We start from the raw sequence: 72,089 nt of genomic DNA, 5'->3' as shown, positions 1-72,089 counted from the left end.
AAGCCACAGGATATGACCATACTGTAGGTCAGAAACAGATCCTTCCTCTCGTTTTCATACACATTCTTGGCCCTGCAGGGATAGTGCGATATTGTGGTGGTGGTAGGTCCTGCTTTGCCTAGTATTTAGCTCTGACCTGAATAACCTCTGAATGGACACAGACAGACAGACAGCAACCCTTCCTATCAGGTTGACAGAATGCTCAATACACTATGAAATATCACTGACATTCACGATCCTAAATAAATACACCACATTAGCTTTAATGACTGCCTTCAATGGAGTGTTAATGCTCCCAAACATCTGTGTGTGTGTGTGTGTGTGTGTGGTAGTAGTAGTCCAGCATGAAGCCAGGATAGAGTATCAGGGAGCAGTCGGGTAAAGTGACTTTCTCTAAGAACCTTTTACTGACTTCATGAGCCTTTAAAACTACGCCAGAGAGAGAGAGAGAGAGAGAGAGAGAGAGAGAGAGAGAGAGAGAGAGAGAGAGAGAGAGAGAGAGAGAGAGAGAGAGAGAGAGAGAGAGAGAGAGAGAGAGAGAGAGAGAGAGAGAGAGAGAGAGAGAGAGAGAGAGAGAGCGAGAGCGAAAGAAGCATAAGTGACTCAGCAACTATAGAGGAGAGATGGAAAGAGAGAATCGGGGGAAAGGAAGGGAGGAGGAGGGTTAAGAGGGAAAGGAGAGAATGTGACTGGGCAAGGAGAGGAAAAGAGGTGGAAGGAGGAGAGGAGAAGAGAGGTATAAGGAGAGGGGGTGAAGTAGAGAACAGCAAAGAAGAGAGGATGGAGAGGAGAAGAGAGAGAAAGGGGGAAGAGAGGAGAGAGAAGGGGAGAGCGGGAGGAGAGGAGAGGGCCGACAAACACAGAATGTAGAGGGAGATGTAATTAACATTGAGGCACACTATTGAAATAGGCAATGAGAAGGACTCCTCACTGTGCCTCATCAGAGTGGTTGTAAATCACACACACACAGACATGCATGCACACCAGCTCCAGAGGGACCTGTCATAAACCATTACAGATATTAGCACTGACCGCTCATATCCCAATCAGAACCAGTCTGTGTCACTGTCTCTCTCTGTTCTACCCTTAGCTCTACCTTTCCTCTCTCTCACCTCTCCCCCTCTTCAGTTGAATAGAAAAAAAAGTTGATCATTCAGTGGAGTATGAAGGATTATACATACTGGAGAGAGAGAGAGTGTGTGTGTGTGTGTGTGTGTGTGTGAGTGTGTGTGTGTGTGTGATAGCGTGACCCTGGCTACAAGCACTAATGTGGGTCAGTGAGTCTAAAAGAGCGAATCCTGACCAACGTCATTACTTGCATTCTCTGGCCCCATTCCAGGGTCACACACACACACAGAGCTAAACAATTTCTGGAACACATACATTGATAATGTTGTCAGTTTGATTCCCATAGTGACGTTTTGTCACTTCATATTATGTATGAAAAACTCTTTCCAAATAATATTGTTACTATCACTCATCGGTTTGCCAGCTCTCTCTCACTCTCCACACACACACACACACACACACACACACACACACACACACACACACACACACACACACACACACACACAGTCTGGGCAGGTATTGATGAAACGGTTCCAGTCTGTTCTAACACACATTTCAATATCTCATCTTCTGCAGTTAATCACACTTACAACAGAGAGAGAGGAGAGAGGGGGAAGATAGAGATATAAAAAATCATAACATAATAAAAAGCTAAATTTAATTAACATTTCTGAGAGAGAGAAAGGCAGATCAAACGGATGAGGATGAGGAAGAGAGAGAGAGAGAGAGAGAGGCGGAAGGAGGGAGGAGGGGAGAGAGAGAGAGGAGGTCTGGCCCGAGGCCCAGAGTAGAAAATCCATACCCTCGCTGTTATCAGGCTCGTAATTGGTTTTCCTCCTCTCTCCCCTCCTCTCCTCCCTTTTTCCTCCAGCCAGGCCCCTGCCTCTACTGTTTCCCCCATCCCTCTCTCCCTCTTTTTCTCTCTCACTCAACCTGAGCAAAGCATTAGCTCCACTGTAAGTAGTACTACACTATACACAAGGGAGGAATACTGTTGTGACAGACAGACCAGAGAAGACAAGAAGAAGGATGGGACTGGACGGGCGGGCGGACAGATGGACAGGCGGACAGACTGACAGAGATACAGTGGGGAAAAAAAGTATTTAGTCAGCCACCAATTGTGCAAGTTCTCCCACTTAAAAAGATGAGAGAGGCCTTTAATTTTCATCATAGGTACACGTCAACTATGACAGACAAAATAAGAAAAAAAAATCCAGAAAATCACATTGTAGGATTTTTTATGAATTTATTTGCAAATTATGGTGGAAAATAAGTATTTGGTCAATAACAAAAGTTTCTCAATACTTTGTTATATACCCTTTGTTGGCAATGACACAGGTCAAACGTTTTCTGTAAGTCTTCACAAGGTTTTCACACACTATTTTGGCCCATTCCTCCATGCAGATCTCCTCTAGAGCAGTGATGTTTTGGGGCTGTCGCTGGGCAACACGGACTTTCAACTCCCTCAAAGATTTTCTATGGGGTTGAGATCTGGAGACTGGCTAGGCCACTCCAGGACCTTGAAATGCTTCTTACGAAGCCACTCCTTCGTTGCCCGGGCAGTGTGTTTGGGATCATTGTCATGCTGAAAGACCCAGCCACGTTTCATCTTCAATGCCCTTGCTGATGGAAGGAGGTTTTCACTCAAAATCTCACGATACATGGCCCCATTCATTCTTTCCTTTACACGGATCAGTCGTCCTGGTCCCTTTGCAGAAAAACAGCCCCAAAGCATGATGTTTACACCCCCATGCTTCACAGTAGGTATGGTGTTCTTTGGATGCAACTCAGCATTCTTTGTCCTCCAAACACGACGAGTTGAGTTTTTACCAAAAAGTTCTATTTTGGTTTCATCTGACCATATGACATTCTCCCAATCCTCTTCTGGATCATCCAAATGCACTCTAGCAAACTTCAGACGGGCCTGGACATGTACTGGCTTAAGCAGGGGGACACGTCTGAAACTGCAGGATTTGAGTCCCTGGCGGCGTAGTGTGTTACTGATGGTAGGCTTTGTTACTTTGGTCCCAGCTCTCTGCAGGTCATTCACTAGGTCCCCCTGTGTGGTTCTGGGATTTTTGCTCACCGTTCTTGTGATAATTTTGACCCCACGGGGTGAGATCTTGCGTGGAGCCCCAGATCGAGGGGAGATTATCAGTGGACTTGTATGTCTTCCATTTCCTAATAATTGCTCCCACAGTTGATTTCTTCAAACCAAGCTGATCACCTATTGCAGATTCAGTCTTCCCAGCCTGGTGCAGGTCTACAATTTTGTTTCTGGTGTCCTTTGACAGCTCTTTGGTCTTGGCCATAGTGGAGTTTGGAGTGTGACTGTTTGAGGTTGTGGACAGGTGTCTTTTATACTGATAACAAGTTCAAACAGGTGCTATTAATACAGGTAACGAGTGGAGGACAGAGGAGCCTCTTAAAGAAGAAGTTACAGGTCTGTGAGAGCCAGAAATCTTGCTTGTTTGTAGGTGACCAAATACTTACTTTCCACCATACTTTGCAAATAAATTCATAAAAAATCCTACAGTGTGATTTTCTGGATTTTTTTTTCTTAATTTGTCTGTCATAGTTGACGTGTACCTATGATGAAAATTACAGGCCTCTCTCATCTTTTTAAGTGGGAGAACTTGCACAATTGGTGGCTGACTAAATACTTTTTTTCCCCACTGTACTTCCAGCTGTGCTCTATTCTGGGTTAGAGACTCAGCATACTGTATGCCTTAATGTCTCCTGGACAGACAACACAGAGAGACAAAGAGAGAGAGAGAAAGAAAATAAAAGTGGGGACAGGGATAGGGGAGAGAGTGAGATAAAAATCAAATCACATTGTATTTGTCACATGCTTACTTACAAGACCTTAACCAACAATGCAGTTTTAGGAAAAATAAGTGTTAAGTAAAAAATATAAAAAATTGAAAAATAACAAATAATTAAAGAGCAGCTGTAAAATAACAGAAGCGAGGCTATATACAGAGGGTACCGGTACAGAATCAATGTGCGGGGGCACATTAGTCGAAGTAATTGAGGTAATATGTACATGTACAGTGGGGAGAACAAGTATTTGATACACTGCCGATTTTGCAGGTTTTCCTACTTACAAAGCATGTAGAGGTCTGTAATTTTTATCATAGGTAAACTTCAACTGTGAGAGACGGAATCTAAAACAAAAATCCAGAAAATCACATTGTATGATTTTAAAGTAATTAATTAGCATTTTATTGCATGACATAAGTATTTGATCACCTACCAACCAGTAAGAATTCGGCTCTCACAGACCTGTTAGTTTTTTCTTTAAGAAGCCCTCCTGTTCTCCACTCATTACCTGTATTAACTGCACCTGTTTGAACTCGTTACCTGTATAAAAGACACCTGTCCACACACTCAATCAAACAGACTCCAACCTCTCCACAATGGCCAAGACCAGAGAGCTGTGTAAGGACATCAGGGATAAAATTGTAGACCAGCACAAGGCTGGGATGGGCTACAGGACAATAGGCAAGCAGCTTGGTGAGAAGGCAACAACTGTTGGCGCAATTATTAGAAAATGGAAGAAGTTCAAGATGACGGTCAATCACCCTCGGTCAGGGGCTCTATGCAAGATCTCACCTCGTGGGGCATCAATGATCATGAGGAAGGTGAGGGATCAGCCCAGAACTACACGGCAGGACCTGGTCAATGACCTGAAGAGAGCTGGGACCACAGTCTCAAAGAAAACCATTAGTAACACACTACGCCGTCATGGATTAAAATCCTGCAGCGCACGCAAGGTCCCCCTGCTCAAGCCAGCGCATGTCCAGGCCCGTCTGAAGTTTGCCAATGACCATCTGGATGATCCAGAGGAGGAATGGGAGAAGGTAATGTGGTCTGATGAGACTAAAATATAGCTTTTGGTCTAAACTCCACTCGCCGTGTTTGGAGGAAGAAGAAGGATGAGTACAACCCCAAGAACACCATCCCAACCGTGAAGCATGGAGGTGGAAACATCATTCTTTGGGGATGCTTTTCTGCAAAGGGGACAGGACGACTGCACCGTATTGAGGGGAGGATGGATGGGGCCATGTATCGCGAGATCTTGGCCAACAACCTCCTTCCCTCAGTAAGAGCATTGAAGATGGGTCGTGGCTGGGTCTTCCAGCATGACAATGACCCGAAACACACAGCCAGGGCAACTAAGGAGTGGCTCTGTAAGAAGCATCTCAAGGTCCTGGAGTGGCCTAGCCAGTCTCCAGACCTGAACCCAATAGAAAATCTTTGGAGGGAGCTGAAAGTCTGTATTGCCCAGCGACAGCCCCGAAACCTGAAGGATCTGGAGAAGGTCTGTATGGAGGAGTGGGCCAAAATCCCTGCTACAGTGTGTGCAAACCTGGTCAAGACCTACAGGAAACGTATGATCTCTGTAATTGCAAACAAAGGTTTCTGTACCAAATATTAAGTTCTGCTTTTCTGATGTATCAAATACTTATGTCATGCAATAAAATGCAAATTAATTACTTAAAAATCATACAATGTGATTTTCTGGATTTTTGAAGTGTACCTATGATAAAAATTACAGACCTCTACATGCTTTGTAAGTAGGAAAACCTGCAAAATCGGCAGTGTATCAAATACTTGTTCTCCCCACTGTAGGTAGAGGTAAAGTGACTATGCATAGATAAAAATAAACAGAGTAGTGTAATGCAAATAGTCCATGTAGCCATTTAATTAGCTGTTCAGGAGTCTTTTGGGTAGAAGCTGTTAAGAAGCCTTTTGGACCTAATCTTGGCGCTCCGGTACCACTTGCCTTGCGGTAGCAGAGAGAACAGTCTATGACTAGGTTGACTAGAGTCTTTGACAATTTTTAAGGCATTCCTCTGACACCACCTGGTATAGAGGGCCTGGATGGCCCCAGTGATGTACTGGGCCGTACGCACTACCCTCTGTAGTGCCTTGCGGTCAGAGGCTGAGCAGTTGCCATACCAGGCAGTGATGCAACCAGTCAGGATGCTCTCGATGGTGCAGCTGTATAACTTTTTGAGGATCTGAGGACCCATGCCAAATCTTTTCAGTCTCCTGAGGGGGAATAGGCTTTGTCGGGCCCTCTTCACAACTGTTTTGGTGTGTTTGGACCATGATAGTTTGTTGGTGATGCGGACACCAAGGAACTTGAAGCTCTCAACCTGCTCCACTACAGCCCCGTTGATGAGAATGGGGGCATACTTGGTCCTCCTTTTCCTGTAGTCCACAATCATCTCCTTTGTCTTGATCACGTTGAGGGAGAGGTTGTTATCCTGGCACCACACGGCCAGGTATCTGACCTCCTCCCTATAGGCGGTCTCATCGTTGTCGGTGATCAGGCCTACCACTGTTGTGTCGTCTACAAACTTAATGTTACCTACCCTTACCACCTGGGGGTCGGCCCGTCAAGAAGTCCAGGATCCAGTTGCAGCTACAAGAAGAATATCAAATGTTTAGAGAAAGAGAAATGAGGGAAAATGTATGAGAGAAAAGAGACAAGGTGAGAGAGAGGAAACCAAAATGAAAGAGGGAAAGAGAGGAGAGAAGCTGAGAGAACGATCCTCAGAGAGAAAGAGAGAGAGGAGAGACCGATCCTCAGAGAGAGAGAGAGAGAAGGAGAGAGCGATCCTCAGAGAGAGAGAGAAGGAGAGAGCGATCCTCAGAGAGAAAGAGAGAGAGGAGAGACCGATCCTCAGAGAGAGAGAGAAGGAGAGAGCGATCCTCAGAGAGAAAGGGGAAGAGGTTGAGTAGACGGTAGTGTTGTTGTATTCTCTCCTTCCTTCAGGGTTCCCAGGTATGAGATCTTCCCCCTGCCACCACCTTGGGCAGAGACACAGTACACCTTCACCTCTGCTACACCTCCATCATCCCTCCTTCTCTCTCCCTCCCTCTTGCATTTCTCCCTCTCTCCCTCGGCCTGCTTAGATCCGCTACCTCCTAATCTCCCTCCCTCCCTCCTTCCTTCCCTCCCTCACACCTACCTTGCGTTTCCACTCTTTCTCCGCCTCTCCTTTTCGAAGTCAGTCAAGTCAAGCCAGATATATTTAAAGTGCGTTTCACCTGGGTCTCTCTTTCCTTCTTTCTGGAGTGTCATTGAGCAGAAATGTCACATGGAATATCCAAGCAGGAAACAGGCCTTAAGGTTACAAAAGCCGATCAGTGGTTTTGGAGGATTTCCGTAAAGCTATTTGTTTCTTTAGAGACAGGCTAATTGGCTGTTACATCAATCAGACATAAAACATTTTGCACAAACTCATAAAGTAATAATAAAATAATCCACACAATAACTCATACCCAATTGCTTTTCCTCCCGAATTCAATTGCTTTTGATGATATGAAAAAAAGGAGTACCTGACTCACAGAGAATGATATATTCTCTATTTTTCATTGCAGTCAGGGAGTGGTGAATATTTTATATCCTTTTTAAAAAGAACTCATTTGTCATGTATTCCACCTAGGGTCGTATAAGGAAAGGAAAGTTCTGGTTATATTGAGACATACGAGCTCTATCCCAACATACTGGTTTAAACTCCAATGCAGAGTTATGGTGATAGGTAGTGAAGGATTATTTTTGCACATCAGTGTGTGTGTGTGTGTATGTGTGTGTTTCTCATTCTTTCTGAATTTCAAAGTGTGTGTGTCGGAGTTTGCGTTTGGGAATTGGAGGACAATCTGTTGGCGTCAGCTCGGCCTGATGGGAAATATGGCCCATTAGGGGCCGTCACTCAGAGTAATTCACTTCCTGGTTCCTCTGCTCACGCTCCAGCTCCGACGGCAACGAGAAATGGGCGAATGGGAAATCAATTACCGAGGGAATTAAGAGTGCATCATAGCCCCGGCTGGTTAAGCCCTATCCATCACCTCGTGACAGACACACAAATGAATGAATCTACCACCTCTCCATCACACACACATTGCAATGTTGTTTGATAGAATGAAGCTGAATGTCAGTTGAACTCAGTCATAGGTGTAATAGTACTTCAGGACAGGGTTGAGATCAGCTGAGTCACACACACCCTAAGAACTGCTGACCCTTTCTCCAATTCCATTGTGTGCATGGGAGGCCTGTCTTGAGACTGCAAATGTCATTGGAGTGCCAATCTGCCTGGTCACCACTAAAGCTGTCCCGACTGTTCACACACACACACATACGTTTCACATGCCAATTCACACACCCAAAACATTCAGGCATACTGCAGCTATAAATACAGTGGGGGAAACAAGTATTTAGTCAGCCACCAATTGTGCAAGTTCTCCCACTGAAAAAGATGAGAGAGGCCTGTAATTTTCATCATAGGTACACGTCAACTATGACAGACAAATTGAGGAAAAAAAATCCAGAGAATCACATTGTAGGATTTTTAATGAATTTATTTGCAAATTATGGTGGAAAATAAGTATTTGGTCACCTACAAACAAGCAAGATTTCTGGCTCTCACAGACCTGTAACTTCTTCTTTAAGAGGCTCCTCTGTCCTCCACTCGTTACCTGTATTAATGGCACCTGTTTGAACTTGTTATCAGTATAAAAGACACCTGTCCACAACCTCAAACAGTCACACTCCAAACTCCACTATGGCCAAGACCAAAGAGCTGTCAAAGGACAATAGAAACAAAATTGTAGACCTGCACCAGGCTGGGAAGACTGAATCTGCAATAGGTAAGCAGCTTGGTTTGAAGAAATCAACTGTGGGAGCAATTATTAGGAAATGGAAGACATACAAGACCACTGATAATCTCCCTCGATCTGGGGCTCCACGCAAGATCTCACCCCGTGGGGTCAAAATGATCACAAGAACGGTGAGCAAAAATCCCAGAACCACACGGGGGGACCTAGTGAATGACCTGCAGAGAGCTGGGACCAAAGTAACAAAGCCTACCATCAGTAACACACTACGCCGCCAGGGACTCAAATCCTGCAGTGCCAGACGTGTCCCCCTGCTTAAGCCAGTACATGTCCAGGCCCGTCTGAAGTTTGCTAGAGTGCATTTGGATGATCCAGAAGAGGATTGGGAGAATGTCATATGGTCAGATGAAACCAAAATATAACTTTTTGGTAAAAACTCAACTCGTCGTGTTTGGAGGACAAAGAATGCTGAGTTGCATCCAAAGAACACCATACCTACTGTGAAGCATGGGGGTGGAAACATCATGCTTTGGGGCTGTTTTTCTGCAAAGGGACCAGGACGACTGATCCGTGTAAAGGAAAGAATGAATGGGGCCATGTTTCGTGAGATTTTGAGTGAAAACCTCCTTCCATCAGCAAGGGCATTGAAGATGAAACGTGGCTGGGTCTTTCAGCATGACAATAATCCCAAACACACCGCCCGGGCAACGAAGGAGTGGCTTCGTAAGAAGCATTTCAAGGTCCTGGAGTGGCCTAGCCAGTCTCCAGATCTCAACCCCATAGAAAATCTTTGGAGGGAGTTGAAAGTCCGTGTTGCCCAGCGACAGCCCCAAAACATCACTGCTCTAGAGGAGATCTGCATGGAGGAATGGGCCAAAATACCAGCAACAGTGTGTGAATACCTTGTGAAGACTTACAGAAAACGTTTGACCTGTGTCATTGCCAACAAAGGGTATATAACAAAGTATTGAGAAACGTTTGTTATTGACCAAATACTTATTTTCCACCATCATTTGCAAATAAATTCATAAAAAATCCCACAATGTGATTTTCTGGATTTTTTTTCCTCAATTTGTCTGTCATAGTTGACGTGTACCTATGATGAAAATTACAGGCCTCTCATCTTTTTAAGTGGGAGAACTTGCACAATTGGTGGCTGACTAAATACTTTTTTCCCCCACTGTACATACAGCAGGGACCATCAACTAGATTCAGCCATGGGCCAAGTTTTTCTTGAGCGGATGGCCGGGGGTCAGAACATAATTATAAATAATTGGTAGACTGCAAATTGACCGCAAGAAGCCCAAACACTGTACCGTTTACACCTTCTGTATCCTGTGCATGTGACAAATAAACTTTGATTTTATTTGATATAGTGTGTGTTTACCAGAGACAGTAATGTGAAGAACAACATGATCTGCACCAAAGTCAGATTAGGATATAGGCCAAGGACTAGATAAAGTGTATTTTTACTACAACTTTTTGCTACTACTTTCACCACTTTTAGTCTTGAAATCTTTTGTTGTTTACTACACTACCGTATTCACTCTGTTTATCACATGGCCTCACATGTGAATCCTTAAAGAGATGGGTGGGGCTAAGGATGGGTGAACGATGCTGAATGGGTGTAGACAAAGAAGAGCTCTCCAGTAGGTGTACCAAAACATTCACGGGCCATTTTCTAAAAAGTGGGGTTACAAGTTTATCAACTTTCAAAGCAGAATTACTTCAAAGTCTTTACTTTTATCCAATATAAAAAACACAATTTCAAATCTTGCTACATAGGACCGAATCCAGGTGGTGGGTCACATGTGTATACAGTCACATATCTCTCTATTATGCGTGGGAATAATTTGGAACACATTTCCAAAATTAAAATCACTTTTGATTTGCTGGTGTGTTTTTACAGTCTTTTATGTCCCCAGACTTGGGGGGCCGTACATTTGGTGGCCAAATAAAATCAACCGCGGGCCGCCAGTTGGGGTCCCCTGACATACAGTATAGTCATACATATATTCATATATATACACAGCTGTCCAGCTCAACTAGGATGGGAGGAGAGTGAGATCAAGAACAAGTGATGGACATACTTTTTAATGCATATCGTTTCACGACACCATAAGACCATCCTTATTCAAAAGACAAAAAAGGGCCTCCTTCCCAAATATATTCTACCCACTGTCTTGGCATGGTGTGATTTATCCATTGTCTTGGCATGGTGTGATTTATCCACTGTCTTGGCATGGTGTGATTTATCCACTGTCTTGGCATGGTGTGATTTATTCACTGTCTTGGCATGGTGTGATTTATCCATTGTCTTGGCATGGTGTGATTTATCCATTGTCTTGGCATGGTGTGATTTATCCACTGTCTTGGCATGGTGTGAGTTAGCCACTGTCTTGGCACGGTGTGAGTTAGCCACTGTCTTGGCATGGTGTGATTTATCCACTGTCTTGGCACGGTGTGATTTATCCATTGTCTTGGCACGGTGTGATTTATCCATTGTCTTGGCATGGTGTGAGTTAGCCACTGTCTTGGCACGGTGTGATTTATCCACTGTCTTGGCATGGTGTGATTTATCCACGGTCTTGGCACGGTGTGATTTAGCCACTGTCTTGGCACGGTGTGATTTATCCACTGTCTTGGCACGGTGTGATTTATCCACTGTCTTGGCACGGTGTGATTTATCCACTGTCTTGGCATGGTGTGATTTATCCACTGTCTTGGCACGGTGTGATTTATCCACTGTCTTGGCATGGTGTGAGTTAGCCACTGTCTTAGCATGGTGTGATTTATCCACTGTCTTGGCATGGTGTGATTTATCCCAGAACAAGTACTAGTATACAAGTCAAAGGAGACAGGAAGGAATGTGTATGTGTGTCTCTGACACTTCCTCTGCTATGTACAGGTCAGAACCTCATTAAGTACAATGACAGTCTGGCCTCCCATTCATCATCTCCACTTCCATGGGCTGGGTCCCAATACTCTGGAAATGTCCTCCTTCCCTTGGCCTCTTTCCAAAATTGTGTCCTGTGCTGGTCTCCTAACAGGCAGTACTTGTCCTTGCTAATTCAGTTTTCCAAATGTGTTTATATGTATATGTAGTCTAATAACCTACGATATGTGCTATGAAATGGTTTTTATGGATTTGCAGGAAAGGTGGCGAGGGAAGGATGCAATTTTTTTCCTCCGTATTGAGATGCAGCCCCAAGTCTACCTTGTGGCTCCTGACACAATACTGATTGAAGAGGGATTTCCAGCGGCACTAATTAATCCAATCTGAAGGTTTTTCCGGCCACTGTCATGGATTCCGAGAATTCCCAAAACGCTGCTGTCAACAGAGATGAGTCCGTCAACGTCACCACTAGAAATGCTGGGTAAAAAGACACTGCCTCCATAGATAAGGAATGAGGTGGTGATGAGATGTGTGTGTTAGTGTGTGTGCGTGCTTGCGTGTGTACGTGTACAAAAGGAGGGAAAGAAGAGATAGAGGAAAGAAGAGGTAGAACAGGGGGAAGAGACTGAAAGAGAGAAGAGAGACAGACAGAGAGAAAGAAAGAGAAAGAGAGAGACAGAAGTAGAGAAAAAGCTGTATCCAAACAGAGATGGATTGAGAGAGAAATAATATATCTAGACTTTTGTGTTTGTGTCCCACCACACACATACTGACACCTTAATCAACTACTGATTATTCCCCCTCCCCCTCACAGAGCCAGAAGCACACTGACGCCAACACACACTACTTGTTGCCCAACACACACACACACGAGATTAAAAACAGGGCTACATATGCTGTAGATATGCTACAGTGATAATGCTAGCTTCCTTCCTTTAGTCCTTGAACCACTGATCACACACACAGATACGCAAACACGCTCACAATCATCTAACATAATAACTTATATTTAAATGAGTGGACTGTGGAATGCTTGTTATCTGTAATGAATATAAAATGTTTTACAAAGCGTTTTCTTAGCCCCACACACACACACGTGATGAAGTGAGCTCTAGAGTGTCCTAACAGTATGTACTGTTCCTACTGTTATACAGGGTTGATACATTACTGTTATACATTCAACATCTCTCTAATGTTGACACAACTAAATGGAACTTCATCAATCTCAAGAGTTACGTTGAGTGAGGAGTGAGTGTGTGTGTGTGAGAGAGAGAGAGACAGAGAGTGTGTGTTCCCGCTTACATTCTCCACAGTTAACCTCTGACCCATGTCTACCCCTCCTCCAGACTACTTATTCTCTCTTTATGGATGGTCCGTTACACCCCTCCTACGTACATATCTGAGGTGGTCTTCCCATTTGGTTGGTTTAGTCACACACAGAGTACACACACACACAGTCACACACACAGTACACACACACACAGTACACACACACACAGTACACACACACACGCATCAGAGGTGGTGGTCCCAGACTAGGCGGTTGAATAAAAACAAACATCTGTGTTGGCCTGCCAAGGCCAGCGGTTCAGTTTAGTGGTCCACTAAATCATGAGTGCTGCTGTGGTGAAAAAAGTGAAGTTTATTACCGATTCAAAGTGTTATAATAAGACCAATTCTGAGTGTTGTGGTTAGAAACTATTACAGAAAATAAACAACATGTGTTATTTTCTCTCTGGTCTTCATAGACTGATACATACTGGGAAACTATCTCTCTGTGTGAAATTGCAGTGTTGAGGTATAGATATTATACACAAAACACACAGATACACACACACTCCATTCTGGGTTAGCGATCTGCTTAAGATTCCAACACAAGTAACAGAACACATCAGAAAATACACACACACAGTATCTCTCTCTCCATCCATCTCTCTGTTTAAATTGGCACAAGTGACAGAGACAAGCCTCCCCTGTGTTTATTTTTCATATGATCTGCTGCTTGTGTTGGAGCCTTGAGCGGATCACTGCTGTGTGTGTGTGTGTGTGTGTGTGTGTGTCCTCTGAGAATCACCACCTCTTCTCACATCACTTCAGCACTGTTTGTTTGTGGAGGAGGATGACATACTGTACTCTCAGCCACACGCTGATCAAAGGGAGTTTCTCTATGTGTGTCTGTGCAATTGTAGAACCCCTTCAGTGACAGTAGCCACTAGAATAAGGAGTGACGACAGAAAGCACCTACAAGAACCAGGACTTGACTCTCCTGTGTAGCTAGTGTGTTCAACGTATCTGGCATGTGTTGGCTTTTAAATATTTTCCTCCTTTCATCACACCATCATCATTTCCCACATATTGCAATGGACTAGCATTATTCTCATCATGTGGTAACGTTAGTCATCACTGTAATAACTGTATGATTACGTAATAGGCCTACGGTAAATCCAGCTTCATCATCATCATCATCATTACTGTGCCTCTACATAAAACCAGGCGCTGATACATGCAGAAGTTAGCATAACATAATCAACAACGACCATGTAGAGCTAGTATATTTGAAATATGACCATGGCCATGAGATCATCCACTATGTGGTGCTGAGAGGTTCTTGAAAAGTGTGTCACAGCTACAGTGGGGAAAAAAAGTATTTAGTCAGCCACCAATTGTGCAAGTTCTCCCACTTAAAAAGATGAGAGAGGCCTGTAATTTTCATCATAGGTACACGTCAACTATGACAGACAAATTGAGAATTTTCTTTCCAGAAAACCACATTGTAGGATTTTTAATGAATTGATTTGCAAATTATGGTGGAAAATAAGTATTTGGTCACCTACAAACAAGCAAGATTTCTGGCTCTCACAGACCTGTAACTTCTTCTTTAAGAGGCTCCTCTGTCCTCCACTCGTTACCTGTATTAATGGCACCTGTTTGAACTTGTTATCAGTAGAAAAGACACCTGTCCACAACCTCAAACAGTCACATTCCAAACTACACTATGGCCAAGACCAAAGAGCTGTCAAAGGACACCAGAAACAAAATTGTAGACCTGCACCAGGCTGGGAAGACTGAATCTGCTATAGGTAAGCAGCTTGGTTTGAAGAAATCAACTGTGGGAGCAATTATTAGGAAATGGAAGACATACAAGACCACTGATAATCTCCCTCGATCTGGGGCTCCACGCAAGATCTCACCCCGTGGGGTCAAAATGATCACAAGAACGGTGAGCAAAAATCCCAGAACCACACGGGGGACCTAGTGAATGACCTGCAGAGAGCTGGGACCAAAGTAACAAAGCCTACCATCAGTAACACACTACGCCGCCAGGGACTCAAATCCTGCAGTGCCAGACGTGTCCCCCTGCTTAAGCCAGTACATGTCCAGGCCCGTCTGAAGTTTGCTAGAGTGCATTTGGATGATCCAGAAGAGGATTGGGAGAATGTCATCTGGTCAGATGAAACCAAAACATAACTTTTTGGTAAAAACTCAACTTGTCGTGTTTGGAGGACAAAGAATGCTGAGTTGCATCCAAAGAACACCATACCTACTGTGAAGCATGGGGGTGGAAACATCATGCTTTGGGGCTGTTTTTCTGCAAAGGGACCAGGACGACTGATCCGTGTAAAGGAAAGAATGAATGGGGCCATGTATCGTGAGATTTTGAGTGAAAACCTCCTTCCATCAGCAAGGGCATTGAAGATGAAACGTGGCTGGGTCTTTCAGCATGACAATGATCCCAAACACACCGCCCGGGCAACGAAGGAGTGGCTTCGTAAGAAGCATTTCAAGGTCCTGGAGTGGCCTAGCCAGTCTCCAGATCTCAACCCCATAGAAAATCTTTGGAGGGAGTTGAAAGTCTGTGTTGCCCAGCGACAGCCCCAAAACATCACTGCTCTAGAGGAGATCTGCATGGAGGAATGGGCCAAAATACCAGCAACAGTGTGTGAAAACCTTGTGAAGACTTACAGAAAACGTTTGACCTGTGTCATTGCCAACAAAGGTTATATAACAAAGTATTGAGAAACTTTTGTTATTGACCAAATACTTATTTTCCACCATAATTTGCAAATAAATTCATTCAAAATCCTACAATGTGATTTTCTGGAAATGTTTTCCTCATTTTGCCTTTCATAATTGACGTGTACCTATGATGAAAATTACAGGCCTCTCTCATCTTTTTAAGTGGGAGAACTTGCACAATCGGTGGCTGACTAAATACTTTCTTTCCCCCACTGTATGGGGTAAACCAAAGAAAGTCAAAAATACAACAGAAAATATATATACAGTGTGTGCGAATGTAGTAAGTTATGGAGGTAAGGCAATAAATAGGCCATAGTGCAAAATAGTTACAATTTCGTATAACACTGGAATGATAGATGTGCAACAGATGATGTGCAAATAGAGATACTGGGGTGCAAATTAGTAAAATCAATAACAATATGGGGATGAGGTAGTTGGGTGGGCTAATTTTAGAAAGGCTATGTACAGGTGCAGTGATCGGTAAACTGCTCTGACAACTGAGGCTTAAAGTTAGTGAGGGAGATAAGAGTCTCCAGCTTCAGAGATTTTTGCAGTTCGTTCCAGTCATTGGCAGCAGAGAACTGGAAGGAATGGCGGCCAAAGGAGGTGTTGGCTTTGGGGATGACCAGTGAGATATACCTGCTGGAGTGCAGACTACGGGTGGGTGTTGCTATGGTGACCAGTGAGCTAAGATAAGACAGGGATTTGCCTAGCAGTGATTTATAGATGACCTGGAGCCAGTGGGTTTGGCGACGAATATGTAGTGAGGGCCAGCCAGCAAGAGCATACAGGTCACAATTGTGGGTAGTATATGGGGCTTTGGTGACAAAACGGATGGCACTGTGATAGACTACATCCAATTTGCTGAGTAAAGTGTTGGAGGCTATTTTGTAAATTACATCGCCGAAGTCAAGGATCGGTAGGATAGTCCGTTTTACGAGGGCATGTTTGGCAGCATGAGTGAAGGAGGCTTTGTTGCGAAATAGGAAGCCGATTCTAGATCTAACTTTTGATTGGAGATGCTTAATGTAGCAATCAACCCATTCAATAACCACACACACAATGTATTTTATGATGCAGGGAATAAGCCTGAGGTGGTTTACAAAACCTTGTCCAGATGGACAGTCTATAGACCACTCACTGTTTCACAGATTTGACTGCATGGACCATTGCCTTGCCTTGACCCAATAAAAGGCCTAACTTTCAGTGTAATACAGTACAAATAAGACACACTCACACACACACACACAACAGGCCTTCAGGGACACAACTTTCTGTCAAAGCAAGCTTGTGCTTGGAATACATAGCACAGGCCTATTCAAGCATCGCATGTGACGCCAGCAATGTTGTGGATCTGGGACAGATACTGTACCACATGGCAGTTGATACGTACATAGTTGTTTTATTACTTTTCCTAATTTATCTGTAAGATGTAAATATTGTGGTTTTTATTGTTCCTGGAGGCTGTTGCCGTAGTGATAACCAAAAGATACCTTTAGCGCCATCTCTTTACGTGCAGTTTAAGTACACGCACGCATGCACAGTTCCCATGCTCCCCCTCCCTCTTGCTTCCAATTCTCTCTTCCTTCATAGGCGTACGCCCTTCCCATCTTCAGCTGTCTTGTTCCTCACTCTCGCCCGTCAGTGCACCTCAACACGGCTGTAAAAGCCAAGCACTGCTGCACGGCCTGAGGTGATGCTCCTCCCTCCTGTACGCCCTGTCCTTTGATCTAACTGATCACCTATCTCAGGCCTCTCTTCTTTACTGACAGAGATAGAAGGAGAGGCCTGGTGGAAAGGGACTATTCTCACAGTCTAAAGTTGTCTTCATACGAGGCTAAAGGTTCCATTTTGGCCTGAAAGACTATCCTTTTATGAGGTTACAGCATAACATACCGCCGGCCAATAAACAACATATCACAAACACTCGGTCTAAGTTATGGTCATTTAATTGTAGCCTAATTAAATTTATCGATTAAGCTAGTTCATCAATGAAGGCACACTGGGGGGGTGTATGTAAGAATGGTCTGGTTACTTAAGACATAAATGAATGTTATTCGATTTGTAACATATCATACGGATTGTAACATATCATACTAAAAAACGTCCCAATCCATACGAATTGCTCTGAGACCAGGTTGAAATTGACAAATATATCTACAATGTAACATCAACATTTGCACTGGCAAGTGGCAATTGATATGCTGTATTAGGCTACAGGTCTGTGCTGGCAACTCCACCTTGGGACAAAACCATGCATCATTATAATTTATAGCCAGGGTCAGTGTAAAAGTGCACAACAATTTGACAGCTGTCAAGATTCAGATACAGGCAATCTTATGCACAGTTTGTGCGCCAAATTCATATCTAACGCAAAGCCCCTTCTCGGACACAAAGACTACAACCAGGCTTGAGCAGAGGCTGCCTCGGGCTATCCTGAATTATAAATTCACATAAAGTAATTGGTCTCACGACATGTAGTTTTGGGGTTTGCGTAAAAGTGCTATGCTACAATTTTGGCGCAACAGCCCATCTTTTTCAACGTAGACCATCAATAGAAGTATGGTAATAGGAGTATCAATTTGGCAATCTTCATATGACATGAAAAAATGTATGTTGATGACTTCGCCTACCTCAGTAGGTTGGGCAGAGGTATGGAGCCCGAGGCTGTCCCCAGGATTCCCTTTTTCCCACTCAGTAATTTCTCCACCAGGAACACATTCCCGGTCCGGGCCGCTTCTAGTAGTTCTTGTTCCTTCCCCATCCCGACCGAAATTCTTCTAATCCCGGATTTATAATCCCAAACCGGTATGTAGAAAGAAATTGACGGCGGCGGGGATCCCCTTTCACTGTCTCGTGTGAAAAACCATCTCAGGGTGTTCTTTTTACTGCATGTTGCAGTAAGCGTTCCCTCAAATAGGTAGGTTATCGTCCGCGGTGTGCTGCAAGGTTGGCTGAGCAAGGCTCAGTTGCAGAACGAGTCCATTGTCGAACCGAACGCAGGAATGAGGAACCGTAAATAGCGCATTTTGCACGGTGCTGCCTGCTGCAGCTGGCTCGAGGGAACGACGAACAAGCCGGTTGCCAAACGGAGACCGCCACTCGCTCTCTTCGACTATTTCGTCCTCTCTTCCAACAAACACACTGTGTCGTGTCCTCTCGTTGTATGTCTGTCTGTTATTGTAGCATCCCAATCTCTCCCTTTCTCTCAGTTCTCCACTTTCTTCGAACAGCACTCGCCACAGTGCGTAATGGTCTCCTGCCGAATACAGCGTTGTACAGTATGGGCGTGGATGGCGGGGTTACAGCACCAACAGGAGGCGAAAAGGCTTTGTTATTTATTTCCCAACTAAAAAAGTCACAGATTATATGAAAAGGCTCCTATATTCGGATAGCAGTCAGCTTTTGGATCAATATCGATTTGTATATTCAACTATTGAGCGAATAACGGGTGCACATTTCATTATTATTGGTTTATCAAGATAACCGTCTAAAATACATCAACTATCCGTGGATGCTGTAAAACAAAAAATATGGCCTATATACTGAAAATAATAGCAGCCTATGCCACCTGTTTGTGTGGCAAAACAAGCAAGAGACCAATGTTTTTTAATGGTCTGCTCTGTCCATTGACAGCCTTGGATTGAGACACACCCCCTTTGTCAATCTCTTCCTTCCTTGCCAGAAGATTTGCCAGCGGTGACCTGCAGAGAATACACAGTTATTGACTGGTTTATGGTCGGTTAATCAGGAATTATGTCACTATTTTCGTAACAATGCTGTAAGATAAGGAACACACACACGGCTGTGTGATTGTGCCCTGGCCCCTGTCTGCACCTCTGATGTGAGCTCAGTGCATTGCTTCCTGTCTTGCTTGGAAGAGAATAACCCCCTATTGAGAGACGGAAGGTGATGTAGAAAAAAAGAGAGTAGGACTTCATATAGCTTACTAAAAGACAGGGAGGAGAGGAATGTCTTGCCAGAGAGAGAGAAGCAGCTGCAGCCCCATCGGGTGTTGGATAGAGATACTACAATCTGACTGTCAGGGGAGAGCGGTGAAGCTGATCTCATGAGCCAAATCTATTCCAGAGCAGAGCCACACACACTACAGTCATTGTTTCACTCCATTGTTTAGCTGTCATTCGGTCATTTCATTGGTAGATGGATGAGAGGAGAAATATGTGTGCTTCAAAACAAATCAAACCTACTAAATGATACATCTATTTTTTCCTTTTCTACTCTTCTCCATTCTGATTTTTAACTGGATTATATGACAAAACCACAACAAGGGGCGCATTCAGCAAGACGCAACGTTTTGGAACATTCAGATCAAAATATGCTATAAAAAACAAAAGTTCCTCTGACACGTACAATAAGGAATCACCTTGGGTTTTTTCATGGCATAGTCCCCTGTAGTTCAATTGGTAGAGCATGGCGCTTGCAACGCCAGGGTTGTGTATTCGTTTCCCACGGGGGGCCAGTATGAAAATGTATGCACTCACTAACTGTAAGTCGCTCTGGATAAGAGCGTCTGCTAAATGACTAAAAATGTTGAAAACATTTAAAAAACATATCTTCAACATTTGACTACTGAACGTGGCTCTGGGTGACTACAGGGGAACCTACAGTCAGTACACATACAGTGGGGGAAAGAAAGTATTTAGTCAGCCACCAATTGTGCAAGTTCTCCCACTTAAAAAGATGAGAGGCCTGTAATTTTCATCATAGGTACACGTCAACTATGACAGACAAATTGAGGGAAAAAAATCCAGAAAATCACAATGTAGGATTTTTTATGATTTTATTTGCAAAATATGGTGGAAAATAAGTATTTGGTCAATAACAAAAGTTTCTCAATACTTTGTTATATACCCTTTGTTGGCAATGACACAGGTCAAACGTTTTATGTAAGTCTTCACAAGGTTTTCACACACTGTTGCTGGTATTTTGGCCCATTCCTCCGTGCAGATCTCCTCTAGAGCAGTGATGTTTTGGGGCTGTCGCTGGGCAACATGGACTTTCAACTCCCTCCAAAGATTTTCTATGGGGTTGAGATCTGGAGACTGGCTAGGCCACTCCAGGACCTTGAAATGCTTCTTACGAAGCCACTCCTTCGTTGCCCGGGCGGTGTGTTTGGGATCATTGTCATGCTGAAAGACCCAGCCACGTTTCATCTTCAATGCCCTTGCTGATGGAAGGAGGTTTTCACTCAAAATCTCACGATACATGGCCCCATTCATTCTTTCCTTTACACGGATCAGTCGTCCTGGTCCCTTTGCAGAAAAACAGCCCCAAAGCATGATGTTTCCACCCCCATGCTTCACAGTAGGTATGGTGTTCTTTGGATGCAACTCAGCATTCTTTGTCCTCCAAACACGACGAGTTGAGTTTTTTACCAAAAAGTTCTATTTTGGTTTCATCTGACCATATGACATTCTCCCAATCCTCTTCTGGATCATCCAAATGCACTCTAGCAAACTTCAGAGCGGGCCTGGACATGTACTGGCTTAAGCAGGGGACACGTCTGGCACTGCAGGGTTTGAGTCCCTGGCGGCGTAGTGTGTTACTGATGGTAGGCTTTGTTACTTTGGTCCCAGCTCTCTGCAGGTCATTCACTAGGTCCACCCGTGAAGTTCTGGGATTTTTGCTCACCGTTCTTGTGATCATTTTGACCCCACGGGTGAGATCTTGCGTGGAGCCCCAGATCGAGGGAGATTATCAGTGGTCTTGTATGTCTTCCATTTCCTAATAATTGCTCCCACAGTTGATTTCTTCAAACCAAGCTGCTTACCTATTGCAGATTCAGTCTTCCCAGCCTGGTGCAGGTCTACAATTTTGTTTCTGGTGTCCTTTGACAGCTCTTTGGTCTTGGCCATAGTGGAGTTTGGAGTGTGACTGTTTGAGGTTGTGGACAGGTGTCTTTTATACTGATAACAAGTTCAAACAGGTGCCATTAATACAGGTAACGAGTGGAGGACAGAGGAGCCTCTTAAAGAAGAAGTTACAGGTCTGTGAGAGCCCGAAATCTTGCTTGTTTGTAGGTGACCAAATACCTATTTTCCACCATAATTTGCAAACAATGTGATTTTCTGGATTTTTCTCAATTTGTCTGTCATAGTTGACATGTACCTATGATGAAAATTACAGGCCTCTCTCATCTTTTAAGTGGGAGAACTTGCACAATTGGTGGCTGACTAAATACTTTTTTCCCCCACTGTACCTACCAATAGATGTCACACTTGGACTGCTTTTCTGTCTTCATCAAGGACGCTGGCAGCATACACAACAGTGGACAGTAAGGGCTCTGTCTCAATCCATCCATGTCCTCTCCTTGACTACTCGTATCTGAAAGACCTGACCACAATTAACACAACTATAAGCTGGTTTCTGCTGCTCCTGGCTCATCAGGGGAGAACCCTGCTTGAGAAGGTGTTTCGGTGCTGCTCACCACACCTTATGAAGGGTGCGCCCATCGTGTTAAGTTGGCCCGATCTGAGCCAGGTGGCTTGTCCACTACTCCTCCCTCTTAAGCCAGAGCCATTGAGATGCCTTCTCTGGCTCTTTTTCAGTTAATCATTCCTCAATTCCTTTTCAAAAAGCACTGGAGAAGAAAGCCTGAGTGGAGGGATCTTGGACCGTCCCCTCCAATACGGTTGAGAGTGAGGCCAGGCGATACCCTAGGACCCTCAAATTTAAATCTGGACCTCTAAGCCAGTTCCACTGCTTTTTTTCTCCTCTAATCGGGGACTGAGTTAGACCTGGGACACCAGGTGGTTCAATTAATTATCAGGTAGAACAGAAAACCAGCAGCACTCCGGACCTCCAGGGTAGGATTTGATTACTCCTGGCCTAGGATGTGAGGAGTCACGAATACGTATTGAGAATTAGCCTTGCCTCCTGCCCATCTATGTGGCAGACCTTTCTCTGTGCTCCCTTTACTCATCAGTGCAGAATCCTCAATGCCCTCCTCCACAGTATTGCCCTCCACTGGTAGACACTTGGACAGTTGGTCTTCAATCCCTTGTCAATGTCTGGTACTTCAGCAGCTTTCCTTTCGTAGGCTTCCACGATCCACTCCTACCATGGAACGGTTTGCTCTGTCCCATTAGTGGACTGGTGGAAGAAATATGGTGGATGTTCCCTTGGCCAGATTCACCAGCTTTAAACCCCCCACAATTCAGTAGATAGGCAGATGAAGCATGGGTCACACCCAAGGTCATAACATTTACATTTTGATCATTTATCTGACACGCTTATCCAGAGCGACTTAGTCAGTGAATTCAACTTTAAAAGGGCAATTCCGCCACTTTTCAACCTCATATTCATTATCTCCAGCAAAGTACCTGTTTCTACATGTTTGAAAATCACTGTTTTTAAAAATTATTTAACTTTTGATGTCATTGGGCAGAACTTTTTTACTTTATATATTTTTTTCTACAAAAAAACAACAACTCCATCTTCAGATATGTAGACACTGGCATTTTGCTGAAGACAAAGAACATGAGGTTGGAAAGTGGTGGAATTGCCCTTTAAGGTAGCTAGGTAAAACAACCACATCACAGTCATTGTAAGTAAAAGTTTCCTCAATAGAGAAACTATCAGCATAATCATTGCTAATAAGAACAGATAAGTGCAAGTGTTAGTACAAGAAAGGCAAGTACAACAGCATGACAATTGAGAAATACATCTTTGATTGAATACCTTTTTATTTTCATCAGTAGCTCAGCAGCTTTGACAGACAAATATTACATCTTAAGTCTTTTTCTTTTTGTACACAGGTTCTCAGGAGGCGGAGCTCCCAGGAGAGGAGAGCGGCCGAGCAGGTCAAGGGAGGAGCTATTGTAAAGAGGGGGCAGGTCTGTTCGGACCAGGAAGTGGATGAGAAACTGAGAGGGGGGGATAGCCTTTAAATTACAATCAAGTGTTCAAATCCTAACTGCCATTTCAAGTCTTGTTGTCAGTGTTGAGCAGGTAAGTGAACCTGCATCGTATCAAGGTAGAGAGATCTGGGGAGAGGGGACAGCGCAGCTTGGAAAGACATTCAGCTGGACTGGACTGAACTAGGCCTAGGCTGGACTAGGTCTACAATTTGGATAGTTAAAGTAGAAAAATAATGTATTCCCGAACTGTGCTCTTTTTGAAGGACTAGGGTGGGGTCATTTCGAGTGAGCCTGCCAGTGAAAACCAAAGAAAGAAAAACAGTTGCCATCATTGGTGTAAATATAACTACTTTTTTGCCCTTTTTCAGTTTTGTTTCAGGGCAATTGTGTTTTTACTTGATCTCCTTGCCATACGGGACAGAGAACCTGCAGACTGCACCTTTAAAGGGTGAGGCAAGCCATTGTAATGTCAGCAAATCTCATGATAACACTGGAAACGTCCCTGTGTAAGACGTGATGCTACAGACAGTACTGCCCGCTGACTGTATTCTGTGTGTTGAGCCAAAAGCATGTTCCAAAGGGGAAATATAGCTCATTTCTATTCTACTCTATTCTAGAACACTCCCCCAAGGGTTCCCCAGCAGACAGGCACGAAGCTGCAGCAGATATGGGCACGACTTCACGTTGGTGAAGTACACATATAGGATTATGCAAATATAGAATGAACGCACAGAAAAGCACATGAGCCAGTGTTTTCCCTCCTGCATTTGGAGGAGAGAGTAAGCTAACATAGCAGGCGTAAAATAAACGCCTGAAACTAGATCCTCTACATACAAATCTTGACAAAAAAAAAAAAACCTGTCTGGAGGTTCTCTTCTGCACTGTTCAACCAATCCAGTACATGTGGAGGAGGAGTTAAGATGGAGCGTCACCTTGTTAACATCCAAAAGCGGAAGTCGCGTCACAGGCTCTCTTTCCATTTCCCCTGAAAACCGGATCATCCGATTGTTGGGGACTCGGCAGAGGTGAGAGCGCAGAGCTGTTTTCATTAGTTGCAGACTATTGCAAAAAAAATACGGAAACCGTTTATTCTAGGAACCAAACAGCGCAAACTGAACCAAACTGAACCAAACGGAACCAATGGGGAGGGACCTACCTGTAGGGAGGGACCTACCTGAATTTGTCCAATATAAACTTTTTTGGTTTTTCGGTTTGGAGTAAACGTTTTTAGTTGCAAAACATTTTGTAACGGAATCCAAATAATGAATACACCCCAGGCTTTATAGAGACGGTAACTTGCTGTCCATATTAGTGTTCTTTCCACTCATTGGATGATCGAGAAAAGACAGAATAGTGTTCTCAACCGGATTGGAGGATGCTTTCGTACAGGGGTCATATTTACAGTGAATATATTTCAAAAGTGCTGGACACGCAACTAGCTATTTACATGTAGAAAAATAGGGAAAAAAGCCAGTGCAATGGGACATTATGGGCATTGAAGACGTCAACTAGATGGAATGGAATGTAAGAAAAGTAAATGTGAAAATATTGAATTGTATATTTTCACTTTCAATTCAATGAAATGCTTGTTTTAGTAACATGACAAATACATGAACACACACACACACACGCGCAACCATTCAGAATTCTGTAGAAAACATTTGTGTGTACGCTTTGCCCATCATAAGTACATTACCATACACACACACTCCAAGTACAATTGGTTAAGTGCTAGATACATTTTTTTCATAAGCACCAAATTACATGTTCTATGTTTCAGCGCAGTGCAAAATAAGTCTATTTTTAAGACATTCCTCCAAAGATATGACATTCAGTGTCTCACCCCACCCAACCAGGTAAGCCCGTCCCATAAAGATGCAATAAGGTCATAATACATGTAGAATACGCTCCTCCAAAATTTGAAGCATGATAAAGTTCCCCCTTTTTGCATTGTTTATCCTATTTAAGGTAACGATTCGGGGAGGGCAACTTTTCCCCCAAGCCTAACATTCAGGACTCCCAACCCATCTCCCTAGGCATCTCCATTCCACTTGAGGGCTGTTTCATTTAGATTTGTCCCCTTCCCTCCATACGCTCCAATATTTAGGAGGCAGCTCTGGCTTGCAGAGTCGGATTACTGGAGAGAGACTGAACACTTTAACTTACTGCTTAAAGAGAGACAAACTAAAAACAAGCACGACAATCATGTAAAACAAGCATGTGTACTGCAGTCTTAGTCCCAGCCCAGGGATGACACGGCAGCACTGTTTCGAAGAGGGGGTCCACTTTCCAGTTCCTCTACTGGCGGTAGGATGGGGGTGGTAGGCGGGCTGAAGTGAAAAAGTAGCCCCCCTCTCGGGTTTTCAGGGACTGTGTGTGTGTGTGTGTGTGTGTGTGTGTGTGTGTGTGAGAGGTCTAGTTCTTAGGCGACCAGCCCTTCATCAGAACAGGCTTGAATGACCCTGCTGACGCTTGAATAATACTTGCATGATGCTATATCAAGTAGCCCCAGTATCCAGCACCCCCTCTCCCCTCTCTGCTTCCCCCCTGTGGTGATATGCAGCACTGCAGGCTGGTGATCACTGGGCCTCTGTTGGCCTACCCTAGCTGCTGTTCACTTTGAGACTCTTTATGCGGTGCAACAGGGAGTCCTTCTCCATTTGGGCCTCAGCTAGAGCCATCTTGGCTTTGGACAGCTCCATTTTCAAACACTCGTTCTCCTCTATCAACAGCTAGGGGGAAACAGAAGAGCGTGTAAGTGAAATTCTTATGGAAGAGTGCAGGGCATAAAATCTACTTTTTGGTCCACCAGCCACTGTGGCAGGTAGATAAAGAAATCTACCAGCCACTCAGATTTTATTACCAGCCAAAATAGTGTTTTCCCCGCTAAAATTACACCAACAAAACACAAAAAAACAGATGGTTTGTAATGTTTCTAAAACAAATGTATTCCTAGTAAGAACTAATGTGGTTATTGTTTAATTTCATTTTATGTGACCCGAGTCTTTTAACCAAAATATCACAGATGAGACAAAAATGTTCACCTGCCCCTTTAAGGGCGGGAGGTTACCGTGGTAGCGTCACTAGAGTCAGGTTTGTGGCTGTGTCTGACTAGTAGAAGGGTTGTCTTCTCTTCCCTAGCAGTTCAATCTCAATCATAGAAAAACTACCTAGCTTGTGAACAAAACAATGTATATAGCCAAGAAACACAACGACAAAGTCTCACTTCAGTAGGCTTTCGTTTCAAGTAAATTTGACCAACTTTTATGCCTGTTCGCAGCGCTTCTAAAAATGAATATTTCACTCAGCTCTTCACGTGCTCAAAGCCCCCAGCCAGGCAGTGTTGCAGCGCGAGGTGGAATAGGCTATATAGGATTTGTAGTTCTTTGACTGTGCGATTAATTTACCAGCTATGAAACAAACCGGCTGAAATACTTTGAAAACAGCTATTGCAGCATTTATTTTACTATACATATGATCATACTTGACTATTTATATTCACAAATGTGAGTGAAATGCTCACACTGTGGAGCCCTGACCACCCGCCAACATGGCTGGTGAAATAGACATTTTACCCGCCAATGCCAAAATCTACCCTCATTTGGCAGGTGGCAGAAGTTAATTTTAGGCCCTGGATGAGTGGGTGATGTGTGTGTGTGTGTGTGTGTGTGTGTGTGTGGACTACACACCAGTTCTTTGTTGGAGGGGGTTGTGCTAGAACTAGCAGGGCTGTGGGTCTGTGTGGCCTTGGGAGTGCTGCTGACCACACCCACACTCTCAGGGACTGGAGACAGACCGCTGTCAATCAATTGGACTTCTTTCTTAGGCGCATTTTCCACTGTGACAACAGAGAGAGTGGGTGAAAGAGGGAAAGGTAGAAATAAACTTCTAAGGCATGTCATTGTATGATGATGAAATGAAACGGTGTTAGGGAGGAGGGTGCAGGAGGGTGTGTGTGTTACTGTCTTTGTGTGTATAAGTGAATGTGTGAGGCAGCGTGTGTGTTTATACGTGAGGCATGAATGTGTGTGTGTCAATGTGTAGATGCATACGGCAGTGTGTGTGTGAGGCAGTCTGTTTGTATGTGTGCATGAGGTAGTGTGTGTGTGTGTGTGTGTATGTATGCATGAGGTAGAGTGTATGTATGCATGAGGTAGTGTGTGTATGTATGCATGAGGTAGTGTGTGTGTGTGTGTGTGTATGTATGCATGAGGTAGTGTGTGTGCGTGAATGTGAGGCAGTGTGTGTGTTTGTGTGTGAGTGAATGTTTGAGGCAGTGTGTGTGTGAGTGAATGTTTGAGGCAGTGTGTGTGTGTGAGTGAATGTTTGAGGCAGTGTGTGTGTGTGTGTGTGTGTGTGTGAATGTTTGAGGCAGTGTGTGTGTGTGTGTGTGTGTGTGTGTGTGAATGTTTGAGGCAGTGTGTGTGTGTGTGTGTGTGAATGTTTGAGGCAGTGTGTGTGTGTGTGTGGATGTTTGAGGCAGTGTGTGTGTGTGTGTGGATGTTTGAGGCAGTGTGTGTGTGTGTGTGAATGTTTGAGGCAGTGTGTGTGTGTGTGTGTGTCTCACCCCCTATAGAGAAGGCTCCATCGTCGGTCCTGTGGATGAGCAGGTTGGAGATGTGCAGGGTGATGGGGGTGGGATCAGGGTCAGACGGGTTGTCACGGGGACCATCATCCTGCAGAGGGGGACAGAGGTTAATGTGTGTGTGTCTGTCTGTCTGTCTGTCTGTCTGTGTATGTCTATGTGCGTCTGTCTGTCTATCCCCACCTTCAGGTCGATGTGTGTGTCCCTGACGCTGATCTCCATGGGGAGGACCTGGGGGGCGGAGTCATCCTCCAGGAAGTGAGCCAGGTTCCTTAGAGACGACATGAGGAAGCTGGCCTGGTAGCCATGGAGACGCAGCTGGAGGAAACCGTTGGTCTCGGCCAGGGGGGAGTGGGCGGCGGCGCAGGGCCCGCTCTCCAGCCGAGCCCTGACCTCCGGGTAATGGGTGGTCCCGTCTGAATTGACCTCCAGACCACCACCTAGCAAGGGAAAGAGAGGAAGGAGAGAGAAAAGGTGAAGAAAGAGGAAGGAGAGAGGGGAGTGGGAGGAAGAGGAAGGAGAGAGGGGAGTGGGGAGAAAATGAGAATAACATCATTAATAATCACGCAGTAATCAATCAATTCCCATTCAAAAGAGAAGGCATAGATTGGCTGCAATACAAACAGAATCACTGCAACCACAACTCAAAGAAAAGGCTCAGCGATGGCCGCTTGGCAGGTATACAACCAGACATTGCCTTCCTGCTGACGCCCCGTCTATGAATTCCATTTCTAAGGTGTGACAAATTTGTAAAGCAAAGTCCCTTTTGGGGGGGTACTAATCCCATAAAGCAATTTCAAGGCCAGCAAAGTGCCACAGCAGCTGCACCCACGCAAGAACACCCACGTTAAGATAACGATGTTAAAGCATCTGTCACTACCTCAGTAAGGAAGGGAGGAAATGGCAGAGATGTGAGTGAGAGAAGGTAAGAGGTAAAAACAGAAATAGTGAGAAAGTGATAGAGAAGGAAAGACAGACAGAGGGGTAGGAAAGGAGAGAGAGGGGGGTAGGAAAGGAGAGGGGGGTAGGAAAGGAGAGGGAGGGAGAGGGGTAGGGGAGGGAGAGGGGTAGGGGAGGGAGAGGGGGAGGAAAGGAGAGGGAGGGAGAGGGGTAGGAAAGGAGAGGGAGAGAGAGGGGTAGGAAAGGAGAGGGAGGGGGATTACACTTCTGTGAAAGAAGGAGGAGGCGGAGCTAAGATAGTGTTTCTCTCATTGCCTGAACCACTGAATCTGCTGAGAGAGAGAGGCGAGAGGCGAGAGGCGAGAGGACACTGTCTCATAGTACTGGGGGTTAATATGGACCTCCCCAACCCCCTCTTAAATATTCACACATGTAAGGGTGACATGCTTGAGACACACATGCACACACAACCTGCGGTGCCACAAACACACACACTGACACTGGGTTTAATGTAGCTGGTAATGGGAGCAAAACCCCCATTAGTGCTAATGCACCGTCTCACTGCAGCAGTTAGGACACACACAGCCCTTGAGACACACAGTGTGTGTGAGTAGGTTTCTGGTTTTACTATCCTTGTGGGAACCAGAAGTCCTCACCAGGATAGTAAAACAAGGAAAATCGTGGGGACATTTCGCTGGTCCCCACAAGGAAAACGTCTATTATAGGCTTAGGGGTTAAGTTAAGGGCTACAATTAGGGTTAGAATTGGGGTTAGGTTTAGGGAAAATAGGATTTTGAATGGGAATCAATTGTTTGGTCCCCACAAGGATAGTAAAACAGATGTGTGTATGTGTGTGTAGCATGCTTAGTGGAGCAAAAAGACTAATGACTATCTCTGTCATTTCATACCAATGATCAAATCAGAGACACTGTAAAACACACAAAACAGGTACTAACACTTGTGCGCAAGCTTGTGTATGCCCATCCATGCTTATGTTCCACACACACATACCTTTGCTGCCTGGGGCAGGGGGTACAATAGTGCTGCCCTGAGCAGTGGGTACCATACCTGCAAGAGTTATGGAAGGGTAAACCAAGTGAATTGGGTGTGGGTGTGGGTGTGTGTGTGTGTGTGTGTGTGTGTGTGTGTGTGAGTGTAGCCTTAACCCAGCTATAGAGAGTACTCCACGAGAATGGGGAATAGCTCAACTGCAGTGTGTGTGCGTGACTACAGTGTGTGTGTGTGACTGCAGTGTGTGTGTGTGACTGCAGTGTGTGTGTGTGACTGCAGTGTGTGTCTCGAGGTGTGTCGGTACTAGCCCACATGTATGTGTGTGCGCGTATACATTTGTGTGTGTACGCATGGGCATGCACGTGCGCGTGTGTGTGTCTATGTGTGCCGTTGTCCTCACCCAGGCTGCGGTTGCTGAGGTATTGCCGGAGGCTGACGTTTCCCAGCTGTGTGGGTCTGACACGACCCACCTCCAGAGCGACAGCCGTGCTCTCCCCTCGCACCTCCGTCCCCACACACACACACTGCACCTTCAGCACCAGCACCGACACCTGGGGGGAGAGAGAGGGAGGGGGGAAGGAGGGAGAGAGGGAGGTATTAAGTTGGATAAGAGCGTCTGCTAAATGAATGTAAAAATGTAAGTTAACTCAATCAATTCAGAAAGTAGGGTAAAATGACAGTTCTTGAAATGAAAAATGCTAATGTGTACTCATGCATGTGTGTATATGTATATATAGTGTGTGTGTGAGTGTGTATGCACATGTGTGTACTGCAGGGTGTGTGTTCATGTGTCCATGCCTGCATACATTTCATGTGCGTGTGTGTTACCATGTCTTTGGTGGGTTCGTCGATGCTCTGGGAGGTGGCGCTGACAGTATCAGGTGAGCCAGCACCGTCCTGCTCCCCTGTGCCAATGGCCGATGCTGCCTCCTTGGCAATTTCTGTGACACTCTGCTCACTCACCGCATCCTTAAAGCCTGAGATGGACATGTCGTCTGTGGACACATAATTAATTAATTGATGGTCTGCTACCGATACATTGATAAATACCAGACACAAACCTAGAATCTTGATTCTGGTATAGATCACATCAGCTCACAACTGCCATCTCCTGGACAAACTATGTAATATAAGAACTCTGCAAAAGCCATTCAAGATGCATAGAAACATGGTTTATTCTCGGGACTAAGGCTGGGGTTTACCCTCCATGTTTAGGCCAAATAGAAATTATTTTGTGTATTTCTGATTTCTATTCTCCTATAAAATAATGCATAAATTGAGGCACAGTGACAAGATCTGTGAGTCACGGATAGCCCTAGTCAGACCTGTGATGCCTGGAGGAGAATCACGCTCAACCCCATTGCAAAACCCCATAGCAAAATGAATAGAATTGCAGGAAATTAGCTTCCGAAGCCGAGTCCGGAATATTAATATATGTATGTGAATGGTGTGTATAGACAGTATGTGAATAGAAAAGGTGAGTATAGCAGTAGTTATATAGGATGAGCCTTGACTAGAATACAGTATATACATATGAAGTGGGTAAAACAGTATGTCAACTATTATTACATTACTAAAGTGGGCAGCCGGCTAGTAACAGTGACTAAGGTTCAGGCCAGGGAACTGGGCGGAGGACGGCTAGTGGTGACTGTTTAACGGTCTGATGGCCTGGAGATAGAAGCTGTTTATCAGTATCTAGGTCCCAGCTTTGATGCACCTGTACTGTCTCCGTCTTCTAGATGGTTGCGGGGTGAACAGGCCGTGGCTCGGGCTGCTGAGGTCCTTCATCTTCTTGGCCTTCATGAGACACCGCTGTAGATGCCCCCGATGATGCGATGCGCTGAGCGCACCACCCTCTGGAGAGCCCTGCGGTTGCGGGCGGTGAAATTGCAGTACCATGCGGTAATACAGCCCGACAGGATGCTCTCGATGGTGCATCTGTAGAAGTTTGTGAGGGTCTTACATGCTAACCAAGCCAGCTCCGCGCGTGCATCTGCGTGTGCCATCGTGCGCATGTTGATTTTGTCTATCCCCACCAGACGCGTTCATGACACACAGGTTAAAATACCCAAATACCAAACCCAACTATATTAATTTGGGGTCAAAACACACATGAAACATTCATGGACATTTAGCTAGCTTGCTGTTAATTTGTCCTGATAGATACACTTTTTTAGCTGGATCTTTGTAGAATTTTGACCCATTTAGTCTCACAATATCGTGTGTTGTCTACTTAATTCACAGATAAAAAAGGGGAAACCTGGTTAGTTTTTAGTTCGTTTTCTTTGATTAATCTCTACTCGTTCATCTTTATTCTGTGGATTTTATATGGCGGTTGGCAACCAACTTTAAGGTGCATTACCGCCACCAACTGGACTGGAGTGTGGACCTCAGTTCATCTTTCAATCACCCAGGTGGGTATATGCTCCTAAAAACCAATGAGTAGATGGAAGAGGCGGGACTTGCAGCGTGTCAAGCATCTAAAATAGAGCCAAGTTATATTTTAGCGCCTGGTACGCAGACGCCCGTTGACGCGCGCGAGCAGTTGATGAAATGCTTGAATAACGTGTACATTTATTTTGCAACGCTCGTAACGCGGCCGGTTTGGTCAGCATATTAGGGGCCAAGCCAAATTTCTTCAGCATCCTGAGGTATGTCGCACCTTCTTCACCACGCTGTCAGTGTGAAGGGGCCATTTCAGATTCTCAGTGAGGAACTTGAAGCTTTTGACCCTCTCCACTGCGGCCCCGTCGATGTGGATGAGGGCGTTCACTCTCTTCTGTCTCCTGTATTCCAAGATCAGCTCCTTAGTTTTGTTGACGTTGAGGGAGAGGTTATTTCTTGGCACCACTCCGCCAGGGCTCTCACCTCCTCCTTGTAGGCGGTCTCATTGTTGTTGGTAATCAGGCCTACCATTGTTGTGTCGTCAGCAAACCTGATGAATGACTTGGAGACGTGCGTGGCCACGCAGTAATGGGTGAACAGGGAGTACAGGAGGGGGCTGAGCATGGACCCCTGAGGGGCCCCCGTGTTGAGGGTCAGAGTGGTGGAGGTGATGTTGCCTACCTTCACCACCTGAGGTCGGGCCGTCAGGAAGTCTAGGATCCAGTTTCACAGGGAGGGGTTCAGACCCAGGGCCCTGTGTGTGTGTGTGTGTGTGTGTGTGTGTGTGTGTGTGTGTGGTTCCTACCTCTCTCCAGCAGGCTGTATGCGTCCGTGTCTCCGTCCTCCATCAGGTAGCTGTCTATGGAGAGGTTGTCCAAGGACTGCAGAGACGGAGTCTTCTTCATGTTCTTATAGGACACTGAGAAACTGGACTGGGAACGCTCCCTAATCAGACGCCCACTGAAACACACACACACACCAGAAGGGTGAGGGGGGAAAAAAACAGGAGTACTATGGACCTCGAGGCTTGGTTTTGAATTGAATAGACCTGCGCCTGGTTTCCCAAAGCATCTTAAGGCTAAGTGCTGGTTCTAACAATGAACTTTAGCCTTCATATGCTTTTGGGAAACCGGGCCCAGGTCTAGACCATTTACAAGGACCTAGCCTAGGCTATATGCTACTAGTCACCAGATAAAGGCTACACACAAACTATTCACCGGGTACACACACCAACTTGCAGCTTGGAAACAGATACAGACCCACAGATATACACACACCCACAGACAAGTCTACGTGCAGATACAACACACACACACACACACACACCACAACGTGAACAGATATTTAAAGGAATGCGCTCACACACAGACAGACCTATAGCGTGTCTTACATGTTGGAAATAGAATATAGGGAGGTGGACCGGGTGTTTGAGGAGCTGAGCCGGTCAGAAACCACTGACAAACTGCCTTTCCTTTGTAGAGAGAACACACACACACACACACACACACCTCGCATGGGTCAGAGCAGAGGACACACTGAGCTACAGAGTAGAGTAGCAGAGTGACAAACACACATAAGACACAGACACACACCTTGTATGGGAGCACATTGGACAAGGCAGAAACACACACACAAGACACAGACGCACACCTTGTATGGGAGCACATTGGACAAGGCAGAAACACACACACACACACATAAGACACAGACGCACACCTTGTATGGGAGCACATTGGACAAGGCAGAAACACACACACACACACACACAGACGCACACTTTGTATGGGAGCACATTGGACAAGGCAGAAACACACACACACACACACATCTACACACATAAGACACAGACGCACACCTTGTATGGGAGCACATTGGACAACACAGAAACCACACGAACACCTCTTATGGGTCACAACATTGATATTGTGACGTATAGGCCAGGTACAGTGCGGTCACCGTAGCTACACAGACATGATCCAGATGTAGTACTACACACTGATGTGATGGGAATGACCAAGTAACAGTAATGATGGTTTACTAAGCTGGGCATGAATAAGTGAGTAACTATAATGACATCTGCAGGAAGTATAGTTGTGTTTGAGTATTGCAGTAATGGGAGTGAGTGTTTATTTAAAGCTGATCATAAGTCCTCTGAATGACTGTTACGGTCTGCCTGCCGATCGGCCTGCATTTCCCACAGTGAACGTTTTACAGAACTGACAGTCTGAATAGCTGGACAATATGTCATAGTAGTAACTGAATCAGTGTTTCCTTTGGAAAAATGTGTAGCAATTTTGGGAGTCCGGGGTCCCCCCCAGATCATTTTTATGTACAAGGACTGAGAAGCTCAGTTCTGGTGATTTTTTAAAAGGACATTCTATCAAAAAATGAATGAAAATACAATTATGTTGACACCAACCAAAATATTATTTCTACCTCCAGAAATGAGCCAAATAACATATTGGTAGAACATTTCTTTAAATGATTGTACCAGAGGACCATGCATAGTCCAAATGATCAGGTATGCTATTAGCAATAAGCATTATCACCTGTAGCCCAACTGATGCAGCATAGTGGCTATAAATAAATAGACTGAAGAATGGGGTTGCCTATCTGCATTCACCCTATTGGGCTAATCATTAGTAGAGTCCTGCATCGGGTCGGATACACGTGTGAGCCGAATGGCGGGTGGAATGAAAACATACTTTCAACCCGTGGGTCGGCTCGTGGTTCAGAACAATTACATTGCGGGTCGGAAACATTTTAAATCAAGATAATACACTTTTTCAAAACTCAGGAGCTTGTTGTGTTGCGAATTCCATTCTGTGAACGCCGAGGCAGACATAAGGCTACCAGCCAAGCACGCATTGAGAGTGTGGAGCCGGGAACTGTCCCTTATTTGTGTGGTGCTAAAACTTTCTAATTTGTCCACGTGCAGAGCTTATGTTCCCTCTCCCCACCTGAGAATACGACACCTTGCAAAGTTTACTTTTCATGGGTAGCCTAGCTTACGCGAAAATGGCTAATGTAGGCCTAACCAGAGAAATACAAAGAAAGGTTATGATAAGGGAATAGGCTACAACATCACCGTGGAAACGTCCTGCGCGATTGAAATCCACATTTTGGATGGACAACAACACGGTAGATGAATACAAAACCTGCACAAAGTGCAAGCAGGTAGGCCTATATTCATTCGTTCAGTTAATTATCAGTTATTTATTAAATTAATTCAGGCGTTCCTTCATTAGACCATACGCAGGCCATATAAAGTGTAAACCGGTGCAGTTTGAGCAGCCTTCTAAATAAATGCATCCTATTTTTGCAGCCTATATTAGATTCTGGAAATTCACTCCCTTTGGCACGCGTAACTTGAACACGCCTCGAGAGGAATATTTATCTCGCATAGAACACACAACAAGATGACTAGGTAAATAGATCAACTATTCTACTGTGGGGTTGTCAGAGTTTTCTATTCCTTACTTGTTTTGTTTGCAGAGGAAAAGTAAATGTGGACTGTTCCAGCATCTTCAAAGTGTGCCTCTGTATAAATATTTTTTGATGTTCCATATTTTTTGCCGTGGCGCTGCGTCACAGCTAAATGACTGCAGTGCAAACACTGAACTGAATACCTGGTCATTGACAGTGGCTACAGGTCTAAATAGCTGGAAATGAACTGTTAGGTAATGACAGTCTAAATAACCAGACTGTATTACGGTAATGACAGTCTAAATAACCAGACTGTATTACGGTAATGACAGTCTAAATAACCAGACTGTATTACGGTAACGACAGTCTAAATAACCAGACTGTATTACGGTAATGACAGTCTAAATAACCAGACTGCATTACGGTAATGACAGTCTAAATAACCAGACTGTATTACGGTAATGACAGTCTAAATAACCAGACTGTATTACGGTAATGACGGAAGGGAATTACCTGGACATAGACTCAGGCATTCTGGCCCCAGGGTTCTTCTCGTTCCAGTCTTTGGTGGAGAGGGGGTCTGAGAGAGTGGGGTCTGCCCCGGAGGACTCACCCTGCTGGGCTTTACAATCAACTCTGGTCCCCGGCTCCTCTCCCCCAGTCCGGGCCTCCAGGGAAACCACACCCAACTCCTCCGAACTGGATCTCCCAGTCCTCTCGTCAAGCGACGCCTTCCGGTTGGGGGCGGAGGAGGGGATGAGAGGGGCGGGGCCTTGCGTTATCCCACCCTCTACCCCTCCCCCACAAATAAGCTGGTCCACCGTACAGCCTCCCTTCGCCCCAGCCCCCTCCACGTGGGTTCCTCTATCTCCCCCCTCCCCTCCATCGCTCCCAGTCTCCAGGGTGCATCTACTCTCCGAGGGGGACAACTCCGACCCTATGGGGGAACCAGGACCATCGGGCTGGGGGACCGGCTTCAAGAGGAGAGCTACCTCCGCACTTTTGAGCAGGATCCCCACACAGGCACTGAAGGGCTGGTGGTCTGGAGGGGGGTCCAATGTGGTCTTGGCCGTGTCTCGTTTGGAGCCCATCTCCTCCAGGTCCTGTTGCAGGGTGTGCTGCAAGGCTTTGATACTGCGCTGCAGCCGCATCAGGAACATGTACTGCCTGTGGCTCACCTGGACACACACACACACACACACACACACACACACACACACACACGTTAGTAATCACAACATCCATCCATTATGCATTTATCCGTACTTTCATAATACACACATTCTCATAACTATACACATGGACTCTACAAGGTGTCGAAAGCGTTACACAGGGATGCTGGCCCAAGTTGACTCCAATGCTTCCCACAGTTGTGTCAAGTTGGCTGGATGTCCTTTGGGTGGTGGACCATTCTTGATACACACGGGAAACAGTTGAGCGTGAAAAACCCATCAGCCTTGCAGTTCTTGACACACAAACCGGTGCGCCTGGCACCTACTGCCATACCCCGTTCAAAGGCACTTCAATATTTTGACTTGCCCATTCACCCACTGAATGGCACACATACACAATCCGTGTCTCAATTGTCTCAAAATCCTTCTTTAACTGATTGAAGTGGATTTAACAAGTGACATCAATAAGGGATCATAGCTTTCACCTGGATTCACCTGGTCAGTCTATGTCATGGAAAGAGCAGGTGTTCCTAATGTTTTGTACACTCAGTGTGGTCACACACACACACACAGACAGACTACAGTGTACACATACACCAAAAGAGATTAATCATCACTCACCTGAGCGCTCAAATGCTTCTGTACGTGCACTAACATGTGCATGTCTGCCTCCTTACTGGAAGAGGATGAAGGGGGGGGGATGTTGTCCAGGGACAGCGGCTTCTGAAGCCCGTTGCTAGGCGGCAGCGTGGCCTCGGTTGCCGTGGCGTCCGTAACAGTACTATAGTACTCCTTCAAAAGCCTCTTCCTCTGCAGACGTCCCACGGTATCCACAGACTCGATCCTGGCCAGGCCTGCAGCTGCAGAAAGGGGCGTTCTCTGCCCTCTCAAAGCCCCGCCCCTTAGCCGCTCCTGGTGCTGGGCATGTCTGGCCGGCTGGCACGCCCACAGGGTGAGGGGGAAGGCGTCGACGAAGGGCTGGGGCCGCCCCTTCCCGCCTCGCGTCCCCTCGTAGTCCACCCAGAACTGGGCAAAGTGAACCGCCCACAAGTCTGTGGCGGCTGGCATTTTGAGGGCATCCACGCCCAACGAGGGCGACACCAACCCTTTATACACATTGTGCAACATAGTGTCCTGCTCATGCGCGTGGCGCTGGAAAATGGGGTGGACCACCGGGAAGGAGGTGGAGGAGCGAGGGAAGGAGGAAAAGGAGGTGGAGAAGAACTGTTGTTCCTGGAAGGAGAGGAGGAGGGCTTCCAGGTGGGAGCGGGTGCAGTTGGGGGGGTGGCGGGTGTTGGTGGCCACCATCTCCGAGCATTGGACGGAGACAGAGCGGGGGAGGTCCTGGGGGTAGGAGGGGTCCCTGTCCGTGGGCACTACCAACTGTGGTGGGGGAGGGGGGGAGAGAGGAAGAGAGAGAGACAAACATTATTAGGAAATATATATACAGAGGTCATCGATGTGTACAAGATGACTAATGAGCGTAATTTGCAATCTGTCTATATATAAAGACTACACTCCTAAAATAAAGAGAAATGGTGTGTGTGTGTTGACCTTTTCAAGGGCTTTTTACACAGCTACGGTAGCGTTTGCATGTGCATTTCTCAAATGACTGAATCAAAGTGTCCAAATACTCAATATGAGCGTGTGTGACTTGAATACCAACATAACATCATGACAGAGTGTGTGTGTGTGTTCTTTCTGCCCTCTACCTTGAGCATGAGTCCGTCCACCCTGATGTCGATGTGCTCGTCAGGTTTCTGCTCCTCCTCATTGAGCTTGTAGAGCTCCATGAACTGTTCCAGGCTCTGCCTCAGGTCCAGGGCAAACAGGTTGCACCACACCAGGCTCCTGGGGTCCAGCACCAGCTGCAGCGCATTCAGCTGCACATACAGGTTGGGGCAAGGGACTGGAGGAGGACAGGGAAAGAGAAGATTATATGATAATCAATACAAGGGACTGGAGGAGGACAGGGAAAGAGAAGATTATATGATAATCAATGCAAGGGACTGGAGGAGGACAGGGAAAGAGAAGATTATATGATAATCAATGCAAGGGGAAGATAATAGAGGTTGGAAACTAGAAATGAGTGGAGTGGGAAGAGAAAAGAGGTGACCCACTAATGCATTCACCTTTCCCTCTGACAGGTATTTGAACAGCACTAACACACCTGATTCACATAAAACACCAAGTCAAGACTTTGATTAGTTCAAATCAGGTGAGTTAGCGCTAGGCTGGAATAAAACACTGCACACCCTGTTGGTCCCCAGTATGAGGAGGGAAGAACACTAGTCTAGGAACAGAATGAGAGTAGGAACCAATCTTACTGGGGTAGTCCTTTCCGTCAGGGAAGTAGTATTCGGTGAACTCGACGTGGATGGCAGGCATCTCAGGAGGGAAGGTACAGGGACTTCTTATTACAGGAGATCATGGCCTTAGGGCTGGAGCGACGCTGGTCTGCTGTGGACACCTGATACACACACAAACACACGGCATGAGGTCAGTAAAGTGTGTGTATCAGATAACCATGTCAACTGTGTGTGTGTGCTGACCTGGTAGATGCTGAAGTCAGCCATCCTGAGGACAATGGAGCTGGACAGGAGCTGGGTCCTGGGGGTCTGCGGAGCACTGAGGATACTGGTAGAACTAGTACTGATCTTACCTAGAAAGGAGAGGTGAAGAGAGAGGGAATGGAGAGAGATAAGAGAGAAAGGATGGTAGGGAAAGGAAGGAGAGATAGGGGAGAGAGAGAGAGAGTGTAACGGAGAGAGCGAGAGAGAGAGAGAGCGAGAGCGAGAGAGGAACAGGGAAAAGAAAAAGAGACAGCCAATCAGACCTCCTGCCACACTCTGACATCATCTCACCAAAGGTGTGTATCACCGCACACCGCGTGCGCACACCATCGGTTAGGGGGTACCTGGCTCTAGGCATGAGAAGCAGCACTGTGCCCGCCCCCGTGCCCTCGCCCGCGCCCTCACTCGTACCATGGCTCGTGCCCGCACCCACCCCGGGGGCAGGTCGTCCGGCCCCCTAACCAACACTATTCTTCCTCCTCCTGTCTCGTCCTGCCCTAAGGGACCATACACACTGTCCCTAACACTGGAGACACTGGAGGGGTACCTGGACACTGGAGGGGGGACACAGAGAACTCAGAGTGACTAGGCAGTGTGATGCTAGGGAAACCAACACTTCTCTTCATTCCAACTCTACAGGCTGTTCTAAAAATGACCCAATAGATGACATCATCAAGTGTAATCTAGTTCAGTTGAATGTCAACTGTCTAACCAACATCATCACTCTTCATGGGCTGCTGGGACATATCTTTATAGTTGTTGAATAAAAAGTGAATTAGGGCAGATGCTTCAACACATACCTTTATTGGATTACTATGTTTCAATCACATTGAGGGGAGGTGTGTGTGTGTGTGTGCTGCTCTTTTGTTTACCGTGCTGTGGTGAGGTGTGTGTGTTGGCCGGGCCCTCCCGGTCTCTCTTGGCGGTCTTCAACATCTCCACGTTAGACTTGAACTCCTCCAGTAGACTCCTGGCCCAGCCCTCCCTGGCCTTAGTGGCCTCACTGTACTGCATCCAGTGGAGACAACTCTCACCTAGAGACAGAGAGAGATGAAGTGAGAAGGGGAGAGAGTGGGTGGGTGGGATGGGGAAGAGAGAGAGCGAGAGAGAGGGAGAGAGAGAGAGAGAGTGGGGGGAAGCGAGAGAGAGAGAGCGCAGAGAGAGAGAGGGGGGGAAGAGAGAGAGAGAGAGGGGGGAAGAGAGAGAGCGCGAGAGAGAGAGGGGGCAAGAGAGAGAGAGAGAGAGAGGGGGGAGAGAGAGAGAGAGAGGGGGGCAGAGAGAGAGAGAGAGGGGGAGAGAGAGAGAGAGAGAGAGAGAGAGAGGGAAGAGAGAGAGAGAGAGAGGGAAAGAGAGAGAGAGAGAGAGGGGGGGGGGAGAGAGAGGGGGAAGAGAGAGAGGGGGAAGAGAGAGAGAGAGGACAGAAAGCAAGAGATGAGGTGGAATACACATTTTGTGGTGTTGAGAAATCAGAAAGATCTGTTTTACTCCCATCAGCTGTGTGGCAGTTGGAGGGAGGTTGTGGTGGTGTTCACTTGCTCTGTGGGAGGGATAATAATGTTGGAGGAAGGTTGTGTAGAGGTTGTGGTGGTGTTCACCTGCTCTGTGGGAGGGATAATAATGTTGGAGGAAGGTTGTGTAGAGGTTGTGGTGGTGTTCACCTGCTCTGTGGGAGGGATAATAATGTTGGAGGAAGGTTGTGTAGAGGTTGTGGTGGTGTTCACCTGCTCTGTGGGAGGGATAATAATGTTGGAGGAAGGTTGTGTAGAGGTTGTGGTGGTGTTCACCTGCTCTGTGGGAGGGATAATAATGTTGGAGGAAGGTTGTGTAGAGGTTGTGGTGGTGTTCACCTGCTCTGTGGGAGGGGTAGTAGTCCAGGGTAATGTGACTGAAGGAGAGCTGCATGGCTCCACCAGTTATCCTCTTATTGATCACTGGAGAAAGAGAGGGAGGGAGAAGTAGAAGATATAACATCATGCACAAAGGTCCAATGTGCGTCACAGCCCAACTTGATGTGTAGGTATCAGTTAGTCAGTCAAACATCCGTCTGTCTGACGTGTGTGTGTGAGGTGTGTCTTATGTGTGTGTTTTACATTTGCATGTGTGTATTAGCACGTGTGTCTATGTGTTGTGTGTGTACGTGTCATACGTCTGCGTAGGTGTGTGTACCTCTGTCCTTGGCGTGTATGTCGTCACAGATGTGCAGGTCGAGATGTGTGATCTGCAGGTGGTGGGAGGTCTCACACACGTCGAAGGCAGCGAACAGACTGGCCATGGTTGCACTCTGTTCAGCTGCTGTGCCTGATGACACCTGCTGGCTACGCACCTGCTGGGCTGAGGGGGGCGCCGACGACTCCTGGATACAGACCAGAGACCGTAAAATATACAGACACTCACACAGAGAAAATTAAGTGAACATCGATTTTATTAGTGCATCAAACTAGTGTTGCTTTTGAGCGAAGGAGTGTGCAGCGCTCATTCTCACCAGCAGATGGCATAGCCTGCCACAGGTAGGTAATTATGCTTACAACCCAGTTTGAGCCAGTACATGGATAATGGGGGGAGGGAGAGAGGGAGAGAGCGAGAGAGGGAGAGCGAGAGAGCGAAAGTAGCAAGAGCGAAAGAGAGATAGCAAAATAGGGAGAGGAAGTGAAAGAGAGGGAGCGAAAGATAGATAGAGTGAAAGAGGGGCCATATGGCAGAGGGATCATACAGAGAGAACCAAACATCCACAAGGACTAATTACCATACCATCAGAGAGCGAGAGAGAAAGGGGGGAAAAGAGAGAGAGAGGGGGGAAAGAGAGAGGGGGAAAAGAGAGAGAGAGAGAGAGAGGGGGGAAAGAGAGAGAGAGGGGAAAAGAGAGAGAGAGGGGAAAAAGAGAGAGAGAGAGAGAGAGAGAGGGGAAAGAGAGAGAGAGGGGAAGAGAGAGAGAGAGAGAGGGGAAAAGAGAGAGAGGGGGGAAAAGAGAGAGAGAGGGGAAAGACCACTGTAGGTCTGTCTGACAGAGAGAGGGGTGACTGAGCACATAGCTAGCTGCTTCAGTTGTTAAGCAAGTGTGTGTACGCGTCTTTCTACCTGTGTGTGTTTCCTAGCCTGTGTGCACTTGCGCACCCGTGTATGTACCTGCCTATGTGAGCGTGTGTGTGTGTGTGTACCTGGTCCTCGGTGACCATGCTCTTCCTCTGCTGGGCAGACTTGTCCATGGCCTCGCTGAGTGACTTAGCGTACTGGACCATGGCTTTGAGCTGGGAGTCAGTCAGTACCCACAGCAGGTCATCTAGGATCAGGATCAGCTTAGAGGCCACCACGTTACAGTCCTTGGACTGGTGATACACATATTCTACATAGATTATTACATACAATAGACACACACATTAATACACACTATATAGACGTTACACACACATTAATACATGCTTTATACATAGAGGATACAGACACACACATTACTTCAAGTGTTGAACCAAGTAGTGTTATTCAAAAGGTGCATTCATCAATGGGAGATCTTCTAAAAGTCAACAGACTGGAGAAAACACACGTTCCATATCCATGAGTAACTGTCTGACTGACTGAATAAACTACATACTCAGCACACATTCATCTGTGGTAGCTCGAAATCATATCTTTGTCTGTTCAAAACACACACAGCGGCTGCAGGGCTTGCTGGTGTGTGAGATACAGATCTTTGTTTACTGAAGCTGATTCTGCAGGCTGTTGGCCCATGCTGTTCTCTATTCTATTAGACCAAGCACTGTTCTCAGAGAGTGTGTGTGTGTGTGTGTGTGTGTGTGTGACTGTGCCGTGTGTGTGTGTGTCGTACCGGTCTCGAGGGCGACTGACCTTGGACTGGTTGGTGAGGAGGCGGATGTGTAGTGTGTCCAACCAGTCTCTTCAGAGTGGCACTGATTTTGGGACGGTGTGTATCAGTGTGCTGTGTGTGCGCTTCCGTGAGTGTGCGTGTCTGCATGTGTGTGTGCGTGTCCTACCGGCCTCTTCAGGGTGACATCTAATCTTGGACTGGTTGGTGATGAGGAGGGTGTGTGTGTGCATCTGTTTGCACCTAATTGTCTGCATGTGTGTGTATTGTACCCGTCTCTTCAGGGTGACTCTGATCCTGGACTGGTTGGTGATGAGGCGGATGGGAGCACTCAGCATCTCGTTTTGGGCACTCTGGATGGCATCCGCCTCTATGCGGATCATCTGCCAGCTGATCTCCTTAAACGTCAGGATCTGAGGAGGGGCGCACAGGTAGCCATGGTTACACACACACACACATACATTGGGTTACCATGGTTACACACACTCACATGCCATGTTGTGTGTATGCAGTGCACCCACCTCTCCTCTGTGAGGGTCCTGTATGCGTGTGAAGCGGAGGTCTGATAGGCTCCAGCTGGTGTTGACAGAGTAGACCTGCAGCTGGCTCAACTCAAAGGAGGCGTTGAACGCCTTGGCACTGATCTTCACCACGATGGAGTTGATGGACAGAGAGATGCCCTCCACCACCTTCTCAGCAAAGCCATACTCACTGGGGGAGAGGGGGGAAGAGGGGGAGGTAGGCAATTGAAGGTTGGATTTGGATCAACTGAATGCAGGTGTTTGTTAGTAAAGTATTTTTCAGCCCCATCGCACGAGGACAGGCAGACAGACACCACACACACAACTGGGGGGGGGGAGAGAAAAGCAGAGCGCCAGCTCCCACCTTTGCCCTGAGGCCGTTGCTATGGGAGACGGGCCGTTGGGAGGGCGGGGCTCGTCACAGGTGCTCATCTCCATTACCACCTTGTCCAGGGTCTGGGAGACAGATGCAGATGATTACCACACACACACTCCTCTGTTTGCCCGGGGCAAGTAAAAAAAATAGTCAGACATGAAGAACAGATTTAAGTTGGAATGGACAAGTAAAGAAAAGATAGTGCAAAAAAAATAATCACAATATCAAACAATTAGGATACATCCTCCAGATGCAATGTGTTGCACACTGGCCTCCCAATCTCTGCAGAGCGCATCAGAGTATAATTATTGTAGGCCTTTATTGACAGGCACGTGCCGTCTTTGCGTTTTTGAGATCAAAGCAAACCTACCCGCATGTGCACATTTGTTGATATTCATTGCTAGTTAGTGAGTTATTTGCCCAGTTATAGCTCATTTTTGGTCAGCAATGAAAATCCAGGAAAAGTCATGTGTGTGAGCATCACCTGCGTGTGCCAGTGGGCCGTTGCCAGAGGATAGAAAGAGAGAGATTTGTGCAGCAGGTAAAATAATGATATATAACAGACTAACTAGATAGCCATTTTAAAAAACATTGTGTAGTTTTGTCTTGTTCTCAATAGTTAACTATACTGAACAAAAATATAAATGCAACATGCAACAATTTCAACGATTTTACTGAGTTACAGTTCATATAAGGAAATGAGCCAATTGAAATTAATTAATTAGGCCCTAATCTATGGATTTCACATGACTGGGCAGGGCTACAGCCATGGGTGGGGCTGGGAGGGCATAGGCCCACCCACTGGGGAGCCAGGCCCAGCCAATCAGAATGAGTTTTATTACAGACATAAATACTCCGGTTGTGAGGCCGGTTGGACATACTGCAGAATTCTCTAAAACGACGTTGGAGGCAGCTTATGGTAGATATATGAACATTGAATTCTCTGGCAACAGCTCTGGTGGACATTCCTGCAGTCAACATGCCAATTGCACACTCCCTCAAAACTTGAGACATCTGTGGCATTGTGTTGTGTGACAAAACTGCACATTTTAAAGTGGCCTTTTATTGTCCCTAGCACAAGGTGCACCTGTGTAATGATCATGCTGTTTAATCAGCTTCTTGATATGCAAAGGAGAAATGCTCACTAACAGGGAATTTTTGTTTTTGCTCATGAAACCAACACTTTACATGTTGCGTTTATATTTTAGTTCAGTGTAGATGGCCAATTCAAAACATTATGTAGTATATGTCTGTCTATCTCGCTAGTTAACTATTAGCATGTATTAATGTCATTATCATGTCCGATGTCCTAAAATAACTTTCCACCAGCACTTGTGTATAACCGTGTAGCTCAGTTGGTAGAGCTTGGCACTTGCAACGCCAGAGTTGTGGGTTCGATTCCCACAGGGAGTCAGTATGAAAATGTATGCACTCTAACTGTAAACCGCTCTGGATAAGAGCGTCTGCTAAATGACAAAACATTTTAATGTAACCGGAAATGGCCGACACACAGTTGATACAGGTGCACAGTTGATGAAACCAATGCTGCATACTCGGGTTGTAAGACCGTCTCAAGCGCACAAAATTGGCTAGGAATCTCCTCTATTCAATACTGCCCATGTAATTTAAGTTTTAAAAATATATTCTTAGAATAGCCTAATAGACAAGTAACTCCTATGCAGTCTAAATCTCCCCTCAATACTGAATATTTTAACCTTACAAATAGATAAACATCTTAATTAACTACCTTGCCGCCCACCTTAGCCATTTGATCCCTGGTTCATTGAATGAGGGAATTATTTTATAAAGACATTAAAAGTATTTGGTTGTAATTATAATGTTGCAGGGTGGCCAACCCTCCTCCAGCAAATTCCAGGAGAGCTACTGGGGGGTGCAGGCTTTTGGTCCAGCTCTGCTCGAACACACCACATTGTAAAAAAGAATCAGCTGCTCAACAGGACCTTGATAAGCTGACTCTGGTGTTAGAGCAGGGTTGGATCAAAAGCCTGCACATCCAGTAGCTCTCCAGATGGAGGGTTGACGGACCACATGCGTTTTATACAGTAGGCTATCAGTGCAGTATTTTACTTTGTGGGGGGTTAAGTGCCTTGCTCAAGGCCACATCGGCAGGAGATAGTGTATAGTACATGGGATCAGAGAGAAGCAGCCTTCCATTGCCAATACCTATGATAATAATGAAGGTTATTTTGTGAAGTGGTTCCTTGCATCATACACAACCATTTTCAGTCACCTTTTTGGCCCATGTCTGACTTGAGCTTTCGGACAAATAAAAAAAATCTGTCCTGCTTGTCCAAAGGACAAGTCGCTAAAACAGTTAATGTCAATGTTAATGCACACATGCCACACACAAGTTCACACACACAAAGTGTAACATGTCAGCAATAGGGGGAAGGAGGGCAGGACTTACCAGGGAGATGGGGTGGGTCTTCAGCTTGGTCCATGGGATCTGTCAATCAAGAAAAAACTGGAATCAGAATCAGCCAGTCCAGCTCAGATAAATCACAGTAATATTGGTTCAATATCATGCCACACACACACTATTCTGCCCAAAACCATCAGCAGCGCCAAAATATGAGAATATTTTCTTGTACTTTATTTAACCTATATGCTAAATACCGTTACATATAATTTTTCTGAAATAGCCTACCTACAATGTGTCTAGTCCTGAAATGAATTGAATCACTGAATGTAAATCAGGTGAAATGAATGGAATTGAATTAACGGGCCGCTCCAAGAGTGCCAGGCAGAGCGAATGAATCAAGGAGACAAAGTCTAGACAAGCAGTCAGCGTGCCAGCACATTCCACTCCTCCCCAAACTACACTAAACCCTCTTAAATCATGCCGGTGTCGATTCAAATAGCATTTACTCCAAAGAGATCAGCTGCATTTTCATCTTCCCCCACAATGAATGACTCCTCGTTAAAAGACTATAAACATTTGGATATGTGGCGCTAATTGAATTACCCCACTAAAACTTTATTTGACTTCAGTCATTGAACTGAAATGATTTAGCAGAGAGGGTAAGCCTGTGCCTGTATGTGAGGAGGTTAGAGCAGAGATTTAGACAAGGAAAGGAACAGTTTTTGGGTGCCTGAGATGTGGGTTTGTGTGTGTCCGCTCCAGTGTGTATTGTAACAACAGAAGATGGTATGTGCGACTGTATGTGTGTGTGTGTGTCGGTGTGTGTTGGCATTGGAAGCAATCTAAATCAGACCTAGAGAGTGATCTCTTCTATAGCCTAAGTGTTAGAGGAGTTAAACTGCAGCTGGGGGACTCTCACACCCTCTATTTCTCTCTCTAGCTTACTGGGAGCTATTAGCTATTAGCTGCAGGTTCCGCTTGACCAAGCCCACTACTGTTCCTCTTGGCTAGATGACCAAGCCCACTACTGTTCCTCTTGGCTAGATGACCAAGCCCACTACTGTTCCTCTTGGCTAGATGACCAAGCCCACTACTGTTCCTCTTGGCTAGATGACCAAGCCCACTACTGTTCCTCTTGGCTAGATGACCAAGCCCACTACTGTTCCTCTTGGCTAGATGACCAAGCCCACTACTGTTCCTTTTGGCTAGATGACCAAGCCCACTACTGTTCCTCTTGGCTAGATGACCAAGCCCACTACTGTTCCTCTTGGCTAGATGACCAAGCCCACTGTTCCTCTTGGCTAGATGACCAAGCCCACGGTTTCACTGTTCTTATTGGCTAGATGATCAAGCCCACGGTTTCACTGTTCTTATTGGCTAGATGATCAAGCCCACTGGTTCACTGTTACTATTGGCTAGATGACCAGAGCTCTGTGATGCACTGGCTAAACTCCAAGGACTGTAACGTGGTGGCCTCTAAGCTGATCCTGATCCTAGATGACTTGCTGTGGGTACTGACTGACTCCCAGCTCAAAGCCATGGTCCAGTACGCTAAGTCACTCAACGAGGCCATGGACAAGTCTGCCCAGCAGAGGAAGAGCATGGTCACTGAGGACCAGGTACACACACACACACACACACCTCAATGATTGGGCTATTACGACTGCAGCATTGCACCAAGGACATTGCACAGCAAGTGTGACACAGCAATAAAGCTAAGTTAGTGACACTCAATGGGCCTCGTCTAGGAAAACAGCCAGCCAGCGAGACAGACAGATAGAACTGAAGACAATACGTTATCCTTTCACAGTTTCAACGCTGGGTGGCTCCCCACTCTACCTGTTAGAATTTATTGCATGAGACAGCAGCGATGACAAGATGAAGTCATGAGACAGCAGAGATGACAAGATGAAGTCATGAGACAGCAGAGATGATATAAGATGAAGTCATGAGACAGCAGAGATGATAAGATGAAGTCATGAGACAGCAGAGATGATAAGATGAAGTCATGAGACAGCAGAGATGATAAGATGAAGTCATGAGACAGCAGAGATAAGATGAAGTCATGAGACAGTAGAGATGACAAGATTAATTTGTAAATAGAGAAAGGGGGAGGGTGGAAAGAGAATGGAGTAGACAGAGATAAATGCATGATAGAGAAAGAGAGTCAACCATTAGGGCAAAGAAAAGCTGGGGGTTTCAGGAAGGAGAAGGCTGGTAGTAGAGACCTGAGTAACAGAGTTAGTGAAGGAGTATAATAAGAACTATCTCCAGGGAGTATCAGAGGATGTGTGCATACAGACACACACACAGTTCATTTCAGTGCACTTCTATATCAACCGCTATCATTACGATGGAGACAAGGGAGAATGAAAGAGTGGGAGTCAGTGAGAGTGTGCGTGTGAGAGAGAGAGAGAGGGGGGCAGGGGGAGAGAGAGATACGAGGTAGCAGACAGTAAAGTGGAAATATGGACTAATTTGGCGGGGTTCATCTGAGGAGAGGGACAAAGGGAGAACGCTCCGCCCAGAGTTCAGGTGTGTGCGCGTCTCCCTCTCTCTTACCCGGATGGCGGCCTTGTTGCAGCCCACTTTGTTGATGGCCAGCCAGGTGGGCAGGTCCAACATGCTCTGCAGTACCTCCTCATCCAGCTCCAGGTTGGTGAGCTGGCCCTCGCCCTTCAACGTGCTCAGGTTGATCTTGTCTGGGGACAGGTTCTTAGCAAACCTGCAGGGGGAGGAGTAAGGAGAGGAGAACATTAGTATTTTTGTTATGCATTCAACATCAAGGAAAGAAGCCCTTATCGTACATCATCATAATCACAAATACAAGACACCCTTGCTTTTGGGAGGGAGAGACCAAGCGAAAGAGGAGAGAGAATTGCATTTATTGGCACAATTCATTACAGAGTACAATCCCCCTCTCTCTCTTTCCACCAGGGAGAAGTAGAGAGAAAAATAAAGGCAGAGAGGCCGGACAAGAAAGATAACGGCCGACAAGAAAGATAGAAGAGAGAGGGATAGTCTAGAAGAGACACAGGAGCCGACCAATCGACCAATCAGCCAAGTGCTAAGAAAACTTTGGGATAATTTATTTTTGTTGATCAAATACAAAGTTATTTTACAGAAAACAAATTAACAAAAGACTTAGCATGCTTATAGGGAAGGGCATTCAACATGCTTGGCACTGACACAAATGACTGATGATTGGCTGAAATAAATTGATAGTAAGAAGATTGTGGGAGCTGTTTTGTTAGACTTCAGTGCAGCTTTTGATATCATTGATCATAACCTATTGCTGAAAAAATAGGTGTTATGGATTTGCATCCTCTGCCTTATTATGGATTGAGAGTTACCCATCTAATAGAACACAGAGGGTTTTCGTTAATGGAAGCCTCTCTCATGCAAATTAAGTTGTGTGGTGTACCGCAGGGCAGCCTGCTAGGGCCATTATTGTTTTCTGTTTTTACAAATGACCTTACACTGACCTTGAATAAAGCCTGTGTGTCTATGTATGCTGATGACTCAACAGTATACACTTCTGCTGCAACAGTAAAATAAATAATTGAAACACTTAACAGAGCTCCAGTCAGTTTTAGAATGGGCAACTAGCAATAGGATGGTGCTAAATATAAAAAAAGCTAAAAGCAGAATTATTGGGACAAATTACTCTCAACGCTAAACCTCGTTTAGATCTATTATTGAATAATGTGGCTATTGAGCAAGTTGAAGAGACTAAACTGCTGGGTGCTCTGTCTTCTTGACATACCCTCACGACGCCAGGACAGCGGAGTAACTCACCACCTTCCGGAGACATTTGAAACCCCACCTCTTTAAGGAATACCTGGGATAGGATAAAGTAATCCTTCTATCCCCCCCTTACCCCAATCCAACCCCCCCAAATTTAAAAAAATAAAATAATAATAATAATAGTAAAGTGGTTATCCCACTGGCTATAAGGTGAATGCACCTATTTGTAAGTCGCTCTGGATAAGAGCGTCTGCTAAATGACGTAAATGTAATATCAGTCGACCAGACAGGTCCTACAGGCCCTAGTTTTGTCGCACTTGGACTACTGCCCAGCTGTGTGGTCATGTGCGGCAAAGAAGGAAATAGGTAAATTGGAGTTGGTACAGAACAAAGCAGCACATATCGCACTTAGATATACACAGAGGGAAAGTGTCAGTAACATGCATGTCAATCTCTTAAATTGAGGAGAGATTGACTGCATCACTATTGGTCTATGTGCGATGCATTGATGTGTTGAAGGTACCGAACTGTCTGTTAAAGCAGTTGGCACACAGTTTGGACACTCATCTGTACAACACAACACATGCAACCAGAGGTCTCTTCACAGTCCCCAGGTCCAGAATAAAGGCTGGGAAACGCACAGTATTAAATAGAGCTATGACTACATGGAACTCTCTGCAACCCCAGGTAACTCAAGCTTGCAATAAAACCAGTTTCAGAAAACATAAAATAACACCTTACTGCACAAAGGGGCCTGTGAAGAGACAGCCATTTTATAGATATTGTATTGTAATTTGCACTGTACTGTGTATTAGACCTAGATATTGTGTATGTACTGATATGTAGGCTATGTGCGACATTTTAAAATGTACATATTTCAGTCCTTGACTAATAATGTTCTCTACTATGTATTATGTCAGGCTTCATGTGGACCTGGGGAAGAGTAGCTGATGCTTTTGCAGCGGCTAATGGGGATCCTAATAAATACCTAGAGGAGAGGCCAGACAGGAAAAGAGAGGGAGAGATGAGGTAGGCCTATAGGTCTGTTATGGAAGATTATAGGGTTCTGCTGAAAGTCAAATTACAGTCTTGGACAAGAGCGAGACAGTGACATGTCTGCTGCTTCTTAAAACCGTACTCAAGGGTGTGTGGGAGTGTGTGTGTGGGAGTGTGAACTTGAGGATCACACTGTCTCAAATGTAAGGGTTTCCCAACTCATATCTTTCATCAGAGGTAGCACAGCCAATGAGTGTGTGTGTCCTTGGCACGTGGTGGGTTCCATCGCTAGGCCCTGCTCAAAGCTCCAACACACACTGTGCCCATGACCTTGTCCCTAGACTCCCTACCAGAGTGTGGTTAGTAGTTAGTCAAACACCCACATACCAGGCAAAAGGTCATTGTCCTAACTACTATTTACAGATAAAGAGTTCCCAGTAACTCACTGCCGGATTTTATCAATCCACACAACAACCTGTTTCTGTTTGTACACCACAAGTGTGAGTGTCTGCCCATATATAGCCTGTTTGACTAAGTTAACTCATTTTATTGATCTACCCTACCGGTCAAAAGTTTTAGAACACCTCCTCATTCAAGGATTTTTCTTTATTTTTACTATTTTCTACATTGTAGAATAATAGTGAAGACATCAAAACTATGAAATAACACATATGGAATCATATAGTAACCAAAATAGTGTTATACAAATCAAAATATATTTTATATTTGAAATTCTTCAAATAACCACCCTTTGCCTTGATGACAGCGTTGCACACTCTTGGCATTCTCTCAACCAGCTTCACCTGGAATGCTTTTCCAACAGTCTTGAAGGAGTTCCCACATTTGCTGAGCACTTGTTGGCTGCTTTTCCTTCACTCTGCGGTCCAACTCATCCCAAACCATCTCAATTTGGTTGAGGTCGGGGGATTGTGGAGGCCAGGTCATCTGATGTAGCACTCCATCACTCTCCTTCTTTGTAAAATAGCCCTTACACAGCCTGGAGGTGTGTTGGGTCATTGTCCTGTTGAAAAACAAATGATAGTGGGACTAAGCCCAAACCAGATGGGATGGCATATCGCTGCAGAATGCTGTGGTAGCCATGCTGGTTAAGTGTGCCTTGAATAAAATAAAAAATCACAGACAGTGTCACCAGCAAAGCACCCCCACACCATCACACCTCCTCCTCCATGCTTTATGGTGGGAAATACACATGCGGAGATCATCCATTCACCCACACCGCGTCTCACAAAGACACAGCGGTTGGAACCAACAATCTCAAATTTGGACTGGTTAAATGTCCATTGCTCGTGTTTCTTGGCCCAAGCAAGTCTCTTCTTCTTATTGGTGTCCTTTAGTAGTGGTTTCTTTGCAGCAATTCGACCATGGAGGCCTGATTTCATGCAGTCTCCTCTGAACAGTTGATGTTGAGATGTGTCTGTTACTTGAACTCTGTGAAGCATTTATTTGGCCTGAATTTTCTGAGGCTGGTAACTAATGAACTTATCCTCTGCAGCATAGGTACAGTGAGGGAAAAAAGTATTTGATCCCCTGCTGATTTTGTATGTTTGCCCACTGACAAAGACATGATCAGTCTATAATTTTAATGGTAGGTTTATTTGAACAGTGAGAGACAGAATGTTATAAATTGATTTGCATTTTAAATTAGGGAAATAAGTATTTGACCCCTCTGCAAAACATGACTTAGTACTTGGTGGCAAAACCCTTGTTGGCAATCACAGAGGTCAGACGTTTCTTGTAGTTGGCCACCAGGTTTACACACATCTCAGGAGGGATTTTGTCCCACTCCTCTTTGCAGATCTTCTCCAAGTCATTAAGGTTTCGAGGCTGATGTTTGGCAACTCAAACCTTCAGCTCCCTCCACAGATTTTCTATGGGATTAAGGTCTGGAGACTGGCTAGGCCACTCCAGGACCTTAATATGCTTCTTCTTGAGCCACTCCTTTGTTGCCTTGGCCGTGTGTTTTGGGTCATTGTCATGCTGGAATACCCATCCACGACCCATTTTCAATGCCCTGGCTGAGGGAAGGAGGTTCTCACAAAAGATTTGACGGTACATGTCCCAGTGAAGTTGTCCTGTCCCCTTAGCAGAAAAACACCCCCAAAGCATAATGTTTCCACCTCCATGTTTGACGGTGGGGATGGTGTTCTTGGGGTCATACGCAGCATTCCTCCTCCTCCAAACATGGCGAGTTGAGTTGTTGCCAAAGAGCTCGATTGGTCTCATCTGACCACAACACTTTCACCCATTTCTCCTCTGAATCATTCAGATGTTCATTGGCAAACTTCAGACAGTGCTATGAAAAATGTATTTGCCCCCTTTCTAATTTTCTCTACTTTTGCATATTTGTGATACTGAATGTTATCAGATATTCAACCAAAACCTAATATTAGATAAAGGGAACATAAGTGAACAAATAACACAACAATTACATATTTATTTCATAAACAAAGTTATGCAACACCCAATTCCCCTGTGTGAAAAAGTAATTGCCCCCTTACACTCAATAACTGGTTGTGCCAGCTTTAGCTGCAATGACTCCAACCAAATGCTTCCTGTAGTTGTTGATCAGTCTCTCACGTCGCTGCGGAGGAATTTTGGCCCACTCTTCCATGCAGAACTGCTTTAACTCAGTGACGTGTGGGGTTTCAAGCATTAACTGCTCGTTTCAAGTCCTGCCACAACATCTCAATTGGGATTAGGTCTGGACTTTGACTAGGCCATTCCAAAACGTCCAATTTTTTGCTTTTTAGCAATTTCCATGTAGACTTGATTGTGTGTTTTGGATCATTGTCTTGCTGCATGACCCAGCTGCCCTTCAGCTTCAGCTCACAGACGGATGGTCTGACATTCTCCTGTAATTAATTAATTAATTAATTAGAATTCACTGATACAGAGCAGAATTCATGGTTCCTTCTAATAAGGCAAGTCGTCCAGGTCCTGAGGCAGCAAAGCATCCCCAAACCATCACACCACCACCACGCTTAAAATAAAAATAAAATGCCATTTAGCAGACGCTTTTATCCAAAGCGACTTACAGTCATGTACGCATACATTTTTACGTATGGGTGGTCCCGGGGATCGAACCCACTACCCTGGCGTTACAAGCGCCATGCTCTACCAATTGAGCTACAGAGGATGCTTGACCTTTGGTATGATGTTCTTACTGTGGAAAGCAGAGTTTGGTTTTCGCCAGGCATTACTGGAACCTTGTATTCCAGAAAGGTATACTTTTGAATCATCTGTCCATAAAACGTTCTTCCAAGAGTCTTGATGATCATCCAGGTGCTTTTTGGCAAACTTGAGTCAACCTTTTGGACGAGATGGGTCCCATTATGCCTGGCGAAAACCAAACTCTGTATTCCACAGTAAGAACATCATACCAAAGGTCAAGCATGGTGGTGGTGGTGTGATGGTTTGGGGATGCTTTGCTGCCTCAGGACCTGGACGACTTGCCTTAATAGAAGGAACCATGAATTCTGCTCTGCATCAGAGAATTCTACAGGAGAATGTCAGACCATCCGTCTGTGAGCTGAAGCTGAAGCGCAGCTGGGTCATGCAGCAAGACAATGATCCAAAACACACAATCAAGTCTACATGGAAATTGCTAAAAAGCAACAAATTGGAAGTTTTGGAATGGCCTAGTCAAAGTCCAGACCTAATCCCAATTGAGATGTTGTGGCAGGACTTGAAACGAGCAGTTCATGCTTGAAAACCCACACGTCACTGAGTTAAAGCAGTTCTGCATGGAAGAGTGGGCCAAAATTCCTCCACAGCGACGTGAGAGACTGATCAACAACTACAGGAAGCGTTTGGTTGGAGTCATTGCAGCTAAAGCTGGCACAACCAGTTATTGAGTAAGAGGGCAATTACTTTTTCCACACAGGGGAATTGGGTGTTGCATAACTTTGTTTATGAAATAAATATGTAATTGTTGTGTTATTTGTTCACTTATGTTCCCTTTATCTAATATTAGGTTTTGGTTGAAGATCTGATAACATTCAGTATCACAAATATGCAAAAGTAGAGAAAATTAGAAAAGGGGCAAATACTTTTTCATAGCACTGCATGTGCTTTCTTGAGCAGTGGGACCTTGCGGCCGCTGCAGGATTTCAGTCCTTCACGGCGTAGTGTGTTACCAATTGTTTTCTTGGTGACTATGGTCCCAGCTGCCTTGAGATCATTGACAAGATCCTCCCGTGTAGTTCTGGGCTGATTCCTCACCATTCTCATGATCATTGCAACTCCACGAGGTGAGATCTTGCATGGAGCCCCACGCCGAGGGAGATTGACAGTTATTTTGTGTTTCTTCCATTTGCGAATAATCACACCAACTGTTGTCACCTTCTCACCAAGCTGCTTGGCGATGGTCTTGTAGCCCATTCCAGCCTTGTGTAGTAGGTCTACAATATTGTCCCTGACATCCTTGGAGAGCTCTTTGGTCTTGGCCATGGTGGAGAGTTTGGAATCTGATTGATTGATTGCTTCTGTGGACAGGTGTATTTTATACAGGTAACAAGCTGAGATTAGGAGCACTCCTAATCTCAGCTCGTTACCTGTATAAAAAGACACCTGGGAGCCAGAAATCTTTCTGATTGAGAGGGGGTCAAATACTTACTTCCCTCATTAAAATGAAAAATCAACTTAAACACATTTTTTACATGCATTTTTCTGGATTTTTTTGTTGTTATTCTGTCTCTCACTGTTCAAATAAACCTACCATTAAAATGATAGACTGATCATTTCTGTCAGTGGGCAAACGTACAAAATCAGCAGGGGATCAAATACTTTTTTCCTGTGGCGGTCCTCATGAGAGCCAGTTTCATCATAGCGCTTGATGGCTTTTACGACTGCACTTGAAGAAACTTTCAAAGCTCTTGAAATTTTCCAGATTGACTGACCTTCATGTCTTAAAGTAATGATGGACTGTCGTTTCTCTTTGCTTATTTGAGCTGTTCTTGCCATAATATGGACTTGGTCTTTTACCAAATAGGGCTAATCTTCTGTATACCCCCCTACCTTGTCACAACACAACTGATTGGCTCAAATGCATTAAGAAGGAAAGATATTCCACAAATTAACTTTTAAGAAGGCACACCTGTTAATTGAAATGCATTCCAGGTGACTACATCATGAAGCTAGTTGAGAGAATGCCAAGAGTGTGCAAAGCTGTCATCAAGGCTACTAAATAAAATATATTTTCATTTGTTTAACACTTTTTTAGTTACTACATGATTCCATGTGTTATTTCATAGGTTTTGATGTATTCACTATTATTCTACAATGTACAAAATAGTAAAAATAAAGAAAAACCCTTGAAATGAGTAGGTGTTCTAAAACTTTTTACCGGTAGTGTACATTACACCACAACCTAAGCACGACAACACAGTCGACACACACACACAAACAAATGTTAATGATGCAGAGACGGCCATGGTTTGACTGCTGTAATCTTTCTTGTTAGGTACCTGGTTGGCAGGCAGCTAATCTGACACAGATAGATAGAAGCACCATGCTGTTAAATAGGGCCAGATCAAAGCGCCCAACTGTGCTGCAACATTCAGCTAACATTTAGGCCTCAGTAACAACATTCAGCCAACATTTAAATAACATCCTTTAACCAATGTTTTAATAACCGCTAGACAGATTCACAACTCTGATACAATCGATGGCCTGGTAACTTACATAGCATGATTCATTTGTCCCAATCACAACCCATAGGCTATACCATATTGAAGACCGAATAAGATTAAGTAACCCCTACACGCTGATCTGAGGTCAGTTTTCACTCCTTATCCAACTGTTGAGGTTAGGATTGGGGAGGGTAAGCTGATCCTAGATCTGTGCTTCGGGGCAGCAACTCCCTTTCCAGTAAATTATTCAGAGGCAGCAGAAGCTCATCCAGTCAAGATCCTCTCAGCACAGTGTGAGGAGCACAGGGGCAGTGTGAACAGGCCACACACACTGCTCTGGTACAGTGAACTCATACTTTGGCCTGTTGTGTTGCTGACTGTGGACATAAGGAAGTAGCAAGATCTGATCAGCTACTCTGGCCTATCACACGCACACACAGAATGACTGGAAACAGCTCATTAAACTTCCCCTGTAGCTACCTCCTTCCTCCTCAGTACTGATCAAGCTTTTGTTAAGGTAGTTCCCTTATATGGGCTAACCTTTCTATGAACTCTTTTTGATATTTTCAAATTTCGACGCTTTTTAAAATGTAGGCTACTTTTCTGCCGACTGGGTTCTTAGATGTTCCATGTCTAACTTTGTGTGCTGATCTTTGTTTACTGTTTTGTTCAGTCTCAAAATGGGACACATGTTTTACCCTAAAACATTGTTAGAATCTGCCCTAGAGCAGAGGTATTAAATAAATGATAATTTACAACAGAAGTCGAAGGAGACGAATTGGATTGAGGTGGATGATTAGGTGGCCGAGGTAGTAGGAGAGGCCAAGGTTAACGCCCATACTCCTCATTTTAATTAGCATGATTCACCCACTCTTCACCGTCATAACTGGTGTGTGTTCGTCTGTATTTGTATTACACACATACACAACTTTTGGCCATGGTCTCTACAGGTTCTGTAATTGGGTCCTGTAAGGCTAACCTTCTCCCTGCCTCCATCAGAGCCATAAATATTACATTGCTCCGGGGCCCTGTGTGTGTGTGTGTGCACACCGGTTTGGCACACGGTTTGTTGCTGGTGTGTGTATTGTCAACCGACCCACAGGAGATTCCCCACCTTTGACTGAGTCAATCTAAACAAGGGATGACAAGGTCACTTTGTCTGGAGCAACCATCCTCAGGACACACACACACTTGGGCTATTCTTTGAGGGATGAACCAGAGTCACCTGGCAGAACTTATTACATTCAGGAGTCTCTTCAAAGATAGAAAGTGTGCGCGCACGTGCGTGTCCATTCTACAGATTAAATTATAAAATCTACTTCATTAGATTAACCTCAATGGAAATAAACCAAAGAAACCTGCCCGTGTGCAGGAGAAATGGCCTTTATTTTCTTAGGCCTAAGTACAACGCTTGTGTCCAATCTGACAACACTGTCTTTATTGAGTTGGCGTGTGCTCCAAACAATGTCTTTATTCTATTAAACAAACGTGTCCATTCTCACAACACTGCCTTCTTTTAATGTTTTCCTATTGTTTCAAAGTATCTAGTATAGTGAGTGTCCATTTTGAAAACACTGTCTTGTAAGTCTTCTAGTTAATGTCCTTACGTTGTGTTCCAAATGGTTTCCTCTTCACTCTATCAAGTACGCTAGAATCCATTTTGGATACACCATTTTCTATGAATTATTATGGAGAAAATAGGCCTTATTTCTTTATTGCAAATGACGCCCAAGTCTTTAAGCTAGTAAAGTAGACCTAACTCCACAAAGGCTTTGTGTTAAACGGTTTCCCTTCAAGAAACAACTCATTAAATTGGTCACTTTTGTTTCCTGTGTTGCTTTCGACTGAGCCAGCAAACCTGGTTAGCACAAGCAGGTTTGAATGAATAAGGAAATAACTGAATTCCAAAACCTCCGCACCTTTTTCCCCAAAGCATGTTCCTCACTGTCATTTTTGGAATGTTCTTAGATTAAAACACTATAGACTCTTCCTAGCCAGCCCCTTTCCCCTCTCTGTCTTCTCTCTCCGACTCTCTGGTTATTATTTGCATTTAGCGGCTGTGTGTGTCAGTATACCTCCATCTACCATCCGCCCATCAGCCCAGTCACACTCCTGCACGCATCATCAAGCCGCGCCACAGAGACCATTCGTTGAATCAAATGTGTTAGTGCTGGGCTAGAATAAAAAATGTTGAGGAGTAACACTGACATAGCCTGTCAGACAGGGGGCGAAAGTAAGATGTAGAGAGAGAAAGAGATGGACAGATATATAGAGAGAAAGACAGCTGAGCAGGTGACTGAAGCAACGTTGACACCTGATCACAGTGAGTCTCAGTAGAATGAATATTTAACAGCACAGGCCAGGGCTCCCTGACACACTCAATACTGAGTGGACCACACACACACACACACACACACACACACACACACAGGCCCAACCTCACTGTGTGTGTGTTTTCTATAAGGTCACATCAGTGTGTGTTGTTTATGCATGGGCGTTTTAGAGTCTCTGAGTGTGTGTGTGTGTGTAACCCCAGACCCTGCTGTGTCTGGCCCTGGTAGGGCCATGTCGATACCTGGTTTAATGGGGAGAGGGACATCTTTATCAACTCACCCTCGGGGTCACCTAAGAGCAGCACACTGTTGGTGGAAACACCTCATACCACCCGCCAAACTCGCATTGTGTGTTCTCACAGGCCAATGTTTTGACATACAACAAGGCCTTGAACGCAAGAGTCAGCCTTTCACTCATGCCTTCAGGAGGTCGTTGCAGATAGAAAAATGCCTAGTATAGAGCGGACATTATGGTTTTCCTATTCTACATGACAGAAGCATGTCTGTTCTACATTATATATTTCCATCTGAATGTTGTTATGTTGCACCTCAATGAGTGGAACCCTGGTGAATATGCCCCAAGCATTGACGTTGCCATAACATCACTAGTGAGCAGTGGGTTTGGCTTCTTCAAATCAAATTGTATTGGTCAAATACATGTGCTTAGCAGATGTTATTGCGGGTGTAGTGAAATACTTGTGCTTCTAGCTCCGACAGTGAAGTAATATCTAACAAGTTTATCTAACAATTTCACAACATATACCCAATACACACAAATCTAAGTAAGGAATGAATTAAGAATATATACACTACCAGTCAAATGTTTCAGAACACCTACTCATTCAAGGGTTTTTCTTTATTTTTACTATTTTCTACATTGTAGAATAATAGTGAAGACATCAAAACTATGAATTAACACATAGAATCAGCTTCACCTTGACTGCTTTTCCCTAAAAATCTTGAAGGAGTTCCCACATATGCTGAGCACTTGTTGGCTGCTTTTCCTTCACTCTGCAGTCCGACTCATCCCAAACCATCTCAATTTGGTTGAGGTCGGGGGATTGTGCAGGGCATGTCATCTGATGCAGCACTCCACTCTCCTTCTTGGTAAAATAGCCCTTACACAGCCTGGAGGTGTGTTGGGTCATTGTCTCCCGAGTGGCGCAGTGGTCTAAGGCACTGCATCGCAGTGCTAGCTGTGCCACTAGAGATCCTGGTTCGTATCCAGGCTCTGTCGTAGCCAGCCACGACCGGGAGACCCATGGGGCGGCGCACAATTGGCCCAGCGTCGTCCGGGGTAGGGGAGGGAATGGCCGGCAGGGATGTAGCTCAGTTGGTTGAGCATGGCGTTTGCAACGCCAGGGTTGTGGGTTCGTTTCCCACGGGGAACCAGTATGAAAAAAATATATATAATGTATGCACTCACTAACTGTAAGTCGCTCTGGATAAGAGCGTCTGCTAAATGACTAAAATGTTTTTTTTAATTGTCCTGTTGAAAAACAAATGATAGTCCCACTAAGCCCAAACCAGATGGGATAGCGCATCGCTGCAGAATGCAACAATGCTGGTTAAGTGTGAATTCTAAATAAATAACAGACAGTGTCACCAGCAAAGCATCCCCACACCATAACACCTCCTCCATGCTTTACGGTGGGAAATACACATGCAGAGATCATCCGTTCACCCACGCCGCGTCTCACAAAGACACGGCGGTTGGAACCAAAAATCTCAAATTTGGACTCCAGACCAAAGGACACATTTCCACCGGTCTAATGTCCATTGCTCGTGTTTCTTGGCCCAAGCAAGTCTCTTCTTCCTATTGGTGTCCTTTAGTAGTGGTTTCTTTGCAGCAATTCGACCATGAAGGCCTGATTCCCACAGTCTCCTTTGAACAGTTGATGTTGAGATGTGTCTGTTACTTGAACTCTGAAGCATTTATTTGCTCCCCGGAGAGATATTTATTTCGATCTGCGCGATGAACTGAGAATCCCTCTGGCTGGACCGATTCCGACAGAGTATCCCGAGAGCCATTTTTCCGTGAAACAATGTATGTTACAGGCCCTGATGTCTCTCTGGAATGAAATCCTTGCCCTGAGCTCATCAACTTTGTTATCCAAAGACTGAACATTAGCGAGTAATATACTTGGAAGCGGTTGGTGGTGTGCGCACATCCTAAGTCGAACCAGCAGGCCGCCTCGAGTGCCTCTCCTCCGCCGGCGATGTTTTGGGTCGGCCTCTGGAATCAGTTCAATTGCTCTGGGGAGAGCGAACAAAGGATCTGCTTCGGGGAAGTCGTATTCCTGGTCGTAATGCTGGTAGTTCTGGTGAGTTACCGCCACTCTGATATCCAATAGTTCTTCCCGGCTGTATGTAATGACACAAAATATTTCCTGAGCTAATAATATAAAAAAACTAAATACTGCAAAGTTTCCTAAGAGTTAGTTGCGAGGCTGCCATCTCCGTCGGCGCCGAATGCTCGAACATTCACGTGACGACCCTAGGGACTGATAATGACATAGTTTCCCCCGGTCTTGTTGACGCCAATGGTAATGCGCACACACACACACAATCCAATGTTATAGGACACTAAAGCTTTGTTCACATTGGCAGTTTGAAGTGATTCAAATCCTATTTTGTTGCATATCCGATTCGAATCTGTTAATTTTCCTGCAATCTGAACAGCCAAAAGCACATGAAATCGGATATTTCAGGCCATATTTCAAACCACCTTCGTAGTTGGTTTGAAATCAGATACAAATCTGATTCCTGGCCATGCGGCTTGTGTCTCAATGGTCAAATCTGATTTATTTGCCTTCAAGTGGTTTTCAGACTTATTAGGAATATCTTGTTCCTTGACAGCTACTCTGTTGACAATTTAAAAAACATGTGGTAGCTAACTAGCTTGTTAATTGTTTATAAACAAATTAGTGAATGTGCTAGAAAGCTAAACAGCTACCTAGCTGGCTAGCTGACTGCTGTGGCTAACCAAAACACACTTTAAAAAAGTGTTCCTACACTATGATTTTAAATGTTCAAATCAACTGGGAAACGTCCATGGCAGGCATTGTTGCCACCTTAGCTTGCTACATAACTTCTGAGTGATAGGAAGCACAAGCACCACCACCAATCATCCTACACCACTGCAAAACACACACATCCGTCGTTACTATGAATACTAGCTTAGCCCTGTCAGCAAATTACTTATGTCTGAACACACACATCCAATACACATCCAATTTGGTCACTTGTAACTTGCTGTTTGGACAGTCAGTATTCCAAAACGGATTTGAAAAACAAAACTGATTTGAGCATTAAGGCCTACAGTGTGAACAAGGCTTAAATTACATGACAGTCAAGGGCTGTGTATGTAAAACTTGGCTGTGCCCATTGTTTGTGGGACCATGAAGGGCATAGCAACCATTAGCCATCAAAGCCTCTGCCTTGCCTCATAAATACCAAGGGCTCCGCTGGTAATACTGAAAGTCAAAGGCTTTTGTTCACAATGCATTGCTGGCAGGAAGCAATGCATTAAAAAGCCTAATGCACTTTCCCCTTTCTAAAGCTATAACACTTGTTTAACTGCATTGTGTGTGACTATAACAAAGCTTACTGTTCTGTGTCAATCCAAAACAGTTTGCAAGTCATTCATTCTTATCCAGCCGGTAACATGGGAGGTTTAACCTACATCTCAAAGGTTTAAGGTTTTATCTAACCTTCATTTTTATAGGCGTTATCATGTATTGTTCAAAGACAGTTTTCTAGGAGCTACAGGTGTAAGGACGTGAATGCTTTTGGATCATAATCAGTCAGTTGTAGGTAGGCTCAACTGAATATGTGATGGTGGAATTGATGTTATTATGGAGAAGTTCTCCCCTTAGAATATAATGGGTAAGTATTTTGATGAACTTCCCTCGGGGCACCAACGTGGAAAAATAAATAATGCATGTACCTAGCTGAAAGCTGTCGATAACAATGGGTAGGACAACTGATGACTGTGTTGGAAACATAGGGACTCTATTGTCTAGACTCAGTCTCAGGTGGTATTTTCTCTCCATGATCTGTGAACCATGAAAAATTTCTTACACTTCACTATTAATCCTTTATTGAATACTTGAGAGGAAAAGGTGGCACAAACCTTTGCCTACAACAACCAAGGCCTCTATCCTCCTGGCTCAATATCCATGGTACTGGCAAACAAACAAGGCATGTGTGTATGAGGTGTACAGGTGCGGCTAATGCAAGCAAGAGCGGACATACATACAGCCCCGGTGCAAGTAAATACAGTAGAGCAGGGGTGTCAAACTCATTCCATGGAGGGCCGAGTGTCTGCTGGTTTTTGCTTTCAATTAAGACCTAGACAACCAGGTGAGGGGAGTTCCTTACTAATCAGTGATCTTAATTAATCAATCAAGTATAAGGGAGGAGCAAAAACCTGCAGACACTCGCCCCTCCGTGGAATGAGTTTGGCAAATGTGCATTAGAGCAGATTTCCCCAAACTCGGTCCTGGGGCCCCTCCGGGTGCATGTTTTGTTTTTTGCCTTAGCACTACACAGCTGACTCAAATAACCAACTCATCATCAAGCTTTGATCATTTAAAATCAGCTGTGTAGTACTAGGCAAAAAACAAAACTTGCACCCAGAGCGACCGAGTTTGGGAAACCCTGCAGTAGAGAGTAAAGTTGATGTGTTCCACTCAGAATGGCCCAAAATGACTTGATGAAATTGTTTCCCTGATGTGGCAACCTGGTCTCAGAGCATTTCGTATTATTCTGTACGGAAACCCGAGACACTATTTAGTATGGTTACATAAGACAGATGGTTACTTCTAGCAACCCACGGGTTGCAACTTTAGCATTTTAGCAACTTTTCAACTATTACTACTTTTCAACTACTTAGCATGTTAGCTAATCGTTCCCCTAAACTTAACCCTAACCCCTAGCCTAGTTAACTTTAGCGACCTAGCTAATGTTAGCCATCTAGCTAGAAATTGTAACATATCATACGTTTTGCAAATGCGTAACATATAATACGATTTGTAATCTGTAACATATACGAAATGGGTGATTGACCCCCACAAATGAATACATACCATACTAAATTAACAGAATAATACGAAATGCTCCGAGACCAGGTTGGATGTGGTAACGTTCCTAGTTGTCAGTGCAGTACATGGCTAGTTTGTCTCTGCCAGAAGCTTATGTAGCTAGCTAGCTAACCAGTGTAGTTTACCTGGCTAACTAGGTGGCTAATGGCAATCATTGATTTGATGTAACCTTGCAAGTTTACTATATCGGGCTAAACAATGACGGGACATAGTTAGCTAGCCAGCTAATCTTAACGTACTGATTGAGTCTAGGCTAGGAATATTAGTTGCGTTAGTTAACAACAACACGCAAGGTTAGCAATAACACCAGTTATCAAACAAGTCAGTTAGCTAGCTAACTAAACACGACAGACAGACAGCGGTCTGTTTTTGGCAACCAACAACAACAAGCCAACTTGTTCGTTACTGGCTAGCTAACCAAGTCAGCTGCGCGAGCACAGTGAGTGCCCCGTCAGTGGCCTCCCGCGTGCTAACACAAAACGCTGCTAACGCGCTAGCTTGGTTCCCAAATTAAACCCCTTGGGGAGTTAGTTGTCGTTTGTCTCTCCGCCTGGTTCATATCGATTGACACTGACCTGGAGAGGTGTTTGAGGATCTGTTTCTTGATCAGCCCAGCCATGACCGCATAAATGATTTATCCCAGCGATGCAGTTCAAATTCTCAATACCGAGTCAGGGTGCATTTTTGATGGTCTGTGTGAGGTTAGCCCAGTTCTCGCTCCACGGAGATTAGAAAGGTGAAAACAACCCTCCAAGACACAGCTAGCTAGCTTCAGAAGGCAAATAAGCCATTACACCTAGTGCCAAAGTCCATCTTCATTGCAACAGCACCTGGAAACATGGCCTGTGCCGTCACAACGACTGATGGGCAAGCATACACGACTTGCGGGCGGAGCATGGATGACTCAGCCATTACGTCAGCATTGTCCCATGTATGGATTTTATTTTAAGAAGTAAAACCATAATTGCATGTTTTTACTGTGGCTGAGTACGTAGGCACGGGAAGATGTTTGGGGGTGGGGCTGCTGCGATTTCTTTCGCCGACGGGGGTGGGGGTACCATCTACCTGTGAGTGCAGTTAGTCTCCTCTCTAAAGACTGTCATTCAGTGACCTCTGGTGGACAAACGCAGGGAGAGGGGTCCAGCTGCAGCTGTCATCTATCAGGCTCATCACCTCTCAGGCCCCTCTCTATACTGCCATCTACTGGTGGGAAGAGTTTAGACATCATCTCTCAGGCCCCTCTCCAATGCCAGGACCATCACTTCCGGGTCTGACACATTAAGCAGAATATTTTTTTCTGTTTACCACAGAGAGGATAGCGTCCAAATGACTGACAACGAACTTTAGGTCGAAACTAATACACAATGAACGTATGAACGGTACACAGTGTCCTTCACCCCCGCATGCTGAGCATTGTTTTCCAGCAGTTCCAACGCATCAACAGATGACACACCAATTTTAAGATAAAACATTGCACATTGATTATAGTAAAATGATGGCATAGTCTAAATGAAAAACTCTGATAATACTTTTATTTCCCTTTTGACCCACATGTTTTCCGCATAGACAATCAGGGGAAATACATAATATCAAAAGTGTCAGTTAAACACAAGCATTAAGATCCCCACAACAAAGCGTACAAGCTGTAATGCTATGCTAACATTCATATCAGTGATTCATATCAGTGAGTACGTTTACATGCATGGTAATAATTTGATATTAAACTGATTATGGCAGTAGGCAGATTATGCAATAGTAATGCAAACACCTTACTCTGTTTACTGTATCTTAATCAGCGTAAAGTCAAAACTGAAGTTAGCATATACCGATTAAAACACCTGGTTTTCTGAGCAATCTTCAAAATTATTAGGACATGTAAACACATTAATCGCCGTTCCAGCGGTGTATTTGATCTGCGCATGTACTAGCACCAGCCGAGCGAGGCTCCCACTTTTGCGTGAGTGAAGTGAGTTCGGAACAACTGAATGTATGCGTCTTAGAAGTAGTTTTCACATACAAACTTTATATGTCCAAACACAGAATCAAATATGCTTCCCAAAAATAACATGGTCTCTGTGGTAGAACGTTTATTTTGATTGCCGATTTTCCGCATTTATCAGAGCGCCATCAGGTAGCCTGATTTCAGATGTGTCCATATAAACAGGATTATTATGGAAATTGGTAACGTTTTAATCGAACTATTATATTAATCTGACTAGCCACAATAATCGCTTTATTGTGTTCATATAACCATACTCACTAAGGGGTCCTGGTGTTGGAGAGGGGAGCCTGAGAGATGAAGGGCCTGAGAGATTATGTCCCACCAGTACTCGGCAGTATACAGAGGGGCCTGAGAGATGATGGGCCTGAGAGATTATGTCTGCATTGGACAAAGGCCGAAGTGCCTGGCGTGTACAAACATCAGATAACTAAATCATGCAGCAACTTTTCTTTAACTTTCATCAGACCTTTAAAAACACACGTGAAAACAATTATTTTGTGCAGATGAATAGAAAACATCGACATTTTGTTATCCATTTTGTGTAAAATATGCATTTGTTCTTGAATTTGCATTGTGGCGCCAGCTACTGTTATTGAAACTCTTCAAATGTCCAACTCTATAGGTTTGCAATTTGCAACATAGGGAACATAGCTACATAGCTTAGGCTAGTTATTAGGGTACTCTGATTGCATTCTATGTATTATGTAACGCCAAGGTTGTGGGTTCGATCCCCGGGACCACCCATACACAAATAAATGTATGCACGCATGACTGTAAGTCGCTTTGGATAAAAGCGTCTGCTAAATGGCATATTAATTAATTAATTTTTATGTTAAACTGTTTGATTAGGTAATAATATGCCAATAGACTAATGACTTCGGCACAATGGAAGACATTGAAATAGGCCTATTTGTTAACATGCATTGTTCATGGTTATATATATATTTTTTTACATTAATAGTTGTTCGAAACACGTGTTATTCTGGTCTGGAAGAGCAACATGCCTTGAATTGAGGGAACTCTAGGAAAGGATGTCGAGGCATACATGATTAGGCTACTCTAGTTGCCACGTATGAAGGGAGGAGCAAATGAGAGGAAAAAACGATCCAACATCACCTCCTCTTTACTGTTGCTACAGTATTGAAACAAATTACATCAGCTGTGTTATAGGCTTTATGAATCATGTTAAATGTCATCAACTGGAGGCATAGAACATTGTAGCCCTCATGCTTTCAACAAACTGTGCAAAAAACAACAATGCAACAAAACACAAATTAGCATGAATTCTGATATCACTATTTTTCTAGACATGTTTAGGCTATCCTATACCAGGATTTTGGTTTATAGAAACAGGGCTTGAAAGACACATGAAACATCAATGGGCCTTTTTCTATTAATCCAAATAAATAGGGCTAGTTATTTCCTCAACTTTATCAGAACTAATTTCTGTGTTTCTGACGTCCTGATTGCATAATTCCAGAGCCATTGGAGACATAAGGCAAGTAAAGCCACCAATTTTGCAGTCAGAACGTCCAGTCCCACAAGAAGAGAGACGCCCCTTTTTTTTGCATACCTCAACGCAAACGGAGTCCTAGGAAAGCCACATCGCGCCTACTGATACGCTAAATGTACAGTGAAGACAGTACACAGCATCTGTAAAGACCAGCCTCACACTTCCTCGGACCCCCCTGGTAGAAAGTCACAGCAGACATGACTTCGAGACACAGAAACAAGAACAATTCAAGCGAAAAGACTGCTTCATCCAGCCAAGATGACGTGGCGAAGAAAAGTCCGAAACCTAGTAGTAATGGGGTTAGTAGCCCCCCAAACCAGGTGTCGGGGTCGGGGACTTCGGTCAAACTTATAGCTGCTTTATGTTATATCGCATTAGTAGCCGCTGCGGGCTTTTCTGCTATTTATCTACAACAAGTGTTGAAAGAAGTCCATCAAATCAGCACCAGAAATGAAGAGACCGTACGGAAAAATGCAGAGGTTGCGCGTAAAGTAGAGAATGTTCTTCAACAGGTAAGCAATGCAATCGATATAGGACAAACCACTAGCCATTTATTTCGATGTTAATGAAAAGGTCGCAAGTTAAGGCAGACTGTTGAAGATTGCAAACCACGACTAGATAGGATGAACATATAGACTACAAAGAGGAAATGGACTCCCCCCCTCCACCAAAAGCTTGATGAGCTGGCACAAGAAAAGTACAGATGTAATCACTGCTATTCTTTCTTAGAGAGAGAGTACTGGCATTGCAACAAAAAAAATCCAGGTTCATGGATATACTACATCCTTTATAATCAAAAGGGAAGTTATATTTCTATAGAATTGAGGAATGCATTGGTATAATGTATGCAAATTGCACCCCATAAATTCCCTTTAATTTTTATCCAGCTAGCTATGTTCCTGTATTAATTAATTCAGTCAATCAGTTATTCATTCACTTCTTTTCAAGCGGTCATGTAACTTCACTTAACTCCAGTTTGAACTGGATGCTTACATTTTATTTTTATTTTTTATTTTTAGCTGCATATGTAGGTCTACTCCACAGGCTGAACAACAGCTGAGTTATGTAACAAAGCAACGTAACCTACTCATAAGTTACTGTAACTAGGTAAACGTGGTAAAGAAACCCCCCCAGGGAAAAACATTAGCTAAGAACACACATTCTACAAGTAAATCCTGAAACATGCATTGCAGAGTCTCCTATAGGTAAACTTCCTATGTGAGGCTGTGTCAACTATTGTTGTATAAAGCTATTTGATTAACTGTGTCTTTGACTGCAAGCTATAAAGTCTGTTTTAATAACTACCTAGCCAAACAACTCTTTTGTCAGGCAAATTACTGGTCAGGGATAGGCTCTTCCATCCTTAGCCAACTTTCTTGGTATGTACTGTACCTGTGTTTTCAGACAAGTACATCTTCATCACAGGTGTGACTATACAGATGTACAGCTTTAAACCTGTTTTATACAATTTAATAGTAGTAATAGTGTTATATAATGTGGTTATTATATTATTTATGCATACATACAGTATTGATAGTAGGGATGTGACAGATTGTAAGGATTTGACAGATTAATCATGAAAGACTAATCGAATAATCATTGTGGCCCTAATCTGTATTGATGGCCAATGGTTGACCAACACTGAGTGTACCAAACATTAAAAACACCTTCCTAGCACCCCCCCCGTTTTGTACATTCAGTGTATGATTCCCTGTCTGTGGTTGTGTAGGTGGACGACGTAAGGGGCTCTGTGGACGGGTTGGAGTCGGCGCTGGGCACCATGCGGGCAGAGCAGGAGGCGGGGAGCCGGGCGGTGAGGAAAGGCGAGGCGGAGACACGGCGCGTGGAGGAGGCTCTTCAGAGGCTCCAGAACGAACTGCTGGTCGACCTCTCAGAAGGCATCAAGGAGGTGAAGGAGGCCAGAGAGCGGGACTTCTCTTCCTTGGAGAAGACGGTGGAGGAGCGCCTGGCTGAGTTGAGTGCCTCCATCGCGGCCAGCGTGACCGAGTTCACCGAGGCCCAGGGCGAGACTCAAAGTCAGCTGGCTGACCTCAAAGCCCGTCTGGACGACATGGAGGACCCGGCGCTGATCAGGCAGGAACTGTCCGCCATTGTCGACACCGTCGCCGGGCTCAGCGCCACTAAGCAGGCTGCCGATGAGTCTGCCTATTCACTGAGGGAGCAGATCACTACGGTGGGGGCGGAGCTCCAGACCCGTAACCAAGAAATAGCCTCGATGTCGCAGGAAGTGGAGGCGGTGAGATTGCTGGTGCAGGAAACGGCGGGGAGCCTGCGGCAGCAGGTGTCAGGGGCAGAGGCGGGCATCCAGGGGTTGACAGATCAGGGCCAGAACCTGCAGAGCGGGCTGGAGCTGGCCACCGAAGCTCTACACAGTCTGGAGAAGGAACTGCGGGGGGAGTCGGCCAGGGCTGAGCAGAGGTCCGACGGTCTGGAGGTCCGACTAAAAGTGGCGGAGGACGGTGGAGACTCCCTGGCGGCGTCGCTAACAGGCCTGACTTCCAAGGTCGAGGCCCTTCTCGCCAAGTACGATTCCCACGAGAGCACGCTAGCCGCCCAGGGCACGGCAGCCGAGAAGGCCCGGGCCACCCTACAGGGAGAGCTAGAGGAGCTGAAGGGCAGCCTAGGAGAGCTCCAGTCCAACGTGATCGAACTGAGTGGCGCTCAGACCAAGCTGGCCTCAAGGGACTCTAGCCTGGGGCAGCAGATTGAGGGGCTAGAGCAGAAGCTAGAAGCCCTGGGGGAAGCCTCCAAGTCAACCAGCCACCCCCCACCAGAGCTGGAGAAGCTGAAGAACACCGTGGATGGCCTGGTGGGGAAAGCAGCCAAGCTGGAGAGCCATGAGAAGGCCATCGAAGCCCTACAGGGGTCACTACAGAAGACCATTAGCTCATTGGAGGCCTTGGCCAAAGCCCCAGCCGAAGGGCAAGAAGGTGAAAGGGAGGTGTAGGAAGAAGAAGAGGTAGTTTTCAGGAGGATGTGGACTGCTGTGAATTTTAATACAACACTGCACTGTAGTTTTTTTTATTTTTTTTATTTTCTCTCATTTGAGTTTTTCATTTTGTCAGTTTCTGTTACTGGGTGGTTTCACAAACCCAACTTGCAATATAAACTCTTGTTCAGGAGCGTGTTATGGTTTACTGATTGTGTTTTGTTACAAAAATAAAAATTGGGCCACCACATTTCTGTGTAGACAAGTTATTGAATTGATTTATTATAACCTTCATCGTACATTGTATGGGGCTAACTCACTCCAACCATCTCCGTGACAGATGCAAGGTAGCCATTTTGCACAACACCACACTTCATCAATCTCACTGGAGGTGAGTATTGAGGTAAAAGGTGAGAGTGGGTCGATCTGTTTCTAGTAGAAGGTCATTGGATAAAGATCATAGAAAATCCTTCATAGGATACAGTCTACAAGGTTAAACCACTCCCAGTTCATTTAAAGGCTCACTCAAGGGCTGTGATCCAAATGGCACCCTATCCCCTATATAATGCAGTACTTTTGACCAGGGCCCATAGGGCACTAGTCAAAAGTAGTGTTCTACAGTGAGCTCCAAATGTATTGGGACAGTGACCATTTTTTTGTTGTCTTGGCTATGTACTCCAGCACTTTGGATTTGAAATGATCCAATGAGTATGAGGTCAGCTTTAATTTGAGTGTATTTTCATCCATATTGGGTGAACCGTTTAGAAACTACAGCACTTTTTGTACATAGTCCCATTATTGTAATGGTGAGAGGTTAGCATTTTTGGGGAGTATGATATTTATGCCACTGTAACTTTCTCAATCATCATTATTCACGATTCATTCAGAACTATCCGTAATCCTGGTGGCATCCACATTAATGTAGAAGCGTTTAGAAACATATTCTACTCTTATTTACAATAAAAGTGACTCCAAAATGACACAATACATTATTTACCATTAACTTCAATTGGGCACAAAATAATCTGAAACACAAACAAATCAAACAGCAAATGCATCCAACAAATGTGTAGAGTCACAAGCTTGATGAAATCATTGATGCTAGGAATATGGGACTTAACTTTTGACTACTTTAATACACATAAGTGAA

At 44.9% G+C, this 72,089-nt stretch overlaps 3 protein-coding genes across 5 annotated transcripts in view; 1 reads left to right on the top strand and 2 right to left on the bottom strand.

The window, feature by feature from the left end:
* The window catches only part of LOC121543435 (ankyrin repeat and sterile alpha motif domain-containing protein 1B-like), a 286,881-nt gene extending 267,972 nt beyond the window's left edge, over positions 1–18,909 (bottom strand). For all 3 annotated transcript variants that reach the window (XM_041853304.2, XM_041853303.2, XM_045208911.1), the window contains exon 1: positions 18,247–18,909. In XM_041853304.2, the coding sequence (XP_041709238.2) occupies positions 18,247–18,377 (131 nt within the window). In that variant the 5' untranslated portion in view covers positions 18,378–18,909. The remainder of the gene's footprint in view (positions 1–18,246) is intronic.
* Positions 18,910–23,299: 4,390 nt separating this feature from the next.
* On the bottom strand, positions 23,300–65,484 carry LOC121543922 (UHRF1-binding protein 1-like). The gene is given in 24 exon segments (XM_045208910.1): positions 23,300–26,225; positions 27,183–27,331; positions 28,061–28,169; positions 28,262–28,518; positions 29,990–30,046; positions 30,390–30,540; positions 30,818–30,984; positions 33,180–33,334; positions 36,314–36,978; positions 37,594–38,355; positions 38,685–38,881; positions 39,300–39,363; positions 39,365–39,442; positions 39,525–39,634; positions 40,418–40,579; positions 41,393–41,476; positions 41,712–41,898; positions 42,701–42,868; positions 43,635–43,775; positions 43,884–44,073; positions 44,248–44,339; positions 46,688–46,726; positions 49,205–49,367; positions 65,050–65,484. Coding segments are annotated over 24 exon segments (4,320 nt in total). The 5' UTR covers positions 65,094–65,484; the 3' UTR covers positions 23,300–26,096.
* A 2,535-nt stretch (positions 65,485–68,019) lies between these two features.
* LOC121543436 (cytoskeleton-associated protein 4-like) lies at positions 68,020–71,189 on the top strand. The gene is made up of 2 exons (XM_041853307.1): positions 68,020–68,501; positions 69,719–71,189. Exons 1-2 carry the CDS (start codon positions 68,187–68,189, stop codon positions 70,955–70,957), a joined length of 1,554 nt encoding a protein of 517 aa, XP_041709241.1. The 5' UTR covers positions 68,020–68,186; the 3' UTR covers positions 70,958–71,189.
* Positions 71,190–72,089: the final 900 nt, after the last annotated feature.

The sequence above is a fragment of the Coregonus clupeaformis genome, chromosome 28, assembly GCF_020615455.1.
Source record: "Coregonus clupeaformis isolate EN_2021a chromosome 28, ASM2061545v1, whole genome shotgun sequence".
NCBI classification, from domain to species: Eukaryota; Metazoa; Chordata; class Actinopteri; order Salmoniformes; family Salmonidae; genus Coregonus; species Coregonus clupeaformis.
The sequence above is the reverse complement of the archived record's forward strand: the minus strand, read 5'-3'. Positions and strand labels throughout refer to the sequence as shown.

Bases quoted from the DNA above. Each gene is read 5' to 3' on its own strand.
- LOC121543436 (XM_041853307.1), top strand. From the start codon at position 68,187: ATGACTTCGAGACACAGAAACAAGAACAATTCAAGCGAAAAGACTGCT. The intron at 68,502-69,718 runs GTAAGCAATGCA...GTGGTTGTGTAG, and splicing joins TAGAGAATGTTCTTCAACAG to GTGGACGACGTAAGGGGCTC.